The sequence below is a fragment of the Patagioenas fasciata genome, chromosome 8 (assembly GCF_037038585.1).
Source record: "Patagioenas fasciata isolate bPatFas1 chromosome 8, bPatFas1.hap1, whole genome shotgun sequence".
Lineage (NCBI taxonomy): Eukaryota > Metazoa > Chordata > Aves > Columbiformes > Columbidae > Patagioenas > Patagioenas fasciata.
In genome coordinates this window covers 28,998,734-29,063,380 of record NC_092527.1, presented here as the reverse complement: position 1 = coordinate 29,063,380, position 64,647 = coordinate 28,998,734, and the positions used below count along the sequence as shown (strand labels likewise).

The 64,647-nt window shown below is 60.5% G+C and overlaps 7 protein-coding genes across 18 annotated transcripts in view; 5 read left to right on the top strand and 2 right to left on the bottom strand.

The window, feature by feature from the left end:
• Window positions 1-5,743: 5,743 nt before the first annotated feature.
• Window positions 5,744-24,606, top strand: SEMA4G (semaphorin 4G). 6 transcript variants are annotated; one of them, XM_065843160.2, is made up of 17 exons: window positions 5,744-5,847; window positions 15,439-15,679; window positions 16,926-17,074; window positions 17,621-17,683; window positions 17,762-17,860; window positions 19,027-19,120; window positions 19,370-19,483; window positions 19,673-19,839; window positions 19,990-20,159; window positions 20,323-20,467; window positions 20,545-20,767; window positions 20,854-20,969; window positions 21,415-21,566; window positions 21,773-21,834; window positions 22,181-23,446; window positions 23,650-23,755; window positions 23,837-24,606. In XM_065843160.2, the coding sequence occupies exons 2-15, from the start codon at window positions 15,553-15,555 to the stop codon at window positions 23,035-23,037; spliced, it is 2,538 nt and encodes an 845-aa protein (XP_065699232.2). In that variant the 5' UTR covers window positions 5,744-5,847; window positions 15,439-15,552; the 3' UTR covers window positions 23,038-23,446; window positions 23,650-23,755; window positions 23,837-24,606. The 6 variants fall into 6 exon arrangements, with proteins under 6 accessions (XP_065699232.2, XP_065699235.1, XP_071668203.1 ...); XM_065843163.2 differs by having other exon boundaries at window positions 23,637-23,755; XM_071812102.1 differs by lacking the exon at window positions 23,650-23,755.
• Window positions 24,607-24,674: 68 nt separating this feature from the next.
• On the bottom strand, window positions 24,675-25,696 carry MRPL43 (mitochondrial ribosomal protein L43). Its single transcript, XM_065843167.2, has 3 exons — window positions 25,524-25,696; window positions 25,044-25,150; window positions 24,675-24,904 (listed from the first exon to the last, which is right to left on the bottom strand). Exons 1-3 carry the CDS (start codon window positions 25,652-25,654, stop codon window positions 24,690-24,692), a joined length of 453 nt encoding a protein of 150 aa, XP_065699239.1. The 5' UTR covers window positions 25,655-25,696; the 3' UTR covers window positions 24,675-24,689.
• A 56-nt stretch (window positions 25,697-25,752) lies between these two features.
• Window positions 25,753-30,963, top strand: TWNK (twinkle mtDNA helicase). Of its 2 annotated transcripts, none has more exons than XM_065843166.2 (5): window positions 25,753-27,154; window positions 27,670-27,910; window positions 28,543-28,650; window positions 29,023-29,164; window positions 29,855-30,963. In XM_065843166.2, the coding sequence occupies exons 1-5, from the start codon at window positions 25,903-25,905 to the stop codon at window positions 30,074-30,076; spliced, it is 1,965 nt and encodes a 654-aa protein (XP_065699238.1). In that variant the 5' UTR covers window positions 25,753-25,902; the 3' UTR covers window positions 30,077-30,963. The 2 variants fall into 2 exon arrangements, with proteins under 2 accessions (XP_065699238.1, XP_065699236.1); XM_065843164.2 differs by having other exon boundaries at window positions 29,819-30,963.
• Window positions 30,964-32,141: 1,178 nt separating this feature from the next.
• On the top strand, window positions 32,142-39,907 carry LZTS2 (leucine zipper tumor suppressor 2). Its single transcript, XM_065842945.2, has 6 exons — window positions 32,142-32,181; window positions 33,836-33,904; window positions 35,077-35,544; window positions 35,906-36,421; window positions 36,958-37,227; window positions 38,275-39,907. The coding sequence occupies exons 3-6, from the start codon at window positions 35,116-35,118 to the stop codon at window positions 38,953-38,955; spliced, it is 1,896 nt and encodes a 631-aa protein (XP_065699017.1). The 5' UTR covers window positions 32,142-32,181; window positions 33,836-33,904; window positions 35,077-35,115; the 3' UTR covers window positions 38,956-39,907.
• PDZD7 (PDZ domain containing 7) lies at window positions 39,775-49,040 on the bottom strand. Of its 3 annotated transcripts, XM_065842947.2 has the most exons (18): window positions 48,966-49,017; window positions 47,642-47,787; window positions 46,634-47,041; window positions 46,320-46,460; window positions 45,762-45,936; window positions 45,268-45,444; window positions 44,910-45,057; window positions 44,629-44,689; window positions 43,744-44,169; window positions 43,035-43,238; window positions 42,793-42,834; window positions 42,452-42,609; window positions 42,174-42,265; window positions 41,947-42,038; window positions 41,776-41,847; window positions 40,866-41,357; window positions 40,444-40,544; window positions 39,775-40,288 (listed from the first exon to the last, which is right to left on the bottom strand). In XM_065842947.2, exons 3-18 carry the CDS (start codon window positions 46,824-46,826, stop codon window positions 40,139-40,141), a joined length of 2,724 nt encoding a protein of 907 aa, XP_065699019.1. In that variant the 5' UTR covers window positions 46,827-47,041; window positions 47,642-47,787; window positions 48,966-49,017; the 3' UTR covers window positions 39,775-40,138. The 3 variants fall into 3 exon arrangements, with proteins under 3 accessions (XP_065699019.1, XP_071668193.1, XP_071668194.1); XM_071812092.1 differs by lacking the exon at window positions 47,642-47,787 and having other exon boundaries at window positions 48,966-49,040; XM_071812093.1 differs by lacking the exons at window positions 42,793-42,834; window positions 48,966-49,017 and having other exon boundaries at window positions 47,642-48,253.
• SFXN3 (sideroflexin 3) lies at window positions 48,444-54,305 on the top strand. 4 transcript variants are annotated; one of them, XM_071812098.1, is made up of 11 exons: window positions 48,444-48,638; window positions 49,598-49,857; window positions 50,090-50,260; window positions 50,443-50,541; window positions 50,817-50,892; window positions 51,314-51,399; window positions 51,817-51,944; window positions 52,071-52,120; window positions 52,267-52,316; window positions 52,750-52,797; window positions 53,100-54,305. In XM_071812098.1, exons 2-11 carry the CDS (start codon window positions 49,676-49,678, stop codon window positions 53,194-53,196), a joined length of 987 nt encoding a protein of 328 aa, XP_071668199.1. In that variant the 5' UTR covers window positions 48,444-48,638; window positions 49,598-49,675; the 3' UTR covers window positions 53,197-54,305. The 4 variants fall into 4 exon arrangements, with proteins under 4 accessions (XP_071668199.1, XP_071668198.1, XP_071668195.1 ...); XM_071812097.1 differs by having other exon boundaries at window positions 48,511-48,638; window positions 49,691-49,857; XM_071812094.1 differs by lacking the exon at window positions 48,444-48,638 and adding an exon at window positions 48,914-49,146.
• A 5,990-nt stretch (window positions 54,306-60,295) lies between these two features.
• Window positions 60,296-64,647, top strand: part of KAZALD1 (Kazal type serine peptidase inhibitor domain 1) — a 6,163-nt gene continuing 1,811 nt past the window's right edge. The window contains exons 1-3 of the mRNA XM_065843932.2: window positions 60,296-60,415; window positions 61,928-62,528; window positions 63,764-63,924. Coding sequence (XP_065700004.1) covers window positions 62,027-62,528; window positions 63,764-63,924 — 663 coding nt within the window. The 5' untranslated portion in view covers window positions 60,296-60,415; window positions 61,928-62,026. The remainder of the gene's footprint in view (window positions 60,416-61,927; window positions 62,529-63,763; window positions 63,925-64,647) is intronic.

The window sequence follows — 64,647 nt, the reverse complement described above, 5'->3', positions numbered from 1 at the left end:
GAAGGGCGCAGGTTAGCTCACCCAAAAGGGCAGCTCTTAAAACCCACCGGTGTTGCCCCAGCCCCTGCACATCCCCAGGGACACATGTTGCTGCTCTTGGCAGCATGTCCCAGGGACTTGCCCTGCCACACAGGGAAAACAGAGGGGGCTTTGCCCTAGCTGCAGAGAGACCCCCTGTACTCCCTGACCAGAATGGAGCCCCCCTGCTTTTACTGGGAGCAGCTGGGATGACAGGCAGAGGGGTTGCTGGTGTCCAGCTGAGCCAGGCGCTCCTAATGGGACTGGAGCTGTAGCTCTGCCCCTTCCCCACCTGCAGCCACTGCAGTCCTGCTCCTGCCTCAAAGCCAGGACTAGACCCCACATCAAGCCCAAAACACCTCTCCCAGTGGCTGCTGCTGTTTGTCCCCTGTGCTGCAGGAGCATCCCGAAGCAGCCCTGCCTGGTTGAAAGGCAGGTCAGGAGCCTGCCCTCCCGCAGTCTCGCCAGCCGTTCCCCGCAGGTGCGCTGTCGACAGATCCCGAGCCAGGCACATGCTTTCCACTGGTTCTGAGAGGTTTGCAGACAAGCAAAGCAAAGCCCTCCGGCTCCCCGTGTGAGCGCCTGTCCTCTGTGAACCCCCGTGCGTCTCTCGCAGCCGGGCTTGTGGAAACACATCGGAGGCTGCTGTGACTCAGCTGCTTCTCCCCTGAGAAAATCCACCCTGGCACCGCGCTCTGCTCCATGGCTGGGGCTGCTGGCACCTGGCAGCTTCATCAGCAAATGGCCTTGGGCAAAACATCCCAATTTCCACTGTCAAACACTTACAGGGGAAAAATCCAGCATCTGATCTTGTGGGAAGTCGGGGCAGCAACTCTGCTGCTGTACTGAGCTGGAGGGAAAAGTCTCATCCCTGCCCAAAACCAAGCCCTGGGCTGGAGTGGCTGCAGCACGAGCTGGCTGTTCAGCTGCCTTCTGGTCTACCCCTGCCTTTTTCCAGCTCTTTATAGCTTTCTCAGACAAACTCTTCCGCAATTGTAATTTTCCTTGCTGGCTCTTAGCCCAAAGAAACAGTGGTTTGGAAAGTTTGCTCAATGACTCGAAGGGAAGAGGCTCCTGACTTTTCATGCTCTCTGCCCACTGGAGTATTTTTTTTTCTTGAGGCTAATCTGTGGAGCATCACACTTGGCTTGACGAGTCTATGACACTCTCAGAAAACAAATCCAAGCATGGTGAGCTTGTGCCCATCTGCTGGGAAGCCATGAGTGTCACCACCAGGCTCCGGGCATCACTGGTGGCTCTTTCTGCTCCTCTGCTTCACGCAGTGCTCCCAGCCCAGAGCCTGGGCAGGCTGGTCCTGGGGCGGGCGGAGGGGACTGCTGAGATGATGGATGCTGGAGCGATGAGACTGGACTCATGGTGTGGGGTTGGCATGCTGCCTACTGGGCTTTTCTTCCGCAAAGGCAGACAAAGCAGTGATGCTGGTCTCACAGCATGGTTAAGGGATGGAGGGGCCTGGAGAAAGGCTGGCTTGCTCGTTGTTGTTTTCTCTTGTCAAAAGGGAAAAGTACCTGGTTTTCCGCTGGTGGTTTTGACGTTATAACTTGCCTCTAGGTACAGTGTGGGCTGGCACGGCTATAGCATGAGTTTCATAACTCTTTTGCAGGTTTCATAAATCCCCAGCTCCTGGAGTGCTGTGATTTTGTAACTCCTAGCTTTCAAACCAGTCTGGAGAGCAGCTTGAAACGGTCGGCAGCCTGCTGCCCCCTGCACTGCAGAGGCTTGCAAACCATACTGAGGTTTTATCTCACTATTTTTTTGCTCAGGGCAAGGGAAAGGAAGGCTGCAGGCACTGCTGGGGAGGAGCCAGACCTGTGCCAGGAAGCAGTTTCCTACAAAAGCCCTGAGCAGCATCATGGGTTTGATAGTCATCATCACCCCGTCAGCACTACAACCCCAAAACTGAGGGCTTCATAACACACTGCTTCCATGGTGTGCACCCCTGCCACCGTATTTCCAGTTTAATGCTGGCTGTTACTCCGTCCTACAAAGTTGTTTGTATATATGCCACTGTGATCCATAATGAAACGCTCTTCCTGGCTAAACCTGGTTCCCAGTGGTGGTGGGGAGGGCAAGGGTCTCCTGCCAGTCACTTGGGACACCCCTGTGCCTGGGGCATCCCCTATGGTCCTGGCCATGTGGGATGAATTTGAGAGGGGGCACAAGGGGGCTGGCATGTTTTAGGCCTGCAGGCAGGATGGGGGTCCCTTGGCACCCAGGGTGGCAGTGGGTGCTGAGCTACAGCCAAACCAGACGACACTTCATCCCCAGCAGAGCCTGAGGCACAGGGGTGTTGTGTATTAAGCAACTTGATGCATGTCTTTTTGTGCTGTAGTGGGGTCCCCCACATCTCCCCAGGAAGGCTGCAGGCTGGTGATGGCTGGAGAAACGTCTCTTGCTGCGGGCCAGGCAGGGAGCAGCTGGCAGCACTGCTGCCCTGGGCGCTGAGCTGCAACCCAAGAGCGCACAGGTTGCTGGCTCCCGGGCTCAGGGTGTGCTGGGAGAGCTGATCCGCACTAATCCCATCAATATTTCACAGCGCTGTGGCCCTGTTATAAACATGTGCATCATCTGGGAAGCTGGCTGGGATGGGGGTACAGTACCTAGTGAAACATGAGAGCTGACACAGCTTTGCCTTCACTCCTTGGGCATCAGAGGGGTGAAAGGGGCTGGCCACGGGTGTTCTACCCCTGCTGTGGGTAGGGGCTATCTGGCAGAGACGAGTGAACCCAAACATGCTGGCTGAGCATGGGCACCGTGGGCTTTGCCATGTGCCAGAGCCATGGGTCTGTGCTGTGATGGGCAGCTGCCAGCACAGGCAAAGGGCAGCTGACCCTGGCGGGGACAGGGCTGTCCCATGGGACAAACTCACTCTGCCCAGTCCTCTCTCAGTGGGACACGGTGTTTAATTGACAACAAGAAGAAATTAAACAGTAACCAGACTCTGGGCTGGTGATCAGGGCACTAAAGCATTTCCTCTTCCTAAAGGCTGTTTGGATTAGCAGGGAGAAAAGAGTATTAAGAATAAAATCTCCTTGCATGGCTGTGGGGAGGGCAGTTTCCCAAGGTGCTGTGGCATGACCCAAAGGCCCCCCTGCTCCAGGCTATCCTGGGGGCTGCAAGGCTGCTCTGATGGGAAATTCCCCTTCCAGCACCTTGCTGGCCCTGGGCTGAGGCTGGAGCACAAGACAGACCACCCTGCTTGGTAGCACCGCTCTGTGGGGCAGGGGGATGCAGGCGCAGGAAGGAGTCAGTTTGGCTCCTGCCCGCTGCCATCTGCATCTCACTCTGGCTTTTGGAAAACCTGTGCAAATAAGAGCAAGGCCCTGGCCTTCAGCCTCGTGGGGGCCCTAAATTCCTTCAGTCAATTTTGCGGGGGCAGCAGAGCAGGCGAAGGCTCTGAAAATAGATCTGTTTCAGCTGCCGATGACTCGTGTTAATTAATTAAAGCCTCTCAAGCTCAGGCCTGTAAATACACAGTGCCGAACCGCGCCAGGCTCTGCTTACTCTTTGCTCATGCCCTAATTACCCCACTGCGAGGCCAGGAGCTAACGCATCTCCAATTTGCGCTGAGTTCGTCTTGCAGCCACGTGGGAGTTTGCCTGCCTGCCTGCGCTGCTCGCACGGGCAGGGAGAATTGCTCTGCGGGATGGGACATGCATAGCGCCCCGGAGAGGGAGGGAGCCTTGGGCAGCCCCCTCCCAACCCTGGCACCCCCTTCCCCAGTGCCCATGGGCCGGTTCTTCCTGTCACTGGCCCTACAACCTCCATCTGCACCTCTGCTAAGGCAGGGGATGGATTAGGAGCAGATATGAGGGACCAGCTGGCTCGCAGCATCCTAAGCCCCCATCCTAGTGCAAGACAGGCTGGCCAAAAGCACCCCTACCTTGCAGCAGCACCTGCTGCTTCAAGCTGCCCTCCTGCTGCCCGGATAGTGCTCCAGGTCCAGCCAGGCAGGGCTGTGGGTGAGCCCAGCTCCCTGTGCATGGGCATCCCACTTCCGCAGGGTGGGTGGAGAGGCGAGGCAAGGCGTGGAGGAGGTGCTGGGGGTTTGCCCAAGGACAGGAGGAAATGGTAATTAGTTGCTGGAGCATACAGGAGGTGAGGGAGTGAGGACAGGGAGCGCTGGAGGAGGTGGGTAGTGTCTCTGCTTTGCTCTCCTGGAGTCCCTGGGAATGGGGACAAGGAACGGGTCCTGGCATCTCAGGCTGGGTAAGGGGATGGTGGCCGTTTGGTAAGCATGTGCAAGGGTGACAGGAGCCACCCCATTCATAGGAGTACCCAGAGGGGTCCCTCCTCAGCTCAGATCCATCAGTGTGGGGAGACTGGAGGGATTCAAGCCTCTGTTACTTTCCCTCACACTCATGATGTTTTTAGGAGGCCAGACCCTGGCAGTTAAAGGCCTTGAAAGCAGCATGTCAGCTGGTCTCCCCATGGTAGCACCCTGGCCCTGCCAACCCTACCAGCCATAAAGGGTCCAGGTGGTGGGGAGGGCTCAGCCAGGCCTGACCCTCATCATCAGATGATACTAGGCAACTTCAGGACAACCCACTCAGCGCTAAGCCCTGTGACAGGTCCAGCTCTGGGTCTGCAGGGTATGGGGTCGAGGCGGTCATTGTCCCCCTCCTGGAGACCCCACCCCTTGTGGAGGGCTGGTGTGGAGTGGAGGGGATGAGCCAGTGCTGTGACTGGGTACCACATGGCTTTGTAAACACAGGTTGGCAGCGCTTGGCCACCCTGCCAGCTTTGGGCGCTGCAATCTGGTGTGTGCAGGCGCAGCATCTCCCCACCTACCGCTCCAGCTGATTTTCAGTTGCCCTAGATCCAACCTGCTGATTACGTAGAGCGCTCAGGGTTTTGCTTTCGGGAGCCCTGCCACCACAATGGGTAAGGAGGAAGGGTTGGCCAGGTGCTGAGAGCTTGCCAAAGGAAAGCAAACACAGGCCTGAATCTGGCAGCTCCTGCCTGTAGGGAGGAGCCACAGAAGCCACCCAGCACAAAAAGGCTCCACATGGGGTTGTAGAGAAACCATTACCTGCCTGTGCTTCTGAACAAGCTTCTACCATGGGTAAAGGCAGACTAAATGGGGAGGCATGTGTTGTAGCAGTGTAAACATGGGGCATGGTGCCTCAGTCAGGGGTGCAAGGACCCAGGGTGGGTTCAGGGGGTGAGGAGCCTTGGAGGACACTGTGGCATTGGCTGGGTGGCTGTGGTGTGATGACGCCGCGTGTGCTGTGCTAGCAGAGTGGGAACGATGCTTATCTGCATTCAGCAACACTTTTTTATAGTCACAAGCCCAAGTTACCAGCCCTCTGCCTCCCTGGCCTTGCAAAGAGCTTGAACACAGGCTCCCCTGCCAGCGGCCTTTTTGGGGCTGTGTCACCCAACCTGCCCGTGCTGAGCAAACCGCCCCCCCCTTCCCCCCCACCGCGTGCTGACCGTCCCTGCCGCGGGGGGGGCGTTGCCGTGGCTCTGCTGAGAGAAACGCCGCCGCCTGCCCCCCCCAGCATCTGCTGGGCAGACCCAGCGCAGGGGTAACCCGGTGCCGGGTCCCCGCCGTGCCGCTCCTGCCCTTGCTCCTCCGCGGGACCCGTGCTGGGTGGCTCCGGGCCGGGGCTGGGCACCGCGGCCTCCGCCTCCGCGCACCGCTGGGCGGCAGGGGGCGGTGCGGCACGGCTCGGTACGGCTCGGTACAGCGGGGCCGCGCACAGCCGGGCTGCGCTGCGCCCTGCCGGACCCGGCTGCTCCGTGCCGTGCCGCCCGCACCTGCTGCGCCGCCGAGCCGAGCAGCACCGCACCGCACCGCACCAGGCAAGTGCCGGGGAGACGCGAGTGGGGACAGCCGGCGGCCGGGTGCTGGGTCCCGGTCTGCGGGCAGGGCCGGGAGTGCTGGGTCTGGGCGCCGCGTCCACAGGAAGGATCCGGAGAGCTGGATCTGGTTACTGGGTCCGGGTGCTGCGTGCACAAGCAGAGGCTGAGTGCTGAGTCTGCAGGTAGGGTCGGAGGTGCTGGGTCTGAGTGCTGAATCTACAGACAGAGTCGGGGGTGGTGGGTTTGGGGTGCTGGGTCTCTGTCTGGGTCCACAGGTAGGATTGAGGGTGCTGAGTGCTGAGTCCCTCGGTCCAAGTCTGTGTCTGCAGGCAGGTTTTGGTGTGCTCGATCCGGATGCTGAGTCCACAGGCAGGATCGGGGGTGGTGGGCACACATACTACGTGCACAAGCAGGGGCTGACCTACTGGGGTTAAAGTCCAGGGAATGATGCCTTGGGGGAAGAAAGGGGGCAGAGCCTTGGAAGCAGGATGGAGAGGGGTTCATGGGAGGTCTGATGTAGGTGAGGATTTGGGGGTGACAAGCTAGAGGGGGTGGGGACATGCAGGATCTGAGGGCAGTGCATGTAGATTGCTTTGGAAACAGGTTTGGGGTGTGGGGTGAGGTGGGGCTTGGGAACCTGCTGAAGGGGTGAGGGGAGATGATGGTGGGCATTGCAGCCAGACGGGCCACCAACTCTTGGAGTGAGGGCTAGATAGAGCCTCACTTCCCCAACAGATCAAGGGTCTATGGGCATGGGGACTGCTGGCAGTATTTGGGGAGTCTGAGTGTTACCTGGGGGCAGCTGGTGTTTCAGGCAGCTGGGATGAGATGCTAAACTGATGCATGTGGTGCAGTGGGAAGTGGGGGGCTGTGGGACATGGCTTGTCTGAGCCCTGGCTCCTTGGGATTCATTTCCTTGGAATGCTCTTCTGGGGGGTCTGCAGGTACTCCCAGGTGGAAGGGATCAGCTTATGCTGGTGGCTTGTCTGAGCTGGGGTTGAGCTTCATATCTGCTGATCTAAGAAGCAGCACTGGGATTTGGGGTTCTCTTTGCCTTCCCCACCAGTACCCAGGTGGGCCAATGGCTTGTACCTGGCCTTTAAAACTGGGAGCATGAAGTGAGGTGGAACCATGAAAGGGCTCTTCAGATGCCAAGAAAAACAGTCTCCAAAAACAAAGAGACTGCCCAAAATGGATGAGGAGTGCAGATTCCCCCAGAGGCAGGGAAATTGTTCATAACAATGATGGCATTTTTTGGGCTAGCTGGCCTACTGCCACAGGCTTGGACTGCTTTGCTTCCCTGAACCCCCCACCTGAACCCCAAACCTGGGGGGGACGGCATGGCAATTCTGCACACGTGTCCTGTGGGACGCATCTCTGCTCCATCTTGGTTTGGCTGGGCTCACTCTGCCCGGAGGGACAAGGGGCAGGAAGCTGCCCCCTCAGCATGCCGTGATCCCTATCTCAGTTTTACTTTTGTGTTGTAACTGGAGGGGGGAAAAAAACCCCAAACCCCAACAACCCTTTTGGTTCCTGCAGATGAGGGCTTGTTTTGTAGGCTTGTTCTCCCCTCTGCCTTTTCCAACATCCATTTGAACCTTTCACCACTTTCTCCACCAAGAATGCAGTGGGTTTGCCGGAGCTGGGAGGTTTATTCAGCAAATCCGGCAGGTCGCGTGCCGGCAAAAAACATCCAGGTGTGCTTGGCAGGGCTGGCAAGGGGGGGCTGTGCCGGCACCCCGATCGGGGGGGCAGTGGTGGGTGCGGTGGAGACGCAGTGCCAGCCTCGCCTGGCCGCATGCAGGGAATTTCCCTCCCTGCACTTGCCCGCCGGCGCTGCTTGGCATCGTGATGGGACTTGTTGGGAAGTGGCTCATGTGATGGGTGATTTGGTAGGGGGAGTGCTGGTCCTGGGGTACCCGCTCCCTCTTGGGGAAGTGTGGATGATACCATGAGAGGCTTTATGTTCCCATGAAGCATCCAGTTGCTGCTGTGGGTGCTGGGCAGGTGCCTTGTCCCGTTCAAAGGTGAGAGCTCCCTGCCCCACTCGTGCTTTGGGAGGAAACACTGACGTCCCTCCCTGCTGGGCTGTGCCGCCGCTCCTGGTGATTTACAAGCACAAGGGCTTTGCAACAGCAAGGTCATTGCCAAACCCACATGCTCCATCCTCTTGGGTCCTCAGCTCTGCTGTTTGGAGCTGAAGGAGAACGAGGGTTTCAGGCACCATGTTACCAGCCAGTGTGGAGGCTGGGATGCAGCTTGGTGATTCAGGGTATGCTCCGGGTTGTGCTTTTCTTGTTGCTTAAAAGCTGCCTCCAGGTACAGCCCCACCTCCCCTTACCTGATGGAGGGATCTCATTTGCCTGTTGCAAAGCCAAGCCTGTGCAAATAAGTTGGGGAGCTGATTTTGGGGCAGCAAAGCTGGTGGTATGCAAATGACTGTGGGAAAGGCTGCTGCATTGTGCCGTGCAGTTGTGAATGCAAAGTTTAATATCAAATTGGGTTTGACCCCAAATTTGGAGCTTTGTTGGAGGGAAAGCAAAAAGCTGGAAGCCATAAAACTGCTCCCGTCATCTGTTTTTGCTGAACTTTTGAAAGGAAAACAGTTTATCTTTGGAATAAATAAAAAGGAGAGGGACAGGCTTGCATAAGAAAGCCTCGTTTCACATCAGGCAAGCTAGGTTTTGCTTCAGCTCTTGCCCCCGCTTATAAGTGGTCCCCAGGTTGTGTGGGATTTTTGATCCTCAGTTTCCCCTCGGGGAAGTCCCATCCCGAGCTGGTGGTGGGAACCCCAGGCATTGCCAAGAAACGTCTTTGAAGCTCAAACCTGGCTTTGGAAAGAAACTGGAAGACAAACCGGCTCTAAACAAACACCCAAGTTAATTCCTTGTCTTGCATTGTATGAGCCCAGTGAAATGAAACAAAGTGCAGCCACAGGGACAAGCAAATGGATTTAAATGCGTCAAAAAGCCCTGAAATCTGCTGGCACTGAAATCTCCCTTTATATTTAGAGTTGGGGTCTTTTGTTGTTTTCTTCCCAATTGTTCCTGGGAGTTTAATTCTACAATTATTTTCCTGCTTCTGCCTTGGAGACAATGTGCTTCAGCCGCAAAAGCTTTGAAGGCTGGATTGCAGATCGCATCCAGCGCTGAGCCACTTGGATGCCAATGCTCCCTCACTGGGAAACTTTGCTGTGATGTGGAGGGCTGTCCATCCAGCTGTCTGCCTGTCCATCTGAGCTGCCAAGGGGCTGCTGGCAAGTGGTGAAGCCAGGCCTGCTGCAGTGGAGGTGAGAAAGGATGGAAAATGTTGGGATTTGGAGGTGATGTTGTTAGGGCTGAGCGTCCCTCATCCCTGCCAGGCAGGAGGTGGGAACCCCGGGGGTCTGCACCTTGCATCCCAAGGCTTGTCAACTGCACTCTGCATCCCTTGTGGCCTGGACGTGGAGGCAGGCTTGTGGTGGGGTGAAGTCAGAATCAGACTGTTGCAGCTCACCCTCCTCTGGTTTCATTTCACGGTTCCTGCACAGCTCCCAGCTGGGCTCTCAGGTGCTCCCAGGCTGTGGGATGGCGCTGCTGTGGGGTTTCTGCAGGGGGAAGACATGCTGGGTGGGAGTGAAAAGCTGCACGGACTGTGTCTTCACCACTGGCTTGCAGGAGCCAAGCAGCCTCCAGCACATGGGGAATTGCTTCTGCAAGGGGAGATTTGCTGCCCTGCCTGGGGGAGCTGGGTCTGGGCTGCCAGGGTACCCCTTAGTGCTCCCAGTCCCACCGCCAAGCTGCAAGGGTTTGCCCTTCAGCCTCCTCTCCTTGCACCCTTCCCTCCCAGGCCAGCTCTGAGCAAGGCTTTTGGGGCAATGGAGCGAGGCAAGGAGCTGTTTTGACTGACGGCTAACGCTGGTGGGTTTTCCATACAGATGGGGAGTGGAGGAGCGCTCTGCCCTGCCGTCCCAGGCACCATGCTCTTGCTGTCTGCTTGTGTCGCATCAGGGACTGCTGGAGCGGAACCGTCCCCATGCCTGGCAGCCAGCTGCAGGCAGGTGATCCCTGCCCATGGCAGAGGCTGGAGCAGTTTTGCTTATTTTCTCGGGTGTTTTGGCTGAGTTTGGATGAGAATGCTGGAGGAGCTCTGGTGGGGACTTGGCACTGTGCTGCCTTACTGCCTGGCAGCTTCTTTGAACCTCCCGCCCTGTGTCAGACCTGACCTGATGGAGGAGAGGAACAAGTTCTTGTAAGGACAGTGAAATCAGCGAGCTGGGGAGAAACTAAAATGCCCTGATCCCTGCAGCCACACTGGGACACACCGTGGCTGGTCCCTGCCCCTTGGTGGGCAGGCAGCATTCCTCGCTGGGATGCTGCAGGGGGACAGAGATAAAGGCATGGTACTGGCAGGCCAGTGGGGTAAATCTGTCAGAAATTGGGCTGTTGTTATTTTTATTGCTGATGGATCAGCTTGTTTTTTCAGGGATGTTTAGATGTCTGACTTCTGCTGGCACTGATGCCCCTTTAGACAGCCTCATGTCCTTGGCCGGCCCCGCTCGATCTGCCATCCATCACTTTGCTCCTTCCCACGCCTCCTTCCCACTGTGACATTGCTGGGATCAGAGCTGGGTGCTCTCCTCTGCTGCATGGAGGCTCTGCTGGCAGCAGATGGGGGCAGTGCTGTGCTGGGGAAATTTGGAGCCTGTTCCCACGGCCTGCTGGTGCCCGCTGCCCACCCCCCGGCTCCGTGGCGGCTGTGCCATGTGTGGGAGCTCTGCTGCAGAAGCGGCATGGGGTGCTTCTTGAGAGGAGTCGATGTCACTGCTCTCCCTCCCATCTTCTGTGCCTAAATCCCAAATTTGGGTAAAAGAGGAATATATCTGCTTCCCGAATCACCAAAGCTCTCGTGCAAGTCTGCTGAAATGCCTCAGGGTTGAGCATGGTTTTGTTTAAAGAAAGCAACTAAAATAAACTTGGCGAAGGGCTCCCAGGAGGTCATTGTGCTCCTTCCCTCCCCATCTCCAGCCCCCAAACTCGGCATGGATCCCCTCTTCCCGCAGGGCTTTCGTCTAGTTAGCGTTCTTTTTTTCTTGCTGTTGTTGACAAAAATCCTGGCTGGTTGAGAAATATCCGTGCAGCAGCGCCAACCCAGTCCCACGGGTCAAATCCTGCCCCTGAAAATCTCTGCCGGGAAGAGCGGCTTGTTCCCAGACTGGCCTTGGGTGATGCTGCCGTGGGGACCCATCGCCTTGCAGGGCACCCCAGGCACGAGACTGTGAGCAAGTCCCTGTGATGGACAGATGGACAGAAGGATGCTGTGGGCCGGGGGTGGACCTGCGGATGTTTTATCATTTGCTGGTTGGGCTCTGCAGCAGAAGCAAAGTGCTGGAAGTTCGTCAAGGACTGAATTAAAGTTGCCTGGCAACCTCCATCTCAGCGCCTCTTTCCGCATCTCGCAGGATTTCCACTCGAGTTCTGCCGGCTTCAGGGAAAGGAGGATCCAAAACACACCAAGCTTGCAGCCAGACACAGGCTGGGCTCGCTTCTCACTGGATGTCTCTTTTCCCGTAATTCCTTGGCTCGTTCCCACGCCTGTGAGCTGGGAGCTATCCTCACCTCATCCCTGCACCAGGAACGGGTCGGGCTGTTTTGGCTGCACCTGAGGGCAACTTGAGTCCTTGGGGGTGTAAAATAGCACTGGGCTGGTGGGAACGTGGCTGGGGGAGTGAGTGGCAAGGGACCCAATGGGACTTGAGGGGGTTCATGTGCCAGGCTTGGCCCCAGTGAGTAAAGCTGAATTGGATGCATGGGTTCTGGAGAACCTGGGCTGGGCTGCCATAAAAGACCAAAGTGTAAATAGTGTCTGCTGGTGCAGTTCCTGACGGGAGTTTTGTTAAGGCTGTTTTGCAGCCCCGTAACCTGGAGGAGACTCAATGGAAATCCTGACTCCCACCACGAAGCAGCAGTGCTTACCCGTAGGAATGCATGATACCGAAGGGGGGAAGCTCATGAAGAGGGGAAAAAGGTCTGGCAGCCTTCCCGGGAGCCTGCTTGGGCTTCACTAGACCTTGGTGGAGCAACCACAAGCTGTCTATAGAGTGGTGGGATGGGAAAATGTTTGATCCCACTCTTCATATCTATTCCCTGCCATCCAGAGTGGATATGGGGGGTGAGCTGGAGAAGGGCTGCTGCCACCCAGAGTTTCCATTCTTTCTCCTGGCTTCCCTTTAAATAAAAAGCCATAGGGAGAACCATAAGACCCTGGCTGAGGTCCCTCCAGATTTGCCAGCTCCGCTGACAGCACAGCTTCCCTGCACCACAGCTCACAGCCAGCTCTTGCTCCCAGGTTTTGCTGCCTGGTGGCTTTTAGGACCACTGGGCAGCAAGAATGGACCACCACAGCCCGCAGAACCTCCCGGTGCAGCAGCTGTTGAGGGGTGCGGCAGCTTTGGCTAGTGTATTTGGCCGGATCCAGGTTGGCGAGGCCTGCTGCTGGGAAATTCACTCATCAAAAGCTTTTTTGCACCTCCAGAGACGCTGGTCGTGGGGATTTTAAGGAGGTGCCGACCGGGCCAGCTCGTTTGGGTGTGCTGTGCCTTGCTGGCTGCCGGTGGGAGGCTGAGGCCGGCAGAGTCATGTTTGCACAGCTTCCATCGTGACCCAGTAAACCCAGTCAGACCTGACCGGGGCTCGCTCACTGCCTGCACGCCTCCGCGGTCCCGCTGCTTTCCTGCCCTTCCCTGAGGACCAGCAAACCCATCCCAGCCGGATCCTGCCTCCACCACCCTTCTCCTTCAGCATTACCAACTGGGGTGGGAGCTGGGGCCATATTTTGTGTCCTATGTTTGCCCCCGCTGGGCTGGGAAGTAGGTGAGGCAGCAATGAGCTTGGGAGCTCTCACCTGGGGATGGGATGGGTTTTTCTGGGCAGTTTTTCTCCTAAACTTTGGATTTCATCAGAGCTGCTGCTGCTTTTCAGCCTCTTCCTCTCCTCATTTGGTGTTCTTCCTCAAGAGAAAGCTCTCTGTGACATTTCCCCTTCTGGCTTTTCCCCATTTCCCATGGGAGAGCTGGGCTTGAGCAACCCAACTGCCCTCAGCCCAGCCAGGGGGTCCCATGGACTAAGTCTTCCTCTGCCTCCCACCCCAGCCTTTGCCTCCCAGAACTTTGAACATGCACCTTGCTGAGGGAGAGGATGATGGGTTTGGGTGGTTGGTGCGGCTGCAGCCCAGGGTGATGATCTGAGCAGGACCAAGGATGGTTTCAGTTCCTTCTTGTTCTTTCTCTCCCACCCCAGGTATGAAAAAAAAAAACACAGAGAAGCTTGGAGCAGCCCTTCCCTTTGAGTAAAATATTAACTGGCTCACTGATTAAATGTCCTTTAGGACAAAGTTACACCTGATCTGGGGCAAAGGAGCCTTTGGAAATGAGTGTATTTTCTCCCCTGGAGAAAGCAGAAGACCACAGCCCTAGAAGCAGGGAATGCTGCTCTCCCTGTCCCTGCCTGGCTGGGAACCCTGCACAGCCTCACAGCTTTAGCTATTATTATTTTTCTCTTCTCTGCTGGCTGGGTGCTCTCGCTGGTTAAACGTTAGCCAGCGCTGGCTGGCAGCACTGTGCTTGCCCTGCCATAAGCTGCGTCCCTGCCTGGCTGCGTTCCCGGCTCCAATCCCTGTTGCACCCAGAGCCGGGCAGCAGGCAAAGTTCAGGGATTATTTGTTTGGGGTAGATAAGGTGAGGAGAACGCCCCGCAGTGTGCAGGCAGCTCGCAGAGCTGTTACTCTTTCATTAGAAATTGTTGTTTGCCTTGTCGTAAGAAGGTTTCTCCTCCCCTCTGCTTTCCCAGCCCACGCGCACGGCAGCTCTTGTGGCCTGTGTATGATACCAGGATCGTGTCCCTGTGGGAAGGGTCCCTGCAGCTTCCAAGGTGTCCCCGGTCCCATGGCTGGGATGGAGAGATGTCAGCACAGGGCTGGCCAGAGTGCTCTTGGGTGCTTTGGTGCTCCAAATGTGACCCCACTGCTTGCTTTGCCCAAAAACCTTGGCGGGTTTGGCTTGTGGTAGACGTGGTGCCACCAAAGCAACTTGTTTCTCACTGACCTCCATCCCAACTCACCTGCTTGGCATAGAGTTCCTTGGAGGGAGGATGCTCCAGGTCACTGTCCTTTGCTCCCTGGGGAGCTCAGCGCTGCAGGCAGCACCTTGCCAGCTCTTGGGGTTGAGTGTTGCACAGGTGCTCTGCCCCCCCAGGGCAGCAAGGCAAGGGGGAGCATTTCCCCTCTGCCCCACCCTGGGGATGCTCTGGGGCATCAGCCAGCATAGGTGCAAGGTCTGGATCTGGACCTCCGTGATGGAAACAGCGGTTTAGTGCAGGCTCGAGGACTGTGGCTGGATCCCACATGCAGCCCCTCACTTCTCCTTTTGAGCCCCAAAGCCCTTTTCACTTTCGTTTTACTTTAGTTTTACCTCCCCTCTGCCTGTGACCTGGCGAGGTATTTGCTTCAGGGAAACCATCTGCAGCAAGCGTGTTTGAACAGCTTCTATACATGGCCAGGTATTTGCTTTATATATATCTTAAAACAGAAAATACAAACCAAAACTAAGCAAACATATAGGTTCTGATTGCTTATGGGGAGCTCTCCTGCTTGGAGATACCCAGTTGATTCCTTCCTCCTTAGCACCTACAAAATGAGACGGTGGCTTTGCTTGACACCGCCGGGAGAGGTGGGGGAGTATTTGGGAGGGATCAGATACATGAAAACAAAAGCCGAGGTGGATACCGAGCTTCAAGGCAGCTTGGGATGAAAGAGAAACAGAAACCTTGTGGAAAAACATTGTGGAGGGGAAACTGTTCTCGCTTGAAAAGACTTGATGAAGATGCCAAATGGCTCCTATGAGTTTTCCTTCCCCTTGTGTTGCTGTGTCCCTGAGGCATCCTTCCCTGCACCTTTGTCCTCGGAAATCTCGTCATTTCAGAGGGGCAAAACTCTGGGGACAATTATCTTGCGGGGCAGGAGACAGACAGCCATACTTTTGGACAGGAGCAGAGCGCTTGGGCTCCCCGAGAGGTGTCCCACCGCCTGTCACACCACAGCCGCTCCGGGGAGCAGGGCTTGGGGTACCCCAGTGTGCCCAGAGACCCGCAGAAGGGCTTGGCCCCAAGCCCTGCTTTCTGCTTTTGGAGGTGAACGTGACTGCTTTTTGGGTGTGAGAATGCAGTAGGGCATCAGCTGGCTCTGCTGACACGTGTCCTTTGGTCAGGGGGAGCTGCAGGAAGAGATGGCTGGGGGCGAAGGGGGGAGGAGCAGACCTGGAGGAACATGAGCCTCCGAGCAACCGAGCCAAGCGCTCAGCAAATGACTGCAGGGGTGGTCACACTGCTCACGCTCACATCCGTGCCCTGTGCTGGCTGCAGGCTGGATGCCTTGTGATGTGCCTCAGTTTCCCCTTTGGCAAATGAGGGCTTGCTTTTCCCTGAAGCCATCCCTGGGCTGAGGCCATGCCCGGTCAAGTGTCCATGCATATGTGCGTCCAGCTCCTTCCCAGGCCCACTTACTCATATGAGGTGCTGGGAACAGCGGGAGCGTCTGACCTGGTGCTGTGCGTTTCAGGAGGGTTTGGTGGCCAGCCCCATCCTGGGGAGCTGGGGAGCCCGTCCCAAGGATCAGCTGTGCCGGGCCTTCGGCAGCGGGCTGGGCGGCTGCCCTGGCCGGGGGAGCAGGAAGATGAGCAGCAGCACGGCCCATCTCCTGACGACTCTCTTCATGGTGGCAGCGGCGGCGATGGGCTACCCGTCACGGCGGTCTGCCACTGACCTGGATGCCACCCCCAGGACAACAGTCACCTTTGACGGTAAGGGGGTGTGGGTCTTGGTGGTGGCAGTGAGGTTTAGGATCCTGCTGGCACCTGGTTTGGTGCAATGTGGCTGCATCCAGCCTTCACTAACCTCTCAGAGCAGAGGGACTCAGCATGTGGGTAGCTACAGGGGGGCCTCTGGTTCTCTGGACTCCAGGAATTGAAGCCCACATGGCTGTGTGGTGTTGGATGCCCAGACATAGCTTGTGCCAGACATGGTGCCACCAAAGCAACTGGTTTCTCTTTGACCTCCATCCCAACTCACCCGCCCCACAGGTTGGAGCAGGGCAAAGGCATCTCCTCCAAAGCCACAGGGGGACAAGGACATGCAGGGAGGCAGCCTGGGCCAGCCCCCAGCCCTGCCCAGCAGCTTGTGGAGGGTGGGCTGAGCTGGGCATTGCACCCAGGCTGGGCTCTCCTGGACCAAATAGTTGGCAGGGAGTTTTATGCCATGTTGTCTGTAATTGCCACTGGGCTCTTGTCCTCCAGCCTCCGTGGTGTCAGTGACCCCCACAGTGTCATCGTGCCTTGGGCACCCACATGACATTCTTGACCTGGTTAGTGAGGCTCAGCTCATTGGTCAATGGTGGGAGAGGGCTTCATTTGCAGCTGGGCTGCCCTGTTCTCTTCAAGCAATGACTCCTTTCAGGGGGGTTGTTCTCTCTCCTGCTGCCTCTGGGGCCCCAAGCCCCATGGGACTTTCTTCTGCAGCACGAGGATCTGAGCCTGGCTTGGGGTCCCTCTGGCCAAGGCTGAGTCCCCCCTCACACTTCTCAGCACCCTAAATTGGATGGTTTCTCCATCCACCCAGCCTTGCTGCAGGAGCCCTCCCCTTGCACGTCAGTTTTGGTTCAGGTTTTTTGCATCCTCCCTTTTGGACTCGCTGGGTTTGGTTGAGAGCTGAGGTGGCTGCCGGTGTGTTTTCACTTCCTCTAGCGGTTCCCCAAACAGCGTGGCAGGTCTGTGCTAGGCATGGACATTGCAGCTTCTACCCTGAGCTGCTGTTTTAACTAGCAGGGCGAAATTTCTCCTGTGAGCTCTAGCCCAATTAGTGCCTTTCACCTCCTACCAAACCTCCCCTCTCCCTTTCTTCCTGCTGTAACTGCTGGCACCTGGCACCGTCTCCCCGATAACCTTGCTGGGTGACTTCCCACCCACTTGTGGCTCCATCCTCTGTCTTTTCCTGGTGGCTTGCAACCTGCCTGCCCCAGGGACCTGCGTCAGCCCCCCGTTCCCTTTGCAGAACTCTCAGCTGTCCGGCGCTTCAGTGAGCGCAGCCTCAACTACAGCACCCTGCTGCTGGAGGACGACCAGGGCATCCTCTACGTGGGCGCCAGGGGAGCCATCTTCGCTCTCAACTCCAGTGACGTGGCCGATGGCTCCCACCGCACGGTGAGCCCAGCCTCTGCCCACCACTGCCTGCTTGTCCCCTCCTGTCCTGTGCTGCCTAGGTCCCTGCCCAAATCGTGGCCACCTTGTCCCTGCTCAGGCTCCTGCTCACCATCTTAGGTCTTGCCTGGAGGTGCTGTCCCTAGCTCTGTCCCCAGCTCCCCTGTGGGTGCCTGGTCCTTCTCCTCAGCCAGGCAGCATGAGGACAGTGGTGGGAGATGTCCCCAAGTTCAGAGCTGACTGGTACAAGGACACCCTGGCTGGACAAGGGGCAGAGGGGGAAGCACACCCCTTTGCTCCCCCAGGAAGGACACCTCAGAATCCTTCAGGCTTCTGCAGGTGCTCTGGGGTTTCTGTCCACAGGTCAGGGTGTGGGACCGCTCTCGCCCTGGGCTGGAGCGATGTGGGCAGGGTGCTGTCTCCTGCTCTAAGCAGCTGTCCCCTCTCTAAATAGAAGAGAGGATTTTAGTATCTTGAATGGGTCTGGCAGAGGTTGGAGCCTGCAGTGATGGGGGGACCCTGCGGTGACAGTCCATCTTCCCCTTGCAGATCCACTGGGAAGCCACTCCGGAGAAGCAGATGGACTGCCTGCAGAAGGGCAAAAACAACAAGGTAGAGCTGGTGCGGGCATTCTGGGGGGGGCTGCCGCCACTTTCCCCAGGTGGTGACACCTGTCCTCCCCCTCTGCAGACCGAGTGCTTCAACCACGTGCGGTTCCTGCAACGCCTGAACAGCACCCACCTCTATGCCTGCGGCACCTACGCCTTCCACCCACTCTGCGCCACCATCGTGAGTACTGCTTGGCCGCACGGCTGTCACCTGTCCCCTGCCACCGCGTCACCCCAGGGTGGCACAGCCCTTGTCCTCTCGCACCACCTCCATCCGCAGCCCCACTCTGTTTCTGCCCCTGTCCCAGCCCTTTCCCAGCTCATGGGGGCAGTGAGTGACCCCCAGGCTGTGGGGTGGGTTGTTTGGTGACAGCCACTGTGATGCAGATGCACAAAGTCCCCACTCTGGTGCTGGGGTTGGACTCTGACCCCATAGCAAGATGGCTGGGGATGGCTGTGGGGGGAACATGTTGGGGAATAGGACATGCCCGCACTGGAGCTGGTCTCCAGCCCCTGCTGTTGCAGGGTTCTTTCCCAAAGCAGGGGCTGCAGACCGGCTGGGGGCCAGTGGCATGCCCAGGGAAGGTGACGGTGGCAGGGAGGGTGACAGTGGTAGGGCTGACTCAGCGGTCCCTCCACAGGAATTTCCTGTGCTGGGGGTCCCTGTGTGGCTGTAACTCACAGTAGAGTGACCAGGGGCAGCCACGTCCCCCAGCAGTGGGACTTTCACCCCTGTGTAGTGGCTTCTCGGTGACTCAGCCGCCCTTTGCCCACCTCCCTCCCTGAGCTGGGGGACAAAGGGGCTGGAGCCATGTCCCCAGTGTGGCCGGGGAGCCCCAGAGGGGCTGTGCCCATTCCCACGGCTGTGCCACCTGTCCGGTTTGGCCATCGCATGCCCTGGGAATCTGGCAGCGGAGCTGCAAAGCTGGAAGGGCCTCGTCATTATTTGACACGCTTTGAACTGCAAACCCCAAAGAAAATAACTCCTGCCATGACAGCGATGTCCCCTGGGGGGACCCAGCCAGGCTGGGTGGCATCTGCTGGCCAGGTACAGCCCCAGAACATCGGCTGCACTGGCTCCTGCCTGGTGCCCACACGATGCCAAAGTGGGGAGTCAGGACTCCCCTTCCCCCCTGTGCCCTCTCCCTGCCCTTGGCGGGGGGTCTGGGTGTCCATGTGGTTTCTGACCAGCTGGAGGGTGCCGGGGGGGGGTTGTATTGCCTGGACAATGACACAGGCGTAGGCATCGCTTCGTCCCCACTAGCAGCCTCTGCAGAGAGCCTGGGGCTGGCAGGTGAGGCTGGTCTGTCTCCTCCCGTCTAACCGTGTCCCCTCTCCCCCCTCAAGGATGCTGACAGGTTCATGTTGCCATCCCACTTTGAGGAAGGCAAGGAGAAATGCCCATACGACCCTGCCCGTGGCTACACTGGCCTCATTGTGGGTAAGCAGCACCTTTCCTAGGGCTGGTGGGGACATGTGGGATGCCACTGACCCTGGTCCCATCCCAAGCATCCATATGGGGTGTCCCAAGCTGGGTGGGCTCTGCATGCTGGGGCTTAGCAAGCCAAGACCTGGTCCTGCTCCTCCTTTTCCTTCTCTGCCTGGGGCATCGAGATGCTGGTGGCTTTTGGGGCTGTCCCCACTGTCCCCACGTTGTGGGGCCATGCTGACAGGTGTCTGCTCCACCCAGATGGTGGCTTGTACACGGCCACACGCTATGAGTTTCGGAGCCTCCCCGATATCCGGAGGAACCTGCACCAGCGGCCGCTGAAGACAGAGGAGTCACCGCTGCACTGGCTGAATGGTGAGACATCTCCGTCCCCCTCCCAGGACCAGTGTCACGGGCCATGGGATGCTGTGGATCACCTTGGGAAGGGTAGAGGGTGGCCCTGGGGTCCTTTGTGGTTTGCCATGAGAGGAAACTGAGGCAGGGAGGGAATCCCCCATCCCGCGGCGGGTGGCTGATCTCTGCCTTTTGCTCTGTGTTCCCCAGATGCTGAGTTCGTGGCCTCTGTGCTGGTCCGGGAAAGCAAGGACAGCCCTGTGGGTGATGATGACAAAATCTACTACTTCTTCATGGAGCGGGCAGGCGAGGAGACCACATCCTTCTTTGACAAGAGTCAGGTGGCCCGAGTGGCCCGGGTGGCCCGTGTCTGCAAGGTAGGCATGTCCCCAACCACAGGGAGCCAAGTTCTGCTCCTCCTGGCAGCAGGAGTTGTGTGCCTGCACCTTGGGGGAAACCAAGGCATGGGCAGAGGGGGACACACAACCCCACCAGCCCGTGCAGAAACACTTCCTGCGCCCTCCCAGAGTGACGTGGGGGGGAAGAAGATCCTGCAGCGCAAGTGGACATCCTTCATGAAGGCACGCCTGGTCTGCTACATCCCCTACTACGAGGTGTTGCGCAGCGTCTGCAGCCTGGACGGGGGCGGCTGGGCCAGCACTGTCTTCTATGCTGCCTTCACCCTCTCAGCACAGTGGTGAGCAGGGCAGAGCTCGAAATGGCTGAGGCTAAGACTCTGCCGTGTGGAGGGGACTGGAGATGCTCAAGGGGATGTGCAGGCGGGCAATGAGCACCTGGGGGTGCAATGGTGGGGAGCACCTGAGTGTCTGCCCAGGCTCAGGCAGGGCTCTGCCCCCCAGGAGGACCATGGAGGCCTCAGCTGTGTGCCGCTACAGCATCTCGGCAGTGCAGCACGCCTTTGAGGGCCCCTACATGGAGTACCAGGACTCAGCTCGCAAGTGGTCCCGCTATGACGGCGTGGTGCCTGAGCCCCGGCCCGGCTCTGTGAGTGCCCAGGGATGCAGAGCGGAGGGCTGGGGAACAGTCACATCCCCTTCTGATCCCCCATCTCCCCTGGGCAGTGCATCACGGACCGCTCCCGCAGGAAGGGTTACAACTCCTCGCAGGACCTGCCCAACAGCGTCCTGGACTTCGTCAAGCTGCACCCGCTGATGTTCGAGGAGGTGAAGCCGGCAGGTGGGGGGCCACTGTTGGTGAAGAAGAACGTGGCCTACAGCCAGCTGGCCGTGGACAGGGTGCGGGCTCTTGATGGCCATTCCTATGATGTGCTCTTCATGGGGACAGGTGAGCACAGGATGAGTTTCCTGGGTCTCTGCTGGGCAGTGGGAACACCCCACACTCCCTCTTGACTCCCCGGCTCTGCTCTTCAGGGGACGGCTGGATCCACAAGGCTGTGGTGGTGGGTTCCAGCATCCATATCATGGAGGAGGTGCAGGTGTTTAGGGACCCACAGCCCGTGGAGAGCCTGGTGATCTCCCACGCCCAGGTGAGGGGTAGAAGAGTCATAGAATCATAGAATAGTTTGGGTTGGAAGGGAGCTTCAAAAGTCATCTATTCTGAGCCCCCTGCAATGAGCAGGGCCATCTTCAACAAGATCAGGTTGCTCGGGAAGTGAGGGGACACCATGCACGGGGTATGTTTGTGCTGTGGAGCTGCCGTTGGGCTGTTTGGGGGTGGGAGGGACACAACTCCTGGGTCAGTCCAGCTTGGGATATATACCAAAGCCCCACGGAGCGGCCTGGGGGTCAGGCACCAGCCTGGCCACCACCTCCTTGACATGTGCCAGCCACAGCTGTCAGCACCAACTGGAGCTGGGGGCCTGGCCCCATGCACCCTCACCAAGGGAGAACTGTTCTGTGGGGCTGGGGGGATCTCTGGGCACCAACCCCACAGCACAGCCACCCCATGCTGAGCCAGCACTTTTCTGCCAGCGGAGCCTGTACGTGGGGGCAGCCAGTGGGGTCCTGCAGGTGCCCCTGGCCTCCTGCGATAGGTACATCTCCTGCTACGACTGCATCCTCGCCCGGGACCCCTACTGCGCCTGGGACGGCCGAGGCTGCCGCACCACCACCACTGCTGACAGGTAGGAGCAGGCTGCCTGTCCCCAGGAGGGGCCCCACCAGCCTCCCACCTGCCCCATCCCATGCTGCTGCATGTCACCCCATGACATGGTCACCCCAGTGCCGCCCTCAAGGGTCTGGCATCCAGCAGCACGTCTGGCAGTGGCTGTGACCCTATCAGGGTGGGCTCAGTTGGGGCTGCATGGCTGAAGCCCCCCATGTCTTGCAGGACGGGGCTGGTGCAGGACATCCAGAGTGGCAACAAAGGATGCCGGAGCAGCTCTGGGCGGGGTGAGTCCATAGAATAGAATCACGGAATTATTTTGGTTGGAAGAGACCCTCAAGATCATCAAGTCCAACTGTTAACCCAACACTGGCACTAAACCACATCCCTAAGAACCTCATCTCTGCATCTTTTAAACACCTCCAGGGATGGTGGCTCCATCACTGCCCTGGGCAGTCCGTTCCAATGCCTGACAACCCTAATATCCAATCTAAACCTCCCCGGTGCAACTGTGGCCATTTCCTCTCATCCCATCACTTGCTATATATCCTGTGCCACACCTCAGGACCACAGGGGATGCCAGTGTCCCTTAGGTTGTCCGGGCCAGGTGTGAGGTGCTGTGTGTCTCCGCAGGCTCCCTGCTGTGGAAGAACCGGACGGTGCTGCGGGGGGATGACGTGCTGCTGCCCTGCGACCAGCGGTCCAACCTGGCCCGGGCCGTCTGGCTGCTGAACGGCAGCATGGTGCCAGCCGTGGGGCAGGATCGGCTGCGCGTCGGGGTGGACGGGCTGCTGCTGACGGACACGCTGCCCCAGCACAGCGGCGAGTACCGCTGCTATGGGGAGGAGCGGGGACTGCAGACACTGCTGGCTGCCTACAGCCTCACCGTGCTGCCTGAGCTGCCCCACGGCCCCACGACTGCCCCACGGCCCCATGCCGCCAGCCAGGCGGCTGGTGATGTGAAGGTGGCCTATGTGTCTGCCATCGTCGCCTTGGTGGTGCTGTGTGCCGTGCTCAGCACCATCCTCCTCTATGTCTCCTGCCTGGAGAAGCGCAAGGGCAAGTACGTGCTGGGGGAGCCACGGCCGGCCAGTGTGGAGCTGCAGACTGTCTCGGCCAACTGCCTGCGCAAAGGCCGCCGGGAGGAGGAGGAGGAGGATGAAGAAGGGCTCGCCTACCCTGATGGCTGCCTGCGGATCATCCCTGGGGAGGCGCCCACGGCTGCCACTTCCCCAGTGAAGGAGATGCCGGTCGCTGTGCCCCCGCTGCCGCCACCACCGCCACTGCCAACCGAGCTCACCAACGGTGTGGGGGCTCTGCCCACCGTCCTGCGCAAGATGAACGGCAACAGCTACATGTTGCTGCAGCAGCAGGAGGAGCCACTGGCCTCCCCGCTCTACAGTGCATCCTTCACTGAGGAGCTCAGCAAGATCCTGGAGAAGCGGAAACACACGCAGCTGGTGGAGAAGCTGGATGAGAGCTCCGTGTAGGGGCCGGGGGGGGTCCTGCCAGCGGGACCCCCCTCCATCTGGCCCCTTTTCCCACCCCCTGCCTGCAGTGTTACAAGACTTGGGCAAAACTACCTCCCGGATGGCAGAGCCAGGCCGGGCCTGGGCTCAGCCATTCCTTCGGCTTTTCACTCACTTTTGAGACTCACTGTACAGAAAAAAAAGAAAAGAATCTATTTAAATTTGGGAGCTCTATTTATGTATAAAAACCCACCGACGGCGGCCACAAGCTGGAGGCAGGAGCTGGCACCTGGCTGAAGGTGGACACTGGGGCGAGGGAGAGTTTCTGTCTGTCTGTCCATCCAGGTGTGAGACACTGTTGTGGACGCGTGGACTCAGGCAGCCCTGCTGGGCATCCCTTGGTGCGCTGGAGCCGGATGGCTGCTGACAGGTGGGTAAGGAGCTAGGAGGGGGGCTGGGGGCTATGCTGAGGTGCCTGCGCCTCTCACGTCGTGCAGGGTCCCTTCCCAGTGTGGGGCAGAGGCGGTTCCCCCAGCTGCAGGAGGGGGGCTGCAAACACATGTGAGGCGTGCCCTCAGTGGCTGCCAGCCCCTGCCCGCTCCCCCACGTCTGCCCCCCAGGGTTTCCTTTCAGGAAGAGGATGGTTCAGTGAGGGATGGAGCTGGGGTGCAGAGCCCATGTCCCAAATGCCCTGGAGCAGCTGTTGGAGGGGCGTATGCCCACTGCAAGGGGATCCCAGGTGAAATGCGGGGCTGGGCACTTGGGGAGGTGGCACCACCAGGGCCCTCAACCCTGACAGGGTTCTGCTGGCTCCTTCCAGGGCACTGCAGGGAAGAGCGGGATGCAGCAGCAGCCAGCAGCAAGATGCACCAGCAGCAGAGGCAGCAGCCATCACTGTGCTCTGCAGCATGGTGAGGGAGCAGGACAGCACCCACGTCTCCCCAGCACCCACAGTGGCCACAGCACCACATTTCTGCTCTCCCATGTGGTGCCGTTGGAGACCTGGGGTTCAGGCACAGCCCTGTCACCCGTGGGACAACACGTGAGAGGGGGAATGTCCTCACACAGGCCTGGACCAGGGCCTGGCTCCCTCTGGGGACTCATGCTCTTCATGGCACTTTCCAGGGGCAGCCACTGTCCCTAAATCCCCCCAACTACCTCTGCTCCTGTCACCTCCTGAGGGAACCCGAGGGACTGTGGTGACAAGAACGTGTTGTACCCTGGGGACAGGGTGGTGACACCAGGACAGACATGCTGGGGGCTGTGTATGTTCCCACGGTGTTCGTTGCCAGGATCAGGACATCATCTGGAGCTCAGCCCTGCAATGGGGGCAGGAGGAGGCAGCAGCCCCAGGGGTCCATAACAGGGGGAGTCCAGGCCCTTCTCCCCCAGAAGAGCAAGGCTTGGTGGGAAAAGCCAAGAGCCAGACCCCTGGGCTCCCCTGTCGTGCCCCCGCCCTCATTTTTGCTGCTGGGCGGATAAGCCACCCCCAAGCACAGCTGCCCCCAACAAGGGGCATCACCCTCCATACGTGGCACCCCTTGTGCGCAGCCCCACGTGCCCCCAGCAATAAACGCGGCTCTGTCTGGACACGTTGCAGCAGCATCTCTCTGTGGATGTGGGACAGCGGGAGGAGTGACAGACGTGGAGACGTAAGGTGGGGGGCAGAGGCTTTATTGGAGCTGCAGCCGCGGGCCCTGGACAGTGAGGGCGGAGGGTTTGTTGGTGAGTGGGTGCCACTGGCCCTGCACGCTGGGGTTGTCAGTGTGGAAGGGCTTGCGGATGCGGATGATGTCGAGGCCGGACTGGCCGGCCAGCTTGGTGGCCAATTGCATGATCTCCTCGCATGTCTTGCTGGCAATCAGCTCCTCCCGCACTGTCCCGTTCACTGTGGCAGAGCGAGGGGGTCAGGCTGGTGTCCCCCCACCCTGCAGCCCCCCAGGGGGCGGCTGCTGCTCCCCTGCCTCGGAGAGTCGGGCAGGGCCAGTCCCCATCCTGCCCCCCAGGCCCCCATCTCCCACACTCACGGTACTCGGCCAGCAGCGCGGGGGCCAGCCCGGGTCGTGGGCTGACGTACAGGACCACATCGGGGTGTTGCCGGGCAAAGTCCAGCGCTGCCTCTTCCACGAACTGCCTGTGGGGGTGGGGACATCAGCGGGCTCAGAGGTCACCACAACCAGAGCAAAGGTCATGGGTGGCGTCACTCCCGCTCGGGGCAGGCGTCCCAGCGCAGAGGGCGGGGCTGTGCCGTGTGCAGGTCAGGGGTCACCAGGCAGCCGGGTTCAGAGGTCAGGGGTCAGCAGCGCCACCGCCGGGGGTCACAGCCCCTGCCCTGCCCCTCCGAGCGGGTCACAGACCAGCAGCACCTTCCCTACGCACACAGGTCAGAGGTCACCGCAGCTTTTCGTAGGCCCCTCCCTCACCGGGTCAGAGGTCACGGGTCGCCAGGCCGCTCCGGCCCCATCCCCGGTGGTCGGGGACAGCAGTCGGGGTGACTCCGGCGGTACCTGGCGCCGCGGGAGTCGGCCGCGATGGGGCTGAAGAGGAGCTGGAGGCGCTGCAGCTGCCGCACGTAGCGGCCCACGCCGTTGTGCAGGACGGCGGTCAGGAATCTGCTGGGGGACCCGCGGGCCGTCATGGTGCCGCCTCACCCGGACCCGGAATCGCGCGGGGAGCGGGAAAACATCCGCTTCCGGCTTCTCCCGGATGTGACGCGCTGAGCGCGGCAGCGGCGGGGCCGGGCAATGGCGGCGTCCGTGGGGCTCCACGTGAGCGGGGCGGCCTGAGCGCCGAGGGGCCGAGGTTTCGCGGGGCCGTCGCCGATGCGGGTCGGCAGCGCCGCGGGTGGGTGCTGGGGCGGCGTGGGCGGAGGCGGGCGCGGGCGGAATGGCGCTGGTGCCCCTGCGGCCCAGCAGAACCACCGGCCGCCTCCTACCGCTGCTGTGCGGGGCTGTGAGGAGCAAAGGAGCCGCTCTGAGTCCCGGGGTGCCGGGCCGCCTCACCCAGCGGCGCTACAAGAAGGACGTGCTGCCCTCCCCCGAAGGGCCCGTGCCCTCTGTCTCCATCACCGAGATCCGGCAGTACCTGCGCGCCCAGGGCATCCCCTTCCACGACGGGTACAGCTGCCTGCACACCCCCAGCCTCTTCATCGGCGGCCGGGACGAGCAGCCGCCACCTGCCAGCACCCCGTTCACGCTTTATATTGACAAGACGACAGGCAGCTTCTTGTGCACGGCCACCCTGGCCGAGGGCACTTGGCAGGACTTCCAGGCCAACGTGGAGCTGCAGCACCGCGGCATTCCCCCCGCAAGCTCAGAGGAGCAAGAGGAGGATGCACGACGGGCTCGCGAGGATGCCCGCTGCATCTGGGACCGTGCACTGCCGCTCTGGGAGCTGCTGGATAAGGAAGAGACCAACGAGACCAAGGCCATGTTTGGCATCTCCCTGGTGACAGACGCCACCCTCAAACGCTTCGGGGTGCGTTACCTGAGGACTGCCAAGTCCCTCGTCTTCCCCTGGTTCAGCCCCCGTGATGCAACACTGAAGGGCCTGAAGCTCTTGAGGGCAGAGAAGAAGGGGGATGCGATAGCTTATGAGGAAGAGACTTTACCCCGCTTCGATACCTACCACAATCTCTTTGGGCTGCCCCTGATTGGCCGCCGAGACACAGAACTGGTCTTAACTGGGTGGGAGCTGGATGCCTTGGCCCTGCACCAAGCTACAGGGGTGGCCAGCCTGGCCTTACCGCGGGGGTCCACCTGCTTACCCCCCGCCCTCCTCCCCTACCTGGAGCAGTTCAAGCGCATCACACTGTGGCTGGGCGAGGACCTGCGCTCCTGGGAAGCTGCCAAGCTCTTTGCTCGCAAGCTGAGTCTCAAACGCTGCTCCCTGGTGCGCCCCAGCGACCTGCAGCCCCGGCCCTTGGAGGCCCTGAACCAGGACCTGAACCTCACCAAGATCCTGCGTGCTGCCCTGCCCGCCAGCCACAAATCCATCGTCTCCTTCCGGCAGCTGCGCGAGGAGGTGTTTGGGGAGCTGGTCAACACTGAGCAGGTGGCTGGTGTCAAATGGGCGCGTTTCCCTGACCTCAACAAGCTCCTCAAAGGGCACCGCAGAGGGGAGCTCACCATTTTCACAGGTGACAGGCAAACAGCTGGGGGGTGGGGGCAGCAAAGGGCACATTAGTGGATTCACCCTGCAGGGCTGACGCCTCACAAGTCTTCCTGGTCCGTTTCTGCTCATGGCTTTGGCTGAGCCTGTCATGGGGATGCATGAGAGGCTGGGGCACGTTTCTGGGTGCGCTGTGGCTGAGCACACCCGTATGGTGATGGGCTCCCTGCCCAGGGTGGCACAAGAAGCCCAGTGGTGTGCCCTACCCCCTGCTCCCACCCACCGCCCCACCATCTGAGGCCTCCCTGTGCCACCCCTTAGCTGCTCAGCTATTCCCCGCAACCCACATGGACCTGCTGGCTGCTGGAGGTGTCACACGGGCACCTGGACCTGCAGCCTGGCTGGATGTTTGTGGTGGGAGTGCTGTGGATGGGCTGCTCTGACCCTGCACCCTGGCATTTCCGCCTCTGAATAACCTCCAGAATGTTCAGGAGGGGTCAGATCTTCTCCTCCAGCTAATTCTTCCTCTCATCGTCCTGCCAGGCCCAACGGGCAGTGGGAAGACAACCTTTATCAGTGAGTACGCACTGGACCTGTGCATGCAGGGGGTGTGCACGCTGTGGGGCAGCTTCGAGATCAACAACATCCGTCTGGCCAAGATCATGCTGACGCAGTTTGCCACACGGCGCCTGGAGGAGCAGCTGGATCTGTATGACGAGTGGGCTGACCGCTTTGAGGACCTCCCACTCTACTTCATGACCTTCCATGGCCAGCAGAACATCAAGTATAGTTCTACACCTTCCTCCTCGGTGGCACTTACCCCTTGTGGCGCGTGTTGCGGGGCCGTAGAGAGCCGGAGCTCTTCTCCTGCAGTGGGTTGTGGCTTTGGGGCTGGAGGGAGGCACATTGGGGCTGGTCACGTCCTGGGTTTGGCACGTGCGGACTGTGTGGCTCAACCAGCCGCATCCCTGCTGTCACAGGGACTGTCACATCCTCCTTCTGGGGTGGAGATGAGGGGAGGGACCTGTCCCTGCACTAGGTGGCCACTCCAAAACCAGCTTCTGTTTCTGGCAGGACATGTCCCCCCTGCTCACCTGGCAGCATTGCCATTTGCTGAGGAGGGAGGACATGATGGTCACCATGGGCTGGGAACAGGAGCTGTGTGGGCAGCAGCTGGGTCCTCCTGATCCAGCTGACCTTACCTCTGGTTGGGGGGCTGCCCCATCCTGCGGTGCAGGTGATGTGGAGGTGGGATGTGCCCAGGGCCTGGTGGTCAGCGGCCAGCTGTCACCAGCACCAGCCTGGTGCCTCCCCACTCTGCCTTTCCCCATCCCTGTTCCTGCCTTAGCATCCCCCTTCTCACCTCTGCGCATCCCTGTGGCTGATCCCAGCTGATCCTGGTCTCCTTCCACCCAGGACAGTGATTGATACCATGCAGCATGCTGTCTACATGTACGACATCACCCACGTGGTCATTGACAACCTCCAGTTCATGATGGGACACGAGCACCTCTCTGTGGACAGGTAGTCCTTCTCCAAGCTGCCTCCTCCTTCCTCTGCCACTCTTGTCGCTGGAGCTGGCACCGTTGGGTGTCACGGCAGGTGCTGGGGACACACACTGGCTGTCCCTCCCTCACCGCACTGGCGTGGCAGCCCTGTTTTGTTAAAAGGGAGATCACTGCCTCGGGCGGGGGAGAAGTGGGTGGGGAAGGGTGAGCTGGTTACCTGTGACCCATGTCATTCTCCATCCCTTTGCCCACGAGGGCTCACCTGGCCCATGGAGTGTGAGTCTGGACCCCTGGGTGCTTCCTGCTGTGGGGCTGAACCTGGAAGTGCCTTCCTGCCTCCCACCCCAGGCAGTACCAGTCACTGACCCCCTTCTCACTGCCTTGGCAGGCTTGCTGTCCAGGACTACATTGTCGGTGCCTTCCGCAAGTTTGCCACGGACAACAACTGCCACATCACGCTGGTCATCCACCCCCGCAAGGAGGATGACGAGAAGGAGCTGCAGACGGCTTCCATCTTTGGCTCTGCCAAGGTGAGCTGGGTTGGAATGGCCCTTCCTCTCACTTGGGCACAGCATGTTCCCAGGAGGAAGCTGGGATGCTTTGGGCAGCTGTTCCCAGCTCCCTGTGCCTTCACTGGGGACCTGAAAGGTGCTGTGAGGGGCAGGATGTCCTCAGGACTCCGGTCACCTGTTGGGGATGTGAGGAATGCTGATTTGGCTAGGCCTTGGTACAGAGATGGAGACAGGGAGCAAACTCTTTGCCAACTAAAGCTCTGTTGAGGCTTTAGGTGCAGTTAATTAATGCTCGTTGACTGTGAGTGGGATGTAGGATGAGATAATTAAAGAAGGAGCCAGGGAGGGTGCGGGGATGGGCACTCTGAGTGCTACAGTCTCTTGTGATGCTGCATGACGGTGCAGCAGTGGGCAGGAGATGCTCTGAGTGTGCATGGCCACCCCCGTGCTCCCTCATTTCCCCAGGGCTGTGGCTTCAGCTCAGGCCTGTCTCCCCAGCCTGTCACTGTGATGTCCCAGGGGAAGACAAGGGGTCAGTGATGGCGAGGTGCTGGAGTTCCTGTGGCCTGAGATGCCCTGTAACAATGCTCAAAGGAACCTGTGAGCAGCTCCAAGCCCTGTGACTCTGACTGCATTGCCAGCACCATCCTGGAGATGTTTTCTTTCCCCCAGGCCAGCCAAGAGGCTGACAACGTCCTCATCCTGCAGGACCGTAAGCTGGTGACGGGGCCAGGGAAGCGCTACCTGCAGGTGTCCAAGAACCGCTTCGATGGGGATGTGGGTGTCTTCCCCCTGGAGTTCAGCAAGGCCTCACTCACCTTCTCATCATCCAGCAAAAGCAAGGTCAAGCTGAAGAAGATGAAGGAGGAGAAGGCAGTTTCAGCTAAAAAATCTCCAGAGGGAGGCTCAGGAACCTCCAAGAAGCCCTGAGCCCAGCAGGTCTCTTCCTTGGTCTGTCAGAAGGAATGGGGACTGGTGCTGAGAGCATGGTGCTGTGGTACACTAACCCTCTCCACTGGGAGCAGCACCCGTTTGCTGCTCTGGCCCTGTCTCCTGCATGAAGCAACCTCTTGGCCACTAGCACAGTATCTCTGAGAGACATGGGGCCACCGTGAGAGGAGGAGTGGCCTTGTCCTGGAGAAGAGCAGTGTGGGGGGGGTGTTTGGCAAATGCTGACTTCTCCATACTGGTGCTGAGTCCTGGGAGCATGACAGGGGGAATAGAGTCAGCATGGGCTGAATGGTGGAGGAGTAACCTGCAGCTCTGGGACTTCTGGGGCACATTGTTAAATTGCGGCTAAAACAGAGCCAAAATCCTGGGCTGTTACTGGTGGGAAGGACTGTGCAGGGGGACATATGGTGCGAACCCCCTGTCAGGGGGTTCTCTGGGCTCAATCCTGGCTGGGCTGAAGGCAGTGAGGAGAAGGTGGTACAGGGAGGTGTGGGAGGTTAGGGGTGGCTCTCGCCCCAGAGCTGTGATCTATCCGTGGGACGTGGTGGGAGCTGGGGACGCCATGGCATTGCTGCTCATAGTGGGTTGAAGGCAGCACTGGTGTCCTCCTGCGCCAGTTCTTCCTGCTTGGCTGATGCCTCACCCAGCCCTCTTTGCTCAGGGTCTCCCTGTCCCCTTTCTCCAGGGAACATCACCAGCAGTAAAACCTCGCAGGGAGTGGCCATCCCTGTGCCCTCCGGGTTGTAGGGCCGCAAATACTGTGACTTGGCCAGTCCTTGTCGTGGTAGGACAAGTCCATGGCTGTATCTTGGTCTAATCCCGTTGGTTTTTTTCCCCTTCCTAGTTTTATTAAAGCAAAAACATGAGTGCTGTTCCTGTGCTGCTGTTCCTGTGACCAGGCGACCTAACCCTGGGAAGGGGGTGTCCCCCAGAGGATTGGGGGGTGTGGTGCCAGGGGAGGTCCCTGCTGCGCAGAGCATCCCGCCCCAGCCCACGGGTTATTACCAGCCTCCACGCGGGGCATAGTTTTAACCTGAGCCATAATGAGGGGCTGGTGTGTGCGGTACACACCCAGCCCTGGGTTTCGGGGTGCACCAGCTCTCCAGGGCCAGGAGAGCACCCTTGGGTGCTGTCTGTGCAGGTGTGAGGCCCCCCCAGGGCAGGCAGTGGGTGATGGAGGAGGAGGGTCCTGGGGACATCGAGGTAAGGTGGGGGATGGTGGGGGGTGCCAGGCCCTGAGCACAGCTGGGGTGAGGTTTAGTGTGGGGGTGAGGGCTGTGAGTGTCTGCCTTTTGGCCTAAGGGCCTCCCCGGCTCCCTGGCCCCTATTTTCCATCGGTCTAGCTCGGGGCTGGTGCTGTCACAGGGCTGTGGAGCAGAAGTGGAGCAGTGGGAAAGTCTGGGACCCCCATCTCCCGCCCACCCACCCATCCCTTGCTGGGGCTGGGAGCAGGTGACAGAGACCCAGGGGGGTAGCCTGGGTGACACCAGACTGCCTGGGGTGGGTGGTGTGTGTGTGGGTGCCCACGGCTGCGTCCTGCCCCACGGCTGAGTCCCGCCCCATGGCTTTCTGGGCTGAGGGTGGGTTTATTTTTTTTTCTCCATTTTCCTCTGATTTGAAGCCCTTGAAGAGTCTCAAGAGCTGCAACGTCCTATCGTGGGAGGGGAGCAACGGATGAGGCAGAGTCCCCCCAGTCTCCTTGGCACGGGGGCTGGGTTCCCCAGACAAATTTTGGGGGAGTACTTCCTCGAGGGCGACCTTCACCCGGGGGCCTGAGGCTGTTTTGGGGGATGGGGATCCCCAGGGTGGGCTGGGCCGGTGCGATGCAGGAGATGAGGACCCCCCTAGGCCCGGGATGATCGACGTGACTGGGGCTGTACGGGGCGAGGGTGACCCACGCGGGGGGTCCCCCCGACACGGCTGCCACACGGACCCCCCACGTAACCCCAGCCCCTTCCCTCTCGGAGGCGTGGCCTGGCGAAGCGGGGGCGTGGTCTGAGGGCGGGGCTTTTTTGGGGGGCGGGGCCTGGCGCGGGGCGGGGCGGCGGGCGCGGCGCGGCGCGGGAGGCGGCGGCGGGGCCGCGGTGAGTGCGGGGGCCGGGCCCGGGGGGGTCCCGCGGGGCCGTGGGGGGGCTGCGGCGGCTTTCGGGGCGAACCGTGGGGCGGCCAAGGCGCGGGGGCCACGGGGAGCGCTTTGGGGGAGCTGCTGGCACTTGAGGTGTTGGGGGGGCCGGGCCCGGGGGGCCGCTTTGAGGGGAAACGAGTGTCCCGGGGGCTGGGGCGCCGTGGGGCGCTTTGGGGATGTTTCAGGGGCACTTTGGAGCGTCCTGGGAATGCAGGGGCTCTGGAGGTCCATGGGGCACTTTTGGGGGTCACGGGGCACTTTGGAGGTGCTTTTGGGACACTCTGGGGGAGCTGTGGGGCAGTGCAGGCCCAGCGGCCCCGTGGGGCATTTTGGGGCTGTTTTGGAGCACTTCGGGGGTGTTTTAGGGGCACTTTGGGGGAGCTGAGGGGCAGCAGAGGCCCAGGAGCTCTGTGCGGCACTGTGGGGATGCCATGGGGCACTTTGGGGGTGTTATGCGGCAGTACAGGCCCTGGGGCTCCGTAGGCCACTTTGGTGGTGTCATGGGGAACTTTGTGGGTGTTTAGGGTGCGTTGAGGGAGCTGTGGGGCAACAGGGGCCCAAGTGAGCCGTGGAGCACTTAGTGGAGCTGTGGGGTCAGGCAGGGTGGAAGCACCGTGGGGCAGACTGGGGGCTGTAGGGCTCAGTGGGGCAGTATGGGGTGGTTGGGAGGGCAAGAGGGGGTGTGGGGTGGGCAAAGGGGGCAGCACCACTCGAGGAGCCTCAGGATGTGGTGGCAGGCTAGAGGGGGGCATGAGGGGGTACTCACGGGCCAGGTGCATTGGGAGGGATGAGGGGCTGCTTCCCCTTCCCCTGGGATGGCCCTAAGGTGCCATTGTCTTGTGAGGGACCCCAGGGACCAGAAACACCCAGCAGCTCAGGGTGGGGGTTCAACGAAGCAGGGACTGAGCCTTCCCTTGCCTTTTTGGGGTCGGAACGGTGTGATCTGGCTTTGCTGTGCTCCGAACGGAGCAGCTGGTGGTGACGCCGCCCCAGTTGCTGACTGGTTTTACTGGGTGGCTGAAGGGAGGTTTCACAGGGTGCTGGCAGCCGGCTAGGTGGCTGCCCCTGCCCCCCTGGTGACTTGCTCCTCTTGGTGGCAGTGGGACCCTCTCAGTGGGCTGGGGGGGCTTGTGGGAGGGAGAAGATGGAGTTCCTTCTCACCACCTCCCAGCCTGGCTGCCGAGTGTAGGGCCCTGGTGGTGGCAGCATCCTCTCTGTGGGGACTTGGCTGTCCTCAGGGGCTTCCCCCTGACCCGCACGCACGTCCTAGGGGGTTTTTGCAGGGGTGGAGTGCTGCACCTCACCTAGCTGCATCTGTGGGGACTGAGATGCCCTTTGGGACGGGGTTCCTTCATGTCCCTCCCCAGTCCCTGATCCTGCCCCTCTGGCAGTATCAGGTCCCCACGGGAGGCCATTGTCCCCACCACCCCTCCCAGGGCACACACAGGCATACCTGGGTGTTTAGAGAAGTGTATCGACCACTGCGCTCCCCTCACAGCCTCTGTGCCATGCTGGCACCAGTGGGTTTGAGCAGGGAGGACTAGGGGGAGTGCAGGGACCCCCATTGCTGTTTGGCACCCTAACCACCCTCCTCTTTCTCCTTCCTGCTTCAGGGGCTGGTGGAGCCATCTTCATGGTGCAAGAGCCCAAGTGGACCGGACGGATGGGCAGCGGCTGGCAAGGTTAGTGGCTGGGGGGGTCACCCGCTTTCGCACCCTGGGGTGTCACAGACATGATGTGAGGTCACGGTGTCCCTGGGGCTGCGTGTGCCAGTGGGCACGATGGTGTCGTGCGGGGCTGGCTCGCTGGTACCTCTCCCTGCTCGTCCCCCCAGGCACTGGCAGGCAGATTGATTTCAGGTGACAGCTTGGCAGGCGAGACTATGCGGGCAGCGGCCCCGCCACCCGTGCCCCGTGCCAGCCGCAGCCATGTGCAAGATGCGATGAGGCAGCAGGGGACGGATCCAGCCCGTCGGCTGGTGCCCGTCACGCAGGCATATGGCATGGGTTGGGGCAGGGGGGGCCACAGCAGGGCACTAGCAGAGCATCCTCCCCAGCTGGAGAGGGGCACGTGGGGCAGGAACAAGGGGCACCCATGTGTTGGGGCTGGGAAAGAGCCTGGTGCCCACATCTTGGGCCACCTGCCTGCCTGGCAGCAGTCCTCTCAGTGGAGTGGGTGGCCACCAGGGGTTCAGTGGGGGGTGCCTGGGGCAAAGCCCCCTGCCCTGTGCTGTTCCATGTAGGCTCCAACTCACCCACTTGGTACCACGGTAGTCCCCCAACTTCAGTGGGTGGGTTAGGGGAGGGACCCCCGACCTGGTCCCCCTGGTCAGCAGAGGCTTGATTAGCAGATGGTCACGGCCTGGCAGCTCTCTGGGGTACCCTGCACCCCGCTGTGGGTGTCTGGGGTTGGGGGGCACTCTCTGTGGGGTCACTGCGAAGAGATGGGGGCTGTGGGGCTGGCCCCTGATCTCCATGTGGGCTGTTCTGGCTAGTGCCTTGGGGCAGGCAGGAACTGTGGGGCAGGCTGCCCAGGAGCCATCTCTCTGTGGGCCTCTGAGGATTAGCCTCCAGCCCTGGCATGCTTCCTGTGGCGGGGTCACGCTGAGGGACAGGACCTCGTTGCTGCTGCCCCATGGTGCCACCAGCACCCCACAGGCCCTGGCACCGTTGGGCTTCTCCCTTGGGATGCTGAGCCCAGTTGGGGGGTGCTGGCGCTGCGCCCCAGGCTAAGCCTTGTTCATTCTTGTTCATCTGGCCTCTCATTCTGTCTGCTTCCAGTTGGGCCAACCTGCACCCATGAGGTTGGGGCAGCAGTCCCCATGGCTCTGACATCCCGTCTCCCTTGCCCACAGGCTGCCTGCGTGTCCCTGCCCGTTGGGGGCCCCCCCGCCATGGCCATCGTGCAGACGCTGCCAGTGCCCCTTGAGGCAGCTGCTGAGGGGTCTGCGAAGCTCCACACCGCCACCTGCTCACCCCCCGCTGCCATGGGCAGCGTCGGCAGCCTCCTGCCTGGCCGGCCTCGCCACAACTGTGCTGGCCAACCCTGTGATGGGGGGCCCCCCACCGCCTCATTCCGCAAGCAGGAGGGGCTGCTCCGGGCCAGCCCCCGGGACCCACCGTCCCCTGAGGAGCCCCGCATGGCCGTGCCCAGTGTTGCCCATGCCTATGCCAACGGGGGCTTCTGCAGCGACTGGCTCGACGCCCCCTCTCCTGCCAGCCTCTGCAGTGACTCGGATGAGCCCCATGATGACCGAGCCCCCAGTGATCACCTCCAGGGGCCGCCCCCCAAGCTGGTCCCTGTCTCTGGCAAGCTGGAGGAGGTGAGGGGGAGGCAACAACAGGTTGAGTGGGTGCTGGGGTCTTGGCTTTGCTCCCTGTGCCATGCTGGGTTGGCTATGGGCTGGGGGGTGTGAACTGGGGCCATATGGCCCCATTTTTGTTGTGCCTGGGGAGGTGGTGATCCTGTGCCCTTTATGTCCCTTCCTTCATGCCAAGGGTGCGTATGGGAACCCACCTGGGCACCCCATGGAGTAGGGACAGAGCAGGCAGCGACCGGCCCTTGTCTCTTTTTAGGTGCAAAGGCACTGGGGCTGAGGGCACCCCATTGTCACCACCCCAGACAGACCCTTGGGATGGTGGCAGGTCCCCGAGGCCCCCTACTCTCTCGTCTTCCCTTGGCAGAACGTGGAGAAGACCCTGATCCGCCCTATGGCCTTCAAGCCAGTGGTGCCCAAGCTCCGGAGCACCCATCCTGGCACGCGCCCAGGGCTCTCAGAGAGCCAGGTGAGCCTCACCCACTTGCTGGGTGCTGAGAAGCCCAGCTCCCTGAGCTGCCGCGCCAGCACCCTCTCGGATTCAGGGCGCAACTCCCTCTCCAGCCTGCCCACCTACAGCACGGGCTGCAGCCAGCACCCTGAGGCAGGCACCCTGCCAGCCACCCTCCACGGTCCCCCCGACCCCACAGGGGGCTGCCGCCCCTCCAACTCGGACAGTGGGCGCTCATCCTCCAGCAAGAGCACGGGCTCACTGAGTGGCAGGGGCCGGCCGTCCTCAGAGAGCGGCTCCTGCGGGCGCTCGCCCCTGCCCAGCGAGGAGGCCATGCTGGTGCGGGAGCTGGAGGACAAGCTGCGGGAGAGGGAGGCTGAGCTGCAGCTCCTACGTGACAGCCTGGATGAGAACGAAGTGGCCATCTGCCAGGTATGCCCCAGTGTCCCCCCATCCTGTCCCTGTCCTCCTCCCTGGGGTGCCTTATGTGGACATCTCTCCTGGCTGGGGAGCAGAGGCCCCCCTTTGGCGACCCTCTACAGACCCATGTATAGGAATACTTTTTCCTGTGGTTTTGGGAATGGAGGTTTTCCTCACCGGTGGGTGGTCCTATATAGGCTCTGGGGAACCCTCATATGATGTGAGGGGAGCATTTGTACTGACAGAGGTACCTTGTCTTGAGATGCTCTATTTTGGATGCACCTGGTACTTCTCCCCACTGGTGCTGGAGCTGAGGGAGCCCTATAGGCTCTGGGAGTGCTGACATAGGGAGGCCAGCATGACAAGGGATGGGGGCACGAGGAGGGAGGGGACGCCACTACATCACACCCCTTCTGAGCCTCTCCTCTGCTTTGGGGAGGACATGCCAGCCCCCTCCCTATAGGCAGGGGGTGCCCATCCTACAGAGGGCAGCAGAAGCATGGGGGTGCCACGCCATCCACCCTAACACGTCCCTCCCTGCCACCCAGGTGTACGAGGAGAAGCAGCGGCGTTGCGAGCAGGAGCTGGAGGGGCTGCGGCAGCGCTGTGCGGCCCAGGCACGGCAGGCAGCGCAGGCAGCGCAGCGCGGGCAGCAGGTCCTGCAGCTCCAGGTACTGCAGCTGCAGCAGGAGAAGAAGCAGCTGCAGGAGGACTTGGCCCAGCTGCTGCAGGAGCGGGACCTGCTGGAGCGACGCTGCGCCTCCTTCCAGCGTGAACACACTGAGCTGGCACCCCGGCTGGAGGAGACCAAATGGGAGGTGAGTTGCCCGACAGTGCTAGGTGAGTGCAGGGTATGGCTGGGGGGGTCCTGGCCAGCACCTGAGCCCCATCAGCCCCAGGGGCTCAGTATTAGGGCCAGATCTGTTTAATAATTTGATCAATGATCTGGACAAGGGGATTGAGTGCACCTCAGTAAGTTTCTAGACAATGCCAAGTCAGGTGGGTGTGTTGATCTGCTCAGGGGTAGGAAGGCTCTACAGAGGGACCTGGACTGGCTGGATCATTGGGCTGAGGCCAAGTGTATGAGGTTTAATAAGGCCAAGTGCCGAGTCCTGCATTTGGGTCACAACAACCCCATGCAACACTACAGGCTTGGGGAAGAGTGGCTGGAAAGCTGCCTAGAGGAAAAGGATCTTGGGGTGTTGATCAACAGACACCTGAATATGAGCCAGCAGTGTGCCCAGGTAGCCAAAAAGGCCAACAACATCCTGGCTTGTATCAGGAATAGTGTGGCCAACAGGACTAGGGGAGTGATTGTCTGCCTGTGCTCCATGCTGGTGAGGCTCCACCTTGAATACTGTGTACGTGTTTGGGCCCCTCACTACAAGAAAGACATGGAGGTTCAGGAGAGTTCAGAGAAGGGCAGCGGAGCTGGTGAGGGATCCGGAGCATAAGCACGATGAGGAGCGGCTGAAGGAACTGGGGCTGTTTAGCCTGGAGAAAAGGAGGCTGAGGGTGAGACCTTATTGCTGTCTACAGCTACCTGAAAGGAGGTTGTAGCATGGAGGGTTTTGGTCTCTTCTCCCAAGCAGCAAGTGAAAGGATGAGAGGAAATGGCCTCAAGTTGCACCAGAGGAGGTTTAGATTGGATATCAGGAAACATTTCTTCACAGAAAGGGTTGTCAAGCACTGGAACAGGCTGCCCAGGGAAGTGATGGAGTCACCATCCCTGGAGGTGTTTAAGAGACGTGTAGACAAGGATCTTAGGGACATGGCTTAGTGCCAGTGTTGGGTTAATGGTTGGACTCGATGATCTTGAGGGTTTCTTCCAAGCAAAATGATTCTATGATTCCATCATCCCACAGGTGTGCCAGAAGTCGGGGGAGATCTCACTGCTGAAGCAGCAGCTGAAGGAGGCGCAGGCGGAGCTGGCACAGCGGGGTGCTGAGCTGCTGGGGCTGCGGGCGCAGCTGCGGGAGGCGCGGGCGCAGCTGCAGGCGGGCGAACGGCGGGCGCAGGGGCTGCAAGAGGCCGCTCGCCTGAAGGCACTGGAGCTGGAGGTCTGCGCCAATGAACTGCAGCGGCGCAAGAGCGAGGCCGACCTCTTCCGTGCCAAAGCTGGCCGGCTCGAGCAGGAGGTGGCAGGGCTGCGGGAAGCCACCCGTGGGCGATGCCACCAGCCCGGCGAGGGGTGTCCCCTGCCTGCTGAGGGTTGTCCCCAATCCAGCGAGGAGCCCCGTGGCAGTGCAGGGCTGCGGCGGCAGCTGGAGCGGCTGCGGGCAGAGGTGGCCCTGGAGCGGCAGCGCGGGCAGGAGCAGCGGGACGCCTTTGAGCAGGAGCGCAGCACGTGGCAGGGCGAGAAGGAGCGGGTGATCCACTACCAGAAGCAGCTGCAGTACAGCTACATCCAGATGTACCGCCGCAATCGACGGCTGGAGCAGCGGCTCCAGCATCTCCGGCTCCAGGGTGAGGAGCCCCCGCCTGAGCCTTGTGACCCTCCTGGCCCCGACCCACCCTTTGAGGAGATCACAGCCACTGAGATCTGAGACACTGCCTTCCCTTGCCCTGTGCTCGGAGGGTGGAGGGAGCCTCCAGCCCCATGGATTTGGGGAGCCATGGGGGGGTCCCTGCTCTCTCCCCAGCTCTGCAGAGACTGCTGTCACTGTGAGGGGGCAGAAGGGACCACAGGTGCTGCCCCCTCCTCAGCACTGCGATGTTGGGGTGAGGGTACATCAGGACCCATCACCGCGGGGGGATGCCTGTGAGATGCGGGGCCAGGTGGGTGCTGAGTCCTGGCCTCAGGGCTGCCCAGAACTGGTTCCAGCTGATCCTCTTAGTGCCCAGGGGATTAGCAGCACTGGCTTCAGCCAGGGTCACCTTGGGCAGGGGGAGGGCGGGCTTGTCCCCTCCCTCTCATCCCTGCTGGCACTGTCACCCAGCCACTTCCAAAGGCGATGGCACGTGCCCTGTCCCTGCCTGTGCCAGCCTCCCCTCCACGCCCGTGTGTTTGTCAGGGGATCGTTTCTGTGCCATTTTAAATAACTCTATTTTTATAGGACCTACCAAAACATATCACCCTCGCTCAGCTCACACCCCGCCTGTCTGTGTCCCCCCCGAACCCTGCCGCAGGGCAGCTTACCCTCAGTGCCTTTCCCATGCCCTCACCTGCAGCGTCCCTCTGTTGCCCCTGCAAAGAAATGCCTGGCCCATGCCCTTGTGATGCCCAGACTGCCAGGGGAGAGGGGCATGGTGCTGGGAGTGACAGCTGGGGACATCCGTGGGGTGGGCAGAGGTGGGGGGGCCCAGCTGGGCACCCAGATGGGATGTCAAACCAAAGGAAAAGCCTGGCTGTGTCCAGCTCTGGCTTGGTCGCCCCCAGCTCCAGAGGGGGGATTTTTGTACTTTATTTCAGTCATGTCCTGTTCCCAGAGCCTGGCTCGCCTGTATACCACCCAGAAATGCCGATTAAATACGAGCCCCTGGCTGTGGTTTTTTTCAGGGCTGTGTCCATGTGTCCGGAGTGGGGCCAGGGGCTGCATGCCCCCCTCCTGCATAACCAGCATTGCCCCCCGCCCAGGTCCTGCTGCGGGCAGCTCCTCCGTGCCTGTGGAACAGCTTCCGGCTCTCACACCCTCTGGCTACGCTGAGACTGGCCACATCTTGGTGCAGGAACGAGCTGTCCTGCTCCTCCAGAGCCAGGGGATGGCTCCTCAAAGTGGGGGTGCAGCATCACTCTGGGGGGCCTCTGGGCACCCGCACCACCAGCTCCATGGGCTCCTTGGCTTTGTTACGGTAGGCCTGGCGAATGATGTCCACAGCCCGCTGGTGGGTGACATTCTGCAGGCTCTCTCCGTCCACTGACACCAGCTCCTGCCCAGCCTGATCCCCAGGAGAGAAGGCAGTGGGGTGAAGTGCATCTGCTTTTGGGGTGCCATGGGGCTGCCAGCACTCAGCAGCACCACAGGATGGGGGTGTCTGGATTCATGCCTACCCCCCTCCTGGTGTGTGCTGTGTCCCCCAAGGTCCCCCCATACCTTGAGGACACCGCTGAGGAAGGCAGCTCCTCCAGGGAAGATCTTCTCGATCTTCACCACTGGTTGCGCTCTGGACTCGATGCCACCAGAGATGCTGATGCCTGCAGGGGAGACACAACACCCTCGTACCTGTGTAGGCTGGGAGCCCCACCCACTCCCAGGTGTGGCACTGCCTCCCCTGTGCAGCTGTGCCTCCATCCCACCCTGTCTTGGTAAGTCCTATGTGGATGACAGCACATGTTGGGGGCAGCTCCTCCCCTTCTAGTTTTGGAGGACTGTGACTGGGCAATGCTCAGAGTTTTGCCATCTGCCCCCTAAATGGGGTGCCCCTTGCCAAGGGGGTGTCATACACCCCAGTGATGCTGGTGTTGGGGGGGCCCATCCCCACCCCACCCCCAGGGTCCCACCTGAATGTCACCCACCCAGCGAGTGCTTCAGCTTGGAGAGGGTGACAGAGAGCAGCCGGTACTCTTCCTCCTCTTCCTCCCTGCCAGCATCCCCAGGGCCATTGATGGCTGTCCCAGTCCCCGCCTCACCTCCTGGCCTGCCAAAGAGGGGTGCAAGGGGGAGCCGTGCCCGCCGGGGCTTCCCCAGCACCTCAGCCCCTCCATCAGGTGCTGACCCAGGGGACTCCTTGTGCCAGGTGGGCCGGGGGCTGCGCGAACGCCCGCGCCCCTCGCCTTGGGGGGGCTCAGCCAGCAGCCAGTTGGGGGACTGGGGGCTGGCGGTAGGTGGGGGGCGGCTGGCGCAGGTGTAGGCATCCACTGGCACGTCGGGGAGCGGGGTGTAGGTGCGGGGATGAAGCCGGTGGGGTCTGGGGGAGGTCCGTGGCCGGGCTGGGCTTGCCTGCAGCCCCCCAGCTTCCTCTGGCTCTGGGGCTCCTGCCGGCTTCAGCAGGAACCCGCCCCGGTAGTCTGCAATGAGAAGGGTTTAGGGACCCCCACAGCCCTGCTCCCTGGGACTCCCATCGCCCATGGACGCCCCCCCAGGATCCCAGAGCCCGGGGACTCCTGCCACCCAGGGACTGCCTGGACACCAAGACCCCCCCACCTCTTCCTCCTCCATGGACACCCTGCTCCCCCTCGAGGACCTCTGACACCCAAGGACCCCCAGGCACCTCTCTCCAGGGACTCCAGATCCTTCTCTCCAAACGTCCCTGGTTTCCAGGTTCCACAGATCCTGCTACCCCTGGACCACCCAGGGACACCAGACCTGCCCTCCTCTGGGACTCCCTGCACCCAGACATCCCGGCTCACCCTTCTTTGGCTCCCACCTCCCTTTCTCCTCCCTCAAATTGCTCCTGCCAGGCAGACCCCAGGGGGTGGCACTCACCAGGCACTGGTGTGATAAGGTGTCTTTTGGGGGGAACATCATGGTGGGCTGGACGGAGGGCAGGCGAGCGCACTGCGAGCAGGGAGAGACGATGGTCACCCTCCCCAGTCTGTACCCAACCTGCCCACTGCCCGCCATCCCAGCCAAGGTCCTGGCGGGGTGGGGTTCTACCTGAGCGGCTCTTCAGGGCATCAAAGGCTTCCAACTCCAGGGGCATCACCATACTGTCAAACCGGCCTAGGTCTGTGGGGGCCACCACACTCCTGTGGGGGCACAGAGAGGGCACAGGTTGTGGCCACCTCTGGGATGGAGCAGAAGTGGGGCTGAAGAGCAAGTGGGAGGCTCTGGGTCCGTTTCACCCCACTGGATGTTATTGGGGTACCCCTGGCATCACCTACCTCACATCCCGCAGCAAGAGGACCTTCTCGGGCCGGTCCAGGATGGCCAGAAGTGGCCGCACCAAATCCTCCACACTGCCCTCATGCAGGTACTGTGGGCACAGGAGGGGTGTTAGCAGACAGGTGACCCCTACCCCGTGCCTCAGTTTACCTCCCAGACCTTAACATGGGCAGGTAGCACTGGTCGTGGTGCCCCGTGAGTTGCAGGAGCTGCCTGGGGATAAGTCCAGGGCACCAGCACCGTTTTGCCTACACCCTGCCACTACACAGTGCCGTACCCGGGAGCAGTGGCGCAGAACGGCTGTCACCTCGTCGGGGCTAAGGAGGCGTGCGGCGGTGTCCTGGATGTGTGGCAGCCGGGCCTCAGAGTCACTGCCGTTGGGCTGCAGGGTGGTGATGCTGGCCGGTCCCAGGATGCTGGCACGCCGGCTCTTCTCTGGCGGGGAGACAGCAAGGAGGAGTGGCCAGAGGGGCAGGGACCACCCTGGGCACCCCACAACCTCCCATGACCCCATCAGCTCAATCCACACCAGAGTTGCACAGACACATGCAGCACGGGATCAGGTGCATGCAGAGCCTGCCCCGTAGCCCCCCCTGGACACACGGGCACCCCCGTTACCCCGCTTCAGGCTCCGGATGACAAACTTCTGCACAGCGCCTACTGCAATGGAGATGGAGAGGGGTGAGCACCTGGGGGGGATGACCAGCGGCGTTGCTGCCCATCACCAAAATTGCATGCCCAAGGACCCCTTTCCTACAACCCCTTCATGCCAGGGGTGCCATAATGGCGTTTGCAGTGCCACAGAAGGGTAGACTGGTCACAGATTGGATTCCTCTTCACCCTGTCCCCCAGTCCTGTACCTCTGTCCCCATCAGGGCGCCCTGGGGACTTGGTATGTGTCCAGTGGTCAGAGGTGGAGGGCTCCTGGCTGGGGGGGGCCCAGCTCTGGCTGGCAGCACGGCCCCCCTTGAAGAAGAGGTTGACAAGGGTCTTGGAGCGGTGCAGCCCTGGGGGGGCTCCCCGTGCCTCTTGTCCCTCTGGCTTCTCTTTCTTCCGCTTCTCCTCTGGGGACAGAGAGAGGGGTTGGGGTGGAGGGTCCAGGGGATGCCACCCCAAGTGGTGTTTGGCACCTGGGAAGGGGGATCCGGGCTGGGAACCTGGCAGAGCAGAGGGACTACTATGGGGCACTGACTGGAAGACAGACCTGTTGTGTGGAGCAAGGGGTCTCCAGGAGCTGTGAGGTTGGGCTTTGGGGTGCCTGGCAAGCTGCAAGGACAGGACTGGGGCTATGCAGGGCTATAGGATGCCTAGGGCTGGTGGCCTGGTGTCCGTATGGGGTGGGGGCGCTATATGATGCTGGGATAGGGGCCAGGGACTTGACTATAGGTTGCCCAGGAGTGGCGGTCAGAGATCTGTGTGCATCAGGGGCTATACGATATTGGAGCAAGGGACAGGCACCACGTGAGGCATAGACTGAGCTATGGGACTCCCAGGGCTGGGGGTGCAGGGTTGGATGGGGACCCCAGCCAGGGTTGAGTCCCACGCATGGGACCGTAACCCGGTGCTTACCGGCGACGGTGAGGTCACTCTGGGAGCGCGTGATGGGCTGCCGGGGCCGGCTCAGAGCCAGCAGCAGTGCCGTCTTGGGTGAGTGGGTGAAGGTCCGTCGCGGGTGGGTGCCAGGGAGCTCACGAGCACTCTGGCCCCGGATGGCTGTGTCCCGCAGCAGCTCGGGGGGACGCACTGTGCGCCGTGTCTCTGGCAGCCCCTCGGTGGCCGGCTCAGTCTGCATGGCCCGCTCAGCGCGCTCCCGTGCCCAGCTCCGCCGTGGCCCATCCTCTGTGGAGATGGCCACATCCACGGTGCGGGCAGGAGGCCCCAGGGTGGCTGTCCCCAGCCCATTCACTGCCCCTGGCACTGGCCCCGAGGAGTAGGAGGAGATGGAGGAGCTGGTCTCTGAGGTCTGAGATAGCTGCTGCAGCTGCCCGTTGGTCACTGCAAAGTCACAGCATGGAGATGGTGTGACACACCATGAGGCCACAAGGAGATCCACATAGCTCCTGAGGACAGGGGACATGTGGAGACCCACAAGGTCATGGGAATTGGGGAAGGGCTGCTGAGCGTTGCATAGAGATCTTCATGTCCCCTGCAAGGATGGGAACATGTGGGACTCTGCAGGAGTCAATGGGACCACAGGGCTGCTGGCCATGGTACCCGGCTCTCCATGTCCCCTCCGAGGATGTGGGACAGGTGTGACTCTGCAGGGCCACGGGGATCATGGGGATGCTGACTGTGGCACAGAGAACTTCACGCCCCTCCAAGGTCATGGGACCCCATGACACAAGGAACTTCTCTCTCCCCACCAGGGATGGATGCCCCTTGCACGCAGGTCCCAGCCCCACCCCATGCCCCAGCCCAGTGTCCCTGCTGGTACCCGCACAGCACTGCCCTTACAGCGACTGAGCCAGCAGTACTCGGCCACCATCTCCTTGTAGGCAGGGAACCGGCCGGTCTCCTAGGCACAGGGGGAGAGAACATGGGGGTCAGTGAGCGCTGGCTGCCCTAGGCGAACCCGATCCAGTGCCAGCCATGAATAATAAATTCCCCCCTCCCACCCACTTGAAACCCAACCAGCCAGCAGCTGCACCAGCCCCACAGGCGCCAGGCCGAGCTGGGGCAGTGCCAGTGTGGGGGGACATCGACCCCCCCACCTCACCCAGGGGTCCCACAGGTACCTTGATGGTTAGCATGATATGTGTCTGCCCCTTGAGCACCTCCACTGCCTTGCTATGGCTTATGTCTTCAAACTTGACTCCATTGGCTGCAAGGACTTGGTCTCCCACCCGAATGCCATTCTGCTCTGCCAGCCCTCCGGGGTCCACCCTAGGGCAGCAGCAGGGGCAGGATGGGGCAAAGCTCTTGCCGGAGCTCTGCTCCAGCCCCACACCTCCAGCTGGGCAGGCCCATAGCCCAGCACCCACAGTGACTTGTGAGGGTGAGGGGCTCAGCCAAGGAGGTGGTGCTGAGCCCCAGCGTGGGCACAGCAGGGATCAGGGTGCCATGTCCCACTCCTGCCCCCCAGGGTGGCCATACTTGGAGACGTAGATGCCAAGGCCGAACTCCCTGCCGCCACGGATGTTGAAGCCCAGGCAGTAGTCATCAGAGGTGGTGTAGAGGTGGACAATGCGCCGCAACCCATCCTCAGATCCACTCTCCGATGGCGTCGAGCCACTTTTCTCCACCACCAGGCGCCTGTTCACCACATCCACCCTGGGGCATGGGCACAGTGATTGGGGGCGACCTCAGTGCTCTGGCTCTTGTCCCCCAGTGGGATGGGGATATCAGTGGCATGCAGTAGACGAGAATGATGGGGATGGAGGATGGTGAGGATGGGGCTTGCACCCACCCTGCCTGCTCCAGACCTTCGTGTTCCATCCTGTGCCCCACTTTGGGTTCTCCCCACCTTCCTTGGAGACTTCTGTTGCCCTCCACCCTGGGGATCCCCCAGCATTCCCCACCAAGCCTCCCCACCATGACCTCCATGGAGCTGGGCTTTGGGGTGCTGGCATGAGGGACACCCTGCTCACCATGCCGTCTTCTCCTTGGAGAACTTGATGCCTGGCACGCGGCCCATCCGTCGAACCACCATGCGGAGGCGGTTGTTGCCAGTGAGAACCTTGACAGCACTGCTCATGGTGATATTCTCCAGGCTCACGCTGTTCACCTCCGTGATCTTGTCACCAACACACAGCCCGGCCTGCTCTGCAAGGGGCACATGGCTTGGCTGGGCACCTGACCCAGCACTGATGTCCTTGTTTGGTGTCTCCTTAAATGTGACCCCAGCCTGATCTGGACCCCATGGTAGCAGAGGTGGGGATGCTCAGCAAATGCAGCAAGGCTGTAGCAGGCATGAGGAGCTTGTCACCTCGCTGTGGCTTTTGGGTGGAACTCAGAGACATCAGCACAAGTCTGCCCACTCCTGTCCCTGCCCCTTCTCTGTGGCCACAGGCAGCACGGAGCAAATGGTGGGTTGCCACCATGAAGGGTGGAATCACTGCTGCAGCATTGTGTCACTGGGAACTCCACAAAGGGTCTTGCTGGCATGTGCCTGTCCCCACCGGTGTCCCTCAGCCTGTCCCACTTACCAGCAGCGCTGCCCTCCTCCACCTTGCTGACGAAGATGCCCAGCCCGTGCTCGGAGCCGCCACGGACGCTGAAACCCAGCTTGCCATCCATGCTCTTCTCCACCGTGATGGCATTGATGATGTTGCTCTCATTGCTGCTGGCTGTGGGGACAGAACGTGTCACCCAGGCTGGGTCCAAGTGACAGGGAGGGGTGTCTCTTGCTGGGGATGTCCCCAGTCCCAGGATAACTCTCCCTGCTCCTGGGTCTGGACAACTCTGGTGTCTGGGCCCTCTGCCCATGCAGGTGAGCAGAGGGCTGTGACACCACACGCACCTTCGATGGGGTTGTTGATGAGGATGACACGGCCCATGGGGGAGGTGGTGCGGCTGCCCTGGTCATCCCCGTTGAGCAGGCGGCTCTGTTTGCTGAGGAGGTAGCGGGGAGCCAGGCTGGCCTCGCTGCTGGAGCTTCGCGACCGGCTGCCCGTCGTCATCCCTGACAGCGCTGCGTCCCAGCCCTGGGCCATGGTGGCGCTGGGCACCCCGGCGTCCCGGTGTCCGGCTCAGGACTGGCCGTGTCCTCACGGGACCAGGGCTGCCCGTCGGCCGGGGGTGGACATGGCATAGTCCAACAGCACATACCCGAGCTCCAACACTGCTCTCTCTTAGCAGTGTGATGCTGGGGCCAGCTGGTGCAGGTACTTGGTGCTGGCAGGACAGGTCCTGGGCACAGCTACACAGCCTGGGGGGACAAGGAACTTCGTGACCCCTTCTCAAGCCCTGTCCCCTCTCATTCTACAGCACCCTGGGGGCCAAACTGCTGCAGGGTCCTGAGTACCACCATGGGAGTGGCAAGCACAGGCTGCCCTGCCCTGGGGCGAGGATGCTGGGATGCAAAGGGGTTTTACCTGTCAGGGACCTCAGCTTTACGCCAGAGAGCAAGACCTGAACCCCCGGCCCCTCCCTGGGGAAGATTTGCAGCAGGAGATGGTGAGTGCCCCCTCTGTCCTCCCAGGTTTACACTGCTGGGAGCTGCCATGGGGCAGGGGACCAGCAGATGCCCCTAGCAAAATGCTCGCGGGGATTTTCCAGGCGTGGGTGAAACGCCATCACGGGGCCCCCCCGCTTCGTCCCCCGTTTGCCCCAGCCTGACCTCAATAAATAAGTAATGATCCTGGCCAGGGGAACACGCTGGTGTCCCCGTCGCCTGGCAGCCCCCCATGGCACCCACTGGCTGCTCCTTTCCCCTCTCCAGCACCACCCGGCGGTGCTCCCTCCCCAAAGGGGCGCTGGAGACCCCCCTGCCGCCGCCCCCCTTTCCGCCGTCCCATGCCCTCCTCACCTGTCCCCATGGTGCCACCTGCGAAAGAGACACCCGGCAGCGCGGGGGGGATGGAGAAGCCGGGGGGGGGCAGCACCGCCTCCTGCCCCCCCGCCCGCGGGGATTGGCTGTCCCTGCGGGACCGGCGCGGCCATCGGGCGCGGGAGCTGTCAATCAAGAGCGGCCAAGGCTGGCCTCGCAGCTGGGGAGGGAGCCCTCTGTGTGTGTTTTCCCCACGGGCACGGCGTGGTGGGGCTCGGGGGGGCGAGTCTCCCCGCGGGGCCGCGTGGGGTGAGGCATGCCGTGCCCCTCCAAACCCCTCCCTTAGCGCGAGGCACCCCGGGGGACACAGGGGAAACTGAGGCACGGCCAGGGAAGGGGGTGTGTCCCCCCTCCGCCCACTCCGGTGATGCGAGCCGGTGTCCCCCCGTGTTCCCCCTCCCCGTGGGGCATCGCCTCCAACCCGGGCTGGCCGTGACCACCCGGCGGGGCCCGGCGCCGCCAGCGCGAACCCGACACCGTGGCGGTTTCAGGTGATGCGTGGCGGCCGGGGGTGCCGCGGGGGGGCTGCGGCCGGGCGGCGGGGGCGGGGACCGAAGTAGGGGGGTCCCTCCACTCCCACAGCGGCAGGGTCCGCGCTGCGCCCCGGGGCAGCCCCCCCGGGACACCCCGACGGCGAGCGGAGGGGAAGGGCCGGGGTGAGGGGCTGAGGGGGCACGGCCGGCGTGGGGACGCGCACCCACACACACATACACCCCATGCACCCACACGTCCACGACATGCGTGTTTATACCCCTGCGCAGTCACACGCGTACAAGCCTAGCCGTGCCGCCTCTGCGCACACACTCGCAGACACCCACGGAGCGCTGCTGCACGCGCAGCGGGCCACACGCAGGCACAGCGGTGCACGCGCGTGTGCCCGCACCTTCTGCACAAGCGGACACACACTGGCACGCAGCCGCCCTGCCGAGACACCGTGCCCCGCGTGAACACCGATGCGACACGAGTGAGCACAACGGTACGAGCACGCGCGCGCGCGGCACAGGCACCAACACCCTCATGAGCCCCGCGGGCACACACGATTGGAACGGGGACGCCCCTTGTGCGCGCAGCCACGCGCAGAAACACGCACGTGAACGCCCACGTGAAAACACACACACGTGCACCCGAATGAGCGGAAAGCCGACGTGAACGCACACGCACGGACACCTATAGGCACGTGAGCGCACACGCACGCACCCACGTGAGAGCGCGCGCGCCCACGCGCGAATACTCCCGCGCACGCACCCACGCGAGCAATCGGAGGCGGGAGGGGGGCGGACGCCGCGTGCGGCTCGGCACGTACCGCCCTTCCCGCAGCCAGACCGGTCCCGCGTGTCCCCCGCCGCCCCCCGCGCGGCGCCGCCGCCCGGCTCCCCCCGCCGCGGGGACGCCCCCCCCGTGACGAGGCCGGACGTCAGCGCGCCGGGCGGGAGCGGGGCGGTGGCAGCGGCGGCGCGGGCACGGTGGGCGCTGCCCGGGAAGCCGTGAGTGCGGGGGTCGTTATGGAGGGGGAGGAGGGAGGGTTGCGCGTACGGGAAGGGACGAGGGGAGGGTTGATCTGCCTGGAGAGGGGGGAGCAGAGCCCCGGTTATCGCGTGGAAGGGCGGGCGTGGAGATGGGGCCGTGCCGTGTGTTTTGGTGCCTTCCGGGCGGGGTGATATTCCTCATTCCCGTGCCCTTCCTCCCCCTCCCTGCGACTGTCACCAACACCGGCCCCGAAGTTGGGGGTCCCCATCCCCCACCCGTGGCTGGGGTGTCCTGCTGGGGTGGGGGGTCCCTAACTGTTCTGGTGGCTGGTGTTAACCAGATTGGGGGGCTCCTCACTGACAGATTGCAGGGTGAGGGGGTACAGCGGTGGGGTCACCCCACCTGGGAGCTTCCCCATCTGCTTGTTGGGCTTGGGGACCCAACTCAGGGGCACCCTGTCCCCTGCAGCTCCTCCCGGCTGGGGGAACTGCAGAACTGCCCCAGCAGGGCTGCAGGAGGGGAACACACAGGCACTGCATTCCATTAATGGCCCCTCTCCAGAAGATGCCACCGTCCCTCCCTGCCACCATCAACATCCAGGAGCCCCGCTGGGACCAGAGCACCTTCCAGGGCCGGGCCAAGCACTTCTTCATGGTGACTGACCCCCGAAACCTACTGCTCTCGGGGGCCACTCTGGAGGAGGCTCGCCGGGTGGTGGAGGACTACAGGTATTGGGGGGGAGCTGTACCTCCAGCAATGCTCCAGGACAGGGTATGGCCTTAGGGCCATCCCCAGGAGTGAGAATGGGAGCAGTGCTGGCCTTCTCCAGTAAAAGCCAACCCCCCAAATTGCCTGGTTGGTCCCCAAGGCATCTCCTAGCTGCCCCACAAGGGGTGGGGACCAGCTATGGCATGGGTGCTGCCAGAAGTTCTCCCAACGGGTGATACTCTTACCTGGCAGGGCAGGCACAGTACCCCCAGGTCTAACGGAGGACGAGCTTTGGCGGGCAAAGTACATCTACGATTCGGCTTTCCACCCTGACACGGGCGAGAAGATGCTCCTTATAGGGCGCATGTCTGCCCAAGTCCCCATGAACATGACCATCACCGGTTGCATGCTGACCTTCTACAGGTACCCATCCTCTCCTCACCCCAGGGCCAGGAGAGTGTCTAGGGGGATAAAGCACTCCCCTGGGTGCCCTTCTGGCTGTGGGGTGAGGAGGGGACGCATGTCCTGTACCCTGCAAGGCACCCATGCCATAGGAGCATGGGTGGCATCCACGAGTACCACCAGCACTGTCCTCTCTCTGATAGGACCACACCGGCCGTGCTGTTCTGGCAGTGGGTCAACCAGTCCTTCAACGCCATCGTCAACTACACCAATCGCAGCGGGGATGCACCTATCACCCCCAGGTAAACATCCCTCTGAGCAGGTCCCCAGGGAACCCCAAAATGCCATGAGGAGGGTGCCTTGAATCCCATCTTGAATAGTGGGGAGCTGTGAGGTGGGGCAGTGGGGACCTGGCACAGCTAGAGATGGGTACCAGTGGGGCTGTCAAGGTCGGTGGTAGAGCTGGGAGAGGAACCCAGGTGTCCTGCTGCTATTGAAAATCATGCTGTCCCGTCCTTTGAGGGGGTGGCAGGTTGGGGAGATGCTCGTTTATTGGTGTCAACTCCTGCTCTTGCAGCCAACTGGGAACAGCCTATGTGAGCGCAACCACGGGGGCAGTTGTCACAGCACTGGGGCTCAAATCTCTCACCAAGGTAAGGTGGCCTTTGGCCATCACTATCTGGAGGCACCTGGACACTCCCCATGGGGTCTTCTGAGCTCTGAGCTGAGCAGGGGATTTACCCTACCACCTGGGGCAGAGAAAAAAATGGAGGAAAGGGGTTTCCTGGGGACACCCACACAAGTCAGCCCCTCTCCCCAGTCATGGCTCTGGAAATGGCCTGTCCCTCTGGCCCTGTTCCATCCCCAGCTGGATCTCTCCAGGCTTCTTTCACCCCTTAGCCTCCTCCAGGGCTGGGAGGGGACGTGGGATGTGCCAGACTCCCTGGGCTTTCACCAGCTGGAAGTTGTAGGGGAAGAGAGAATGGTTTTCCCCAGTGGGGCGGGAATCCCCCAGGGTCTTGCATCTCTGCCCCCAGAGCCTCTGCATGACATGCTCCCTGCTTGCCCCCACAGCACTTGCCAGCTATCATTGGCCGGTACGTGCCTTTTGCAGCTGTGGCTGCTGCCAACTGCATCAACATCCCACTGATGAGGCAGAGGTGAGCCCCTGGGCTGGGACAGGGCACTTGGGCTTGCATCGGGGTTCACCAAGCACTGGTGAGGGGACACAGGGAGGGTAGCTTACAGGGAGCTTCCTGCCCTGCTGGCAGCCCTTTCCCTGGAGGGTTGGTTTGAGGGTACAAGCTCCTCTTTGCATCCCAAGGGGTTATCAGTTAATGCCAGCTATGAACTCCCCATCCCTGCCCTGCTGCACATCCAGCTCTGCTGAGGACCTCCCCCAGGTGTGAATGGGGAACCAGCTGTGACCCCTTGGACTCATTACACAGGCACTAATGGGGAAAATAGCAGGACACCAACCTCTCCTGGAGGTTGCCCCTGTGCTGTGTCCCTGCCCTGTATCTTGATCTGCTCACTTGTGTGCCCTGGGGCCTCTCTCATGCCTCCTCTCCCTGCAGAGAGCTCAAGCTGGGAATCCCTGTCACGGATGAGAACGGGAACCGCCTGGGCGAGTCCACAGCCGCAGCCCAGAAAGCTATTTTCCAGGTGGTGGTGTCCCGCATTGGCATGGCAGCCCCGGCCATGGGTGAGTATCTTGTCATCCACCCATGTCCAAGGGCTGCAGCTGGTCCCTGGCAGCGTGGGACAGTGTCCCATGGCTGGCAGGGGCACTGTGAGCACTGGGAACTCATCACCTTCCCCTCTGCCCCAGCCATCCCTCCGGTGATCATGAATGCCCTGGAGAAGAGAGCTTTCCTGAAGGTACTACTGGTACTGGGAGGGGAGAGTGGGCACAGGGACACCCCCAAGCATGTGCCTGTGCTGGCACCCCTTGGGGCTGGCACCCTGTCAGGAAACATCCCACCCCATCTGCCCCACTGACTTCAGCCTCTCCCTGTTCCTGGCAGCGGTACCCGTACCTGAATGCTCCTCTGCAGGTCGGCCTGGTGGGTCTCTGGTAAGTCACCCTCTGCCGATGGGTATCACAACCCCAGGCACAGACCAAACGTGCGTACAGGGGGCGATGCTGCTGGGGGGTCTGCTTGGCAGGGGCAATGAGAACCACCCCAGAGCTCCTTGGGGAGGTGCCAGAGCTCAGCCAAGCTGTTATCCACCCCAGGCAGATAGGATGGGGTATGAGGTCCTGGGACCAGAAGCTGTTTTGCTCTGTCTTGACGTACCTCAAGCTCCAATGGGCTCCTGCTCATCATTACGGTACCCCCACACTGACTGGGACAGGATTTGCCCCACTTCAGGAGCCAAATGCAGGGTCTGGAGCTTGGACAGACCATCTCCTTACCCCTTCCTTGGCTGAGCACCCAGCACAGCTATGGGCTGCCTCCTCGTTGACCTGAAGCCCAGATTTTCCTCTCTGTGTCTTTCCCTTGCAGCTTGGTGTTTGCGACCCCGCTGTGCTGCGCACTCTTCCCACAGAAAAGGTGAGGATGGGTACCTTGCCTGCATGCACGGCCCCACAGGGCAGGACATGGGGTGCAGGTGGGGGTGCATGGGTTCCTTGTGCTCTCTAACTCCCAAAAGATGATTTAACTCCTTCAAGCAGTCAGAGGCTTGAATCTGTGTGCACACACATGTCCCTGTGCACACACATGTGCAGTGAGGCCATGGGGACAATATCCCCATGGGCTGCAGGTGAGGAAGGGGTGGCAGCAGGTGTTTTCCCAACCTGAGGCTACTGGTGGGTGTTGCTTCTCCAACCCCTGTATCTGTGTCTGCTTGGCAGCTCAATGCCCGTGAGCCACCTGGAGCCTGAAGTCCAAGCTCGGATCCGGGAGAAAGACCCACAGCTGGAAACCGTCTACTTCAACAAAGGGCTCTGAACAGGGGTCAGGCGTCCGAGATGCCTACTGCGGAGCTGCTGGGCCAGCGCATTGCTGAGCTTTTCCCCTCAGATCCCTTCGGGGCTGCTGCCACTTTCCCTTGGCTGTTATGTGTCCGTAGGTTCCAGGTGCTCAGCCCTGCATCCCAGGATGCCCGCAGCACTGCACCATGCCAAACCCTTCCCCATGCCTTGGCTCAGCCCCGCTCTGGGGCCATCCTGGCTGCCACCCCTGTGCACGTCTTTTGTGCTCAGCCCACCTGTAGCTGTGTGCTGGAGCATGGGCAGCAGCACTCACCTTGTGAGTGGGGATATGGGATGGGGAAGAAAATAATGTAATCACAGAATAGTTCAGGTTGGAAGGGATCTTTAAAGGTCATCTAGTGCTACTCCCTTGCAATGAGAGGGACATCTTCAACTAGATCAGGTTGCTCAGAGCCTTGTCCAGCCTGGCCTTGAATACTTTCAGGGATGGAGCATCTACCAGGTCTCTGGGCAAACTCTTCCAGTGTTTTACAACCCTCGTGGTAAAAAATTTCTTCCTCATGTGTAGCCTGAATGGTGCTCCTCAGCTTTAGGAGACAGTGGACAATCATGGCGTTTGAGAGTTGACCCCCTCTGCGGGCACCTCATGTTCCCCATCAGTGTAGCAGCTGGTGCTTGGGGATGGCAGAGCAGCTTTCGGAGAGGAAAACTCCCCATACCCAAAATAGACGAGGGTGAGTGATTTCAAGCGCACACAGCGGCTCAGATGCTGGGGGGGCTCTCCCAGCCCGGGCATGTGATCTCAGCTCACCCTCTGCTCTCATCTGGGCTGCTCCGGGGATTTAATCTGGCTTTCTGCTCCTTCCATCCCCAGAACAAATGGCACATTTTAATCCCAGCAGAGAGTCTCCATTTTTATTCTCGTTTTAATACTATCTCTATTCAGGGCTGGGGTCCTCTTGAGGGGTCATTCTATCCCCTCCTGGAGTGCTTGCTTTCAGGTAGACCTTCTTAAACAGCTTTAAGTGCACCATGTTCTCCTCTAGTGATTTTTGATAAACATACCATGTACCTATATATACCAAATAATAAAAGCAGGTTGTTTATACAAAACCAAAAGCAAAGAGAAAAGTGTTGCTTGCCATTTTGTATATGGTGGAAAGGGGCTGCCATCCATGTGAGGATGGGAGTGTGAAGGACGGACAAGTCAGCTGCTGGGGTGCCTCTGTGCTCCTCGAGGCCAGGCTCTGCTCCTGTTTTCCAGCCTGCTGCCTTTGCAGTGGCTCTGGCTGGCTTGGTGTGTAGTTAAGCTCATCCAGCTGTCGGGAGGTCTTTTTTTAGCACAGTCGGCTTTGCACCTCACCACTGCACAGAGGGCTCTGCTAAACTGCTGCCCTGGATGCTGCTGGTTTGGACAGGCTGGTGCATCCCCCTGGCTCTGCCCACACTCCCACCCTCTCTCACAGCCCACTCATAGGCTCTTCTGCTTCAGTCACCAGCCCCAGGCCTATGCCTGCCTCCCCAGCGAGGATATTTTCATCCTGCTTTCTATGTGTGCTATCTGAGAGCACATTGCTGCTGTTGTGGGACCACGGTAAGCCTGCAGGCAGCGGCTGTGTCACCCACAGGCCAGGGCAGTCAAAAGGAGCTATGGGTGTCCATGCAAGGAGAAGAGGGAAGAAAGTAACCATGCTCCACCTTTCACCAAGCCGGGATGGAGGACCAAGTGTTACTGCAAAGCCAAAGATGTCGAGATGCAGCAGCTGGTGAGAGAAGGGCCAGGCAGCCCATAACCACCCTGTGCTGTAGCTTTCCTGGCGGACAGAGGCTGGGTAGGGGGTGCTCCTGCCCTGGGCAGCCAGGGTAACACCTGCACCCAGCACCCACACAGGGTGGGGGAGAGGATTGAGACAGGTGTGTTGGGGATCTGTCCCCCTCCTTCTGCCAGTCCCGGCATATTGCAAATATCTCCCCTGAGCCAGCCATTGGCGGCTTATAAATAATGCAGCCCCTCGCCGTGCAATAAGGGCCTGTCAGTAGCTATTCTGCTCTCATAAATTAAAGATGAAAAGGTACAAGGCTCTTGCCAGAAAAATGAAGACAAATTTTTAATAGCTTGCCAAGACACAGGGAGATGGAGCGCTCGGGAAAAATGAATTACGTTTTTATTATGTGTTTTATTGTGGTGTAATTGAACGGGATTAGCTGAGAATACAATATATTTCCAGGGCAGTGCAAAGAAAACAAAAATAATGATGACACCTGCCCCCCCCCCCCCCGCACTACCAGCCTGCACAGGAACACCATGTGTGCACTGACTGGGAGCTGGCCCTGAGCTGCCAGTGGCCAGGAGAAGCAGAGATGGGGATGGGAGGGACACTGAAGGAGGGACTGGAGACACAGGGCCTTGGGGTGGCTGGGTCTGGTTGGATGGCCAGGCAGGGTCTGGGCTCAGCCCAAGATCCTCTAGAGCTTGGGTGATCAGGACGCAAGACAGGTTGGCATGGCACCACTAGCACAGAGCTTCTGAGTGTCTTTCCCCTTTCCCTGTGTCTCCACCTGCTTTCATCCCACCCCTGAGACCCCCTTTGGCCTGTCTCCCACCTATACAAGCTGATACTGCTAGGCTGAGAGCTGACAAACTCAGTTCTGGTGATAAGAAGGTCTGGGGTGCTGCCCTGAAAACCTATCACACTGGCTGTCATCTCCCAGAGTTGGCAGCACTGCTGAGAGACCATGGACTTGGTCACTTTCCTGGTCTAGGGAGAACCTGTCCCCATGGGTCACCTGGTAGCAAGGAATGATGACCCCCCCCAGCCAGTGAGTTTTGAGGGGCTGACAAGGCCAAAGGTGACACCACTGCCTCTGCAGGGAGTCCAGGATGCAGCAGTGGGTGCAGGGGAGCAACGATGCTATGCTCAGTCCCTTCCTGAGCTAGCTCATCCCAGAGGTCACAGGCCAGTCCCCGAAAGGCAGCGGCTGGGTGTCTCCAGGGGTGCTGGGCGGCCCTGGGCTGGGGACATCGATTGGTCCCTGGCGTTTTTAATGAGCTTCCCAACCACAAGCTTTAACCTTGCCCATAATGAGGGCGAGCGGCAGCAATTCCTACTGCCACAGCCGGCTCCCCCAGCCTTAATGAGCTAATCAATACTTGTTCTCAGCTTAATTTCCAGCTAATTGCTCTTTAATGGCGGCTGGAAACGGGCAGCCTCTTGTAGGAGGGGGTGGGCAAGCTCCCCCTCCCCTATGCCCGTCCCTGGTGGCAAGGGGTGCTGGGTGGCTGACCGTGGGTCACCTTCCCTGGCTGCTTTCCAGCCCTGCTGGCGCTGCTGGAGGCTGGGGAAAGGGAAAGAGGGTGGCAAAGAGGACAGTGGGCACAGGGCACCGTGCCACTGAGCTGGCAGCACTCTCGGGAGCACCCACCCCAGCCAGGGGTGCTGTGCAGCCCTGTGCATCCAGAGCAGGCTGAGCAGAGGGTCTCCGCACCCGAGGAAGGTCCTTAAGTTCCTCAGGATGCTCCATTGCGGTGTGGATCCCCGCGGTGGGCTTATGGGGGGGGGGTTGTTTTGGGGTGCAGGGAGATGGCGGCAGCCGAGGTAGCCATGCATTGCTCTAGGATCTGCAGCCCCCAGGTACAGGGACAAAGTGTCGCGGCAAGGGAACGGGGACGAGGCCAGTAGTGCCCTGGAGGTGGCAGCAGAGACCCCGCAGCCTGTTGGCTGCACTGCCTGCCTGCGCCTCTGCCGTGTCAGCCCCTCGGGCAGGGGCTGCGGGAGGGTGGGGGATGTTTAAGGGGTGCTTCTGTTTCCTGCGGGGTCAGGGATGGAGGGGGAGCCTGGCATGTCGTGGGGCGGCGGGAACCGCGCTAACCCGGCCCCGAGGTGACAAAGTTGGCATGGCTGTGTCAGCCGGGGGGGGCATCCCCGGGAATGCAGCCCCCACCGCCTCTCTGGTTCCTGGCCCCAGATTATACGACCTGCTTTTGGATGGGGCTGGTGGAAAAATCCCAGGGAGAAGCAGGGGGATTTCTGCGAGGAAGGAACCGAACTGCATCCTGCCCCGCCGAGCCACGGCTCCTGCGGGAGAGGTGGTCTCGCAGCACGGGGTTTGGAGCATCCCTGGCTACTGGCCACTGCTTCTTGGGGGCGGCTAAGAGCCCGCCATCCCTCCTGCTCCCAGCTGCAACCATTTCCCCAAGAATTTGCTGATGGGTTTGTTCTGAAAAAGCCTGGAGAAACCTGAGCCTGGCTGCTTCCCAGTGCTGGTCCTGCCTGGCACGCTGACAGGAGGGACCTGCCTGCTGCTTGTCCCTGTGGTGGACCCCTGGAACATGGCTGGAGGCCCTGAGAGCTATGTGGCTTTGGGGTGGGCTGGTCTGACCCCACCCCAGTTGTGTCAGGCTGCTCCAAACAGCAGGAAATGGAGAGAAGCAGCAGAGTGTTTGCAGTGAAGCAAGGGAGATTTAGTTTATTATCAAAATGAGAACCCCACAGCCTCAGACAGCATGCTGGCTGCACCACTGTTCCAGGATCTCCCACTGACATTTGTTTCTGCTGCGACATAACCCACATTCATGTCCCCACCAGCCTCAGTGCTGCTTGCCAGCCCTCCCTGACATGATGTGTGTTGAGTCACTTGGCTCATGGCTTTTTTTCCAGGGTGTTTTTTTTCCTAGACCTTGCCTGCTGGAAGCCCCAGATCCCTGTGGAATGGTCTGGGAGATCAGCCTGGGGCTGGGGCAGAGATCAGTGGGGCACCCTGGACCTGCTGTGTTGGTTCTGCCATCAGAGGCACATCCTGATGACAGAGCTATGGATGGATGCCATGGCTGTGGTACCAATGGGAACATCTGCAGACTACTGGCTTCAATGGGACCATCATGGCGGGGCAAATGGTGACAGGGAGCAATGCACTGGGGAGGGAGAAGGGGGCTTTGGTGCTTGAGGCTTGCTGAACCTTCAAAGACCAGTTTCAGGAGCTTCACTGGGCTTGAGGCAAGTGAGGAGGAAGGAAGGATAACTGGCCAGTATGGACAGGGAGCTGGGAATTTTACTTACCCTAGTGTCACGCCATGCAGGGCTGTGACCACCCTTTCCTGCCCCCAGTCTACTCCCAGCAGCTGGAGCCACAAGCCCAAGGTATAGCCAGAAGCTGTGCTGATTGAATCAAGGTGATTGAACACAGCTCCTTGTTAAGCACAAGTTAGATCTTCTACCCTTCATTCATAGCTGCTACTATTTATTAGCACATTCAACAGTCTTATTAAGTGGGAGGTTTAATTACCTGCCAGGTTTGAGCTTCATCTTGTTTTCCTGAGCTGCACTGTGCTGTCCTTGGCTTCCAGGCGCTGGGTTGTGTTGCCTCATGGCTGGAGCTTTCCCCGATCAGATCTGCGGTTGGATTTCACCTCCATCTGGGAGATCTCCACCCAGAGACATGACCTCTCTCCACCTTCCAGGTGACAGATGCTGCTTTGGTGATTGGGTGAATCCAGCCATCCACAGGCCACAGTAAGCCCACAGGAACAGGAACATGCCAGGCACCTGTGCGCAGGCTATTGCACATGGGAGAAAGAGTGAGGGCTGGGGTCCTCGTGTGTGGAGAAGAGAGAGAGCATTGGGGCCTGTCCCCCCTTGCCCCCCTGCCCATGGCAGGAGAAGCAAACAATCAGGGATCATTGTTGGCCCCGCTTTTCAGTGGTGTTTAGGATTTAAGTGCTGACTCTATCTCTGTGCTGGCCAGGAGCTGTGTGGGCTGAAGGTAGCATTTGGGGCCAGGCTTGCCCCATTGCTTTGCCCCCTGTGTGGGGCAGGGATGCCCAAACTGACAGGTGATGCTTCATCCCAAGGCAAGGAAGCAGGGAATGGTGGGTGCAGCCCAGGGGGCTCAACTGGGTCACGTACAGGCTATCCCCCCTCTGCTCAGGCTGTGAACTGGTTCTGGGGATGTGGGCAGGGGAGCCTCAGCCTCCCTGCTCCCAAAGCAGCTGCAGCCTCAGCTGCTTGGTGACTCGTGGATGAGGGGCCCAAAAACCTGCAGCACGCCAGGACTGCACTTGATGGGCGCGGTGAGGGGAGCTGGGGAGGAAACCAGCCTTGAGCCAAGGGGCTGGGGGCCATGGAGGGGGAGCAGGAGATGGGGCCGAGTGCAGAGCCAGCAAGAAACCCCTGTTTGTGGCTGGGGGCTGGAGGGGGAGGGTTGGCCAGCAAAGGTGGATTAAGCAGGGGGTGGGGGTGAAGCCTGGTGCGTTTTCCGTCATTAGCCATGGCCGGATTCCTAACGTGACCAAGTAAAAGCAGCGGAGCCCAGAACGAATTTGCAGGAGAGTGTTGGAAAGCAAAATTAGATTTTTGCAGTGTGGTGAAGGAAACCAGATCCTTTGAGAGGTCCTGCAACAGCTTTGCTTTGACTGAGCTTCACCAGGGAAACAAATCCCTAAAATTCCTTGCCTGGAGGAGGGGAGTGGGCTGCTGGCTCCCCCCCCCCCACAGCAGCAGGAGCAAGATGCAAATGCACAGTGTGTTTGTGCTGCAAAGGTATTATGGGTCCCCTGCTCCTCTGACTCAGGGAAACTGAGGCAGAGAGCACCGAGGCAGCTTTCTGGGGGGATCTGGAGCCCCGGTCCTGTGCATATAGGTTTTGCATTGCCATGGCATGGAGCAGTCCCACCACTGCTCCTGGCGACTCTACTCCAGTCAACGTGATGCCATTACTTGCACCACAGTACTTCCCTTCGTACCTGGTTTCCAGGGAAGGGTGAGTGCGGACATCCTCTGGGAATTACCCCTACGTTTAATTACAGTGTTTCAGCCTGTGTGTCCCACCTAAACTACCGGTTAAAAGATGCTTTTGTCTGCTTCCCTGGCTGTGCCTTCCCCTGGCCTGGGGCAGTCTCTGCCCTCACCCCGGTCTCCTCCATTAATCGAGCTGGGCATCAGCCCAGGTCCCAGTACACGGCTTGGAGTGACCCTAGTGTCGGGAGGTGCCGGTGGTGGGGCACCAGAGAAACAGAGCCCCGGGGCCAGGATACAGGGGTGCAGTGGGTGGCAGGACCTCGGCAGAGAAGGGGTGCCGGCCAGCCCGGGTCCCAGTCCAGGGATGGGCTGTGGGCCCGGAGAGGGGCGGGAGGACTCACGTTTCGCTGACATCACGGCGGGTGCTGGAGCAGCCGGGGGCCACCAGCCCCATCGGCGCGGCCGCTGCGCACCCGCCGCTCCCCGGCACCGGCACCTCCGGTAAGTGGTGACTTACGGCGGGGTGGCTCCCGGGGGACCCCAGGGAACACCGTGCTCCTTCCCAGCATTCAGCCAGGACCCCCAGCACCTGCACCCCGGACCTGGGGAGCCAGACACCAACTTTGCAGCCCGGGGTAGGGAGGGCTGGGGGCGGCTCCGGCACCGGGACCCACTGCCTCTTTCCACCCGCTGTAGCCGGGGATCCCCCAGGCCGCGGTGGGCTCGGTGCTCTCTGGTAAACAGGCCAAAGCTTCGCAGTTTGTTATACGGGGCGGGGGGGTTTATGTGTATGTAACCTTGCAAACCCACCGACCTGGCCATCCCCATTACACCTGCTCTGGGTTCCGTTAGCCCCGGAGGGTGAGGGCTCTGTGGGGTGCAGCTGTGTGGGGGCTGCAGCCTGCTCTTCAGTGCTTTTCCCAGCAGGAGGGGAGGGGACAACCCCGTCACCTGGGTCCTCTCCCCTGCCCGGGAGCAGGGGACACTAATTTCACTTCATTTCAGGGAAGGCAGCCGGAGTGTAACGGGGGGCAGGGGATGTTTGCAAAGGGGTTTCGTTCATCATTACCCCCTCTGGGGATGGGTTCCAAAACCCCTCATGGCCTCCTGACAGAGGATTGGAAGCCCAGGGGCAGATCAGCTGATCTGCTTACCCAGAATGGGTTATGCAGGCTTGGGATTTGGGGACGGGGACCCTGCTGTGCTGGTACAGGCTGATCACACTGGGCCTGCTGCCAGCCCACTGACTACCCATTTATGCACTGAGCTCGCCTGTGCTCAGCCTGTTGCCTACGTGACCATCAAAGGAGGTCACAAAGCTCTCCTGGGGGAATGTTTTTGCTCCTGGTCAGGCAGGTGGTGCCAAAAAGAGGGGTTATGGTGCAGGGAGAGGGCAAGGACAAAAGCTGGTCATGACCCAGAGCATCCTCCTGGCTCGGCTCCTCTCGGCTGGCTGTCTCCAGCACAGAAAGAGCCACTTGTCTGCAGGATCAGCTGCTCCACTGTGCTTGGCTGGATGGTAAGGGAGATAAAAAGAGCTCGTGACTCTTGCAAAGAAATGGGGAAAGGAAAGGGGTACCTGGCTTGAAAGTGGCTTCCTGAGAGGAGACAAGGAGCAGGCTACAAACCAGCCAAGCTGTAACGGTGCAGTGCAGCCTGTCCGGCTGCCTGCCATCCCTGTGGCTCCCCAGGCCATGGTGGGGTCAGTGCAGGCTGGGCTCTGCATGCTGGGCTGCCAGGGAAGAAGGATGGAATCTGGTGAGTCTGGGGTTAGCAGCCCTGTCGCACAAGAAGATGCTCAGCATCATGGAGTGGGAGCTGGTTGAGGAGCCTGGCAGGAGTTCGGGACCCCCAGGGTGGATAGGATGTGGCTGCAGGGCTGGGGGTGAGAGAGGCTGGGATCAACCCTCCCCTGCACATCACACAGTGGTGCTGCTCAGGGCAAGCCAGCCAGGAACCAGAGGGGTGAGAAACACTCCTTGCACTGATAACACACATCCTTCCTCCTCACAGGCCAGAATGGCTCCTTGGATGTAGCCAAGGGGGCCAGAGCAGTGCTGGAGATCCCTGTCCAAGTGATGGTTGGACTGGGATAGAGGAGCTGTCGTGAGGATGTCTGAAGCCAAGACTCCGATCTCCTCTTGCCTCCTGCTTTCCTTGCTCTCCTTGCACTGGGCTTTGCTCCAGCTGGGCCAGGCTTTTCCTAGCACTTCTGACTACCTCCAGCGGGGCTGGCAGCGCTTGCTGGAGGAAGGGGAGGGCTGTGCTGAGTGCCGGCCAGAGGAGTGCCCGGTGCCTCGCGGGTGCCTGGCTGGCACAGTGCGGGATGCTTGTGACTGCTGCTGGGAGTGTGCCAACCTGGAGGGACAGATCTGCGACCTGGACAACACCAACCACTTCTATGGCAAGTGCGGGGAACACCTGGAGTGCCGACTGGATACTGGGGACCTGCGGCATGGAGAGGTGCCTGAGCCTCAGTGTGCCTGCCTCTCCAACCTGGCCCTCTGTGGCTCCGATGGCAAAACCTATGCCCAGATCTGCAGGTTCTTGGAAGCTGCCCACGCCCACCCCGATGCCAACCTCACCGTGGCCCACGAGGGTCCCTGCGAGTCAGGTAGTGCCCCAGGAATGGCTGTGCAGGCAGTGGGGTGGAGGCTTGTGCATCTTGGGAGGGAACAAGGAAGGGAGTCTGGTGTAAATATTTCACCTGGCAGCAAATCCACAGCATCTGCAGGGACATGGCAGCACCAGGGTCTGGGTACAGGGTATCCAGCCTCCGGGGTCCCTCTCCCCCAGTCCCCCTGGCTCTGCTGCACTGGGGCAGCCCCTGCAGATCCCATGCCTGGAGAGCTCTGGGAGCAGCTTTGCCAAGTGGGATTGGGGTTTATGGGAAGCAGCAAATCCTGCTGGAGCAGATGGGGAAGTTCCAGGGAGTTGTTAGTGAATTCTTGGCGGCGGCTCCGGGTTCATGCTGGCCCAGAGCTCCCAAGAAATATGTCTGCCTCCTGCAAATGGAAACGTGGGGTGGTTTGACTTGGCTGCATGATTTCCATCTCTGTTTAAAAGCCAGCAGGAGGCTGGGGGGCAGGCAGTGCTGGGGAGGCAGTGCCCCAATCTGCCCAGTCCACACAGGTTGCCCAGTGTTGTCACCACAGCCCAAGGGGCATCAAGGTTGACTTTATTTTCTGCACATCATCATGTCCTTGAGATTTTTCTCCCAGGTATATTTGGAGGTGGAGTTCTTCCCTCAACCTATTTCTTATGCTTTGGGCCAGATCCTGGGGCAGGCGTCAGTAGGAAGGCTGGTCCTCACTCCATCTCTCCAGAAAGGAATGTGGGACCTGGAGATATTTGCTCTGTACGGAAACTGGGGACGTGCTGTCTCCCTGAATCACTGGCCCTGTGCTAGAGCCTCATTCGGCTAGAACCTCATCTACTTCATCCATCCCCACCAGCCTTGAGCTGGATTAGTGTTCTTTGGCCTTTGCCCTGCAGGAGGAATGTGCCCCAATTGCACAGGAGAGCTTTGCTTTGCAGTATTGCTGTTATTGAACTGTTCCTGCTGCCTGTGTGTCCCTTCCCCACTTGCACAGGTGGGGAAAGCAAGGCCAGGTGGGATGACAATTCCCTATGGGCTGGGGAGGGAGGCCCAAACCCAGCTGCGAGGAGGGACTGTGTCCTGGGTCAAGGTGAGGATGTGCTAGGAGTGGGAAAGGAGAAGGTCAGGGGAAGGGTCTCAGCATCTCTATGTGAGCCAAATGCTGCCACCCAGCCCAGGAGAGCACATGGGACCTGCCAAAGGTGGAACCTTGTCTGAGCCTACCCTGCTCTCCTGTCCCCCCTCCCCAGAACCCCAGATCACCTCTCCTCCCTATGATACATGGAACATCACTGGGCAGGACGTAATCTTTGGCTGCGAGGTCTTTGCCTACCCTATGGCATCCATCGAGTGGAGGAAGGATGGCACAGAGATGCTGCTGCCTGGAGATGACCCCCACATTTCTGTCCAGGTGAGTGGTGTGCCTAGGGCATTGGACATGGCCCTGGGATGACCCAGACCTTCCCAGAGCTTGTGGGCAACAAGACCTGAGGGTTGTCATCTTCTGGGGATGGCCAAGCTTGGGTGCCTGGAGACAAGAAGGCGTGACTGGAATCTGCACACCATGAGGACTGGCTGAGCAGGGGCTGGTGTCTCGGTGGTAGGAGCCATCAGCGTAGCTCTCTTTGGCAATTTTCTCTAGTAGTTTTTGAACTTACTAATGTATTTGGGAACATGCAGAGGCCATCAGCAGGCAGATCCCCACCTCCCTGCCTTTTGTTTGCTCTGCCTGCTGGCTTCACTTGCAGCAGGGCTGGAGAAGACCTCCTGAGGCCCCTTCCAGCCTGGGTTATCCTCTGCTCCCACCAGGAGATGCAGGCACTCCCTGCCCTTTTCTGCCCACCGCTCTGAGCAGGGTTCCCCTCCCAGGGTTGGCATGACCAGAGGTCAGCATCCTGCCCATGGCCAGACCCAAAATAGCCCCCAGTCTGGCATACCCAGCTATTAGAGGGTGTGGGCTGAGACACAGGGGCCGTGTACCACAGCCAGGTCCTGGCAGGGAGGAAACCGTGGTGGGATGGATGGAGAGCAGGTGGGACCAAGCAATGTTTCAGGGTGACAGGCTGGTCTCCTTCCACCTTTCTGACCTTCACATTGCCCCATACCCTGTCACAGAGTCTGGCCAGGGACCTTC

Coding starts and splice junctions, on each gene's coding strand:
- SEMA4G (XM_071812102.1), top strand. CDS start 15,553: ATGAGCAGCAGCACGGCCCATCTCCTGACGACTCTCTTCATGGTGGCA. Junction 17,075..17,620: donor CCGATGGCTCCCACCGCACG/GTGAGCCCAGCC, acceptor TTCCCCTTGCAG/ATCCACTGGGAAGCCACTCC. Junction 19,840..19,989: donor GGGTGGCCCGTGTCTGCAAG/GTAGGCATGTCC, acceptor GCGCCCTCCCAG/AGTGACGTGGGGGGGAAGAA.
- TWNK (XM_065843164.2), top strand. CDS start 25,903: ATGGCGCTGGTGCCCCTGCGGCCCAGCAGAACCACCGGCCGCCTCCTA. Junction 27,155..27,669: donor GGAGCTCACCATTTTCACAG/GTGACAGGCAAA, acceptor TCGTCCTGCCAG/GCCCAACGGGCAGTGGGAAG. Junction 28,651..29,022: donor GAGCACCTCTCTGTGGACAG/GTAGTCCTTCTC, acceptor CTGCCTTGGCAG/GCTTGCTGTCCAGGACTACA.
- LZTS2 (XM_065842945.2), top strand. CDS start 35,116: ATGGCCATCGTGCAGACGCTGCCAGTGCCCCTTGAGGCAGCTGCTGAG. Junction 35,545..35,905: donor TCTCTGGCAAGCTGGAGGAG/GTGAGGGGGAGG, acceptor TTCCCTTGGCAG/AACGTGGAGAAGACCCTGAT. Junction 37,228..38,274: donor TGGAGGAGACCAAATGGGAG/GTGAGTTGCCCG, acceptor ATCATCCCACAG/GTGTGCCAGAAGTCGGGGGA.
- MRPL43 (XM_065843167.2), bottom strand. CDS start 25,654: ATGACGGCCCGCGGGTCCCCCAGCAGATTCCTGACCGCCGTCCTGCAC. Junction 25,151..25,523: donor GCCGACTCCCGCGGCGCCAG/GTACCGCCGGAG, acceptor CCACCCCCACAG/GCAGTTCGTGGAAGAGGCAG. Junction 24,905..25,043: donor CGCGCTGCTGGCCGAGTACC/GTGAGTGTGGGA, acceptor GCTCTGCCACAG/TGAACGGGACAGTGCGGGAG.
- PDZD7 (XM_071812092.1), bottom strand. CDS start 46,826: ATGGCCCAGGGCTGGGACGCAGCGCTGTCAGGGATGACGACGGGCAGC. Junction 43,239..43,743: donor GAGTGACCTCACCGTCGCCG/GTAAGCACCGGG, acceptor CTCTGTCCCCAG/AGGAGAAGCGGAAGAAAGAG. Junction 42,266..42,451: donor TTCTGCGCCACTGCTCCCGG/GTACGGCACTGT, acceptor CTGTGCCCACAG/TACCTGCATGAGGGCAGTGT.
- SFXN3 (XM_071812098.1), top strand. CDS start 49,676: ATGGCCCCTCTCCAGAAGATGCCACCGTCCCTCCCTGCCACCATCAAC. Junction 50,261..50,442: donor TGCATGCTGACCTTCTACAG/GTACCCATCCTC, acceptor TCTCTCTGATAG/GACCACACCGGCCGTGCTGT. Junction 52,121..52,266: donor AGAAGAGAGCTTTCCTGAAG/GTACTACTGGTA, acceptor TGTTCCTGGCAG/CGGTACCCGTACCTGAATGC.